The following is a 72,089-nucleotide window of genomic DNA, read 5'->3' as shown; positions in this document are numbered from 1 at the left end:
GGCCTTATTTATGAAGGTCTTGCGCCACAAGAGTGTCACTTATTTCCCATGTATAAAGTGATGCACCAGTTGCATAAGGCAATCATAAATAAGGGTCAAATGAAAATACCATTCATTTGCACCCAAAATCGTTTTTTCAATAACATTTAAAAAACACTGCGCAGAACCTATGTATAAGCACAGAATATCACTTTTGAAACGTCACTGTTTCCCCAAATACAAATCCTCTATCTTTCAAATGTTGATATCAAGCATTATCAAAAATCCAAAAACAAATCAACAGCAAACAAAGTCTGAGCCTTATTTATGAAGGCCTTGCGCCACCAGTGCGTCACTTATTACCCATGTTTAAAGTGATGCATCAGGTGCACAAGGCAATCATAAAAAAGGGCCAAATGCAAATAACAATCAATTGCACCCAAAAATCGTTTTTTGAATAACATGTAAGAAACACTGCGCAGAACCTATGTACAACCACTCAATATCAGCAAACGAAGTCAGGGCCTTATTTATGAAGGTCTTGCGCCACAAGAGTGTCACTTATTTCCCATGTATAAAGTGATGCACCAGTTGCATGAGGCAATCATAAATAAGGGTCAAATGAAAATACCATTCATTTGCACCCAAAATCGTTTTTTGAATAACATTTGAAAAACACTGCGCACAACCTATGTACAAGCACAGAATATCACTTTTGAAACGTCACTGTTTCCCCAAATACAAATCCTCTATCTTTCAAATGTTGATATCAAGCATTATCAAAAATCCAACAACAAATCAACAGCAAACAAAGTCAGGACCTTATTTATGAAGGCCTTGCGCCACCAGTGCGTCACTTATTACCCATGTTTAAAGTGTTGCATCAGCTGCACAAGGCAATCAAAAAAAAGGTCCAAATGCAAATACCAATCAATTGCACCCAAAAATCGTTTTTTGAATAACATATAAGAAACACTGCGCAGAACCTATTTACAACCACTCAATATCAGCAAACAAAGTCAGGGCCTTATTTATGATGGTCTTGCGCCACAAGAGTATCACTTATTTCCCATGTATAAAGTGATGCACCAGTTGCATAAGGCAATCATAAATAAGGGCCAAATGAAAATACCATTCATTTGCACCCAAAATCGTTTTTTGAATAACATTTAAAAAACACTGCGCAGAACCTATGTACAAGCACAGAATATCACTTTTGAAACGTCACTGTATCCCCAAATACAAATCCTCTATCTTTCAAATGTTGATATCAAGCATTATCAAAAATCCAAAAACAAATCAACAGCAAACAAAGGCAGAGCCTTATTTATGAAGGCCTTGCGCAACCAGTGTGTCACTTATTACCCATGTTTAAAGTGATGCATCAGCTGCACAAGGCAATCATAAAAAAGGGGCAAATGCAAATACCAATCAATTGCACCCAATAATCGTTTTTTGAATAACATGTAAGAAACACTGCGCAGAGCCTATGTACAACCACTCTATCAGCAAACAAAGTCAGGGCCTTATTTATGAAGGTCTTGCGCCACAAGAGTGTCACTTATTTCCCATGTATAAAGTGATGCACCAGTTGCATAAGGCAATCATAAAAAAGGGCCAAATGCAAATACCATTCATTTGCACCCAAAATCGTTTTTTGAATAACATTTAAAAAACACTGCGCACAACCTATGTACAAGCACAGAATATCACTTTTGAAACGTAACTGTTTCCCCAAATACAAATCCTCTATCTTTCAAATGTTGATATCAAGCATTATCAAAAATCCAAAATCAAATCAACAGCAAACAAAGTCAGAGCCTTATTTATGAAGGCCTTGCGCCACCAGTGTGTCACTTATTACCCATGTTTAAAGTGATGCATCAGCTGCACAAGGCAATCATAAAAAAGGGCCAAATGCAAATACCAATCAATTGCACCCAAAAATCGTTTTTTGAATAACATGTAAGAAACACTGCGCAGAACCTATATACAACCACTCAATATCAGCAAACAAAGTCAGGGCCTTATTTATGAAGGTCTTGCGCCACAAGAGTGTCACTTATTTCCCATGTATAAAGTGATGCACCAGTTGCATAAGGCAATCATAAATAAGGATCAAATGAAAATACCATTCATTTGCACCCAAAATCGTTTTTTGAATAACATTTCAAAAACACTGCGCACAACCTATGTACAAGCACAGAATATCACTTTTGAAACGTCACTGTTTCCCCAAATACAAATCCTCTATCTTTCAAATGTTGATATCAAGCATTATCAAAAATCCAAAAACAAATCAACAGGAAACAAAGTCAGAGCCTTATTTATGAAGGCCTTGCGCCACCAGTGCGTCACTTATTACCCATGTTTAAAGTGATGCATCAGCTGCACAAGGCAATCATAAAAAAGGGCCAAATGCAAATACCATTCATTTTCACCCAAAATCGTTTTTTTAATAACATATAAGAAACACAACATAGGACTTATATACTAGCATACAATTTGACTTCTGAAACATAACTATCTGCTTCTAAATATTCTCCATAGAGTAAACAAGTCTCTATCTAAATTAAATAAATCATTACTTACCTTTACAAATGCTTTGGGAGATTGAAAACAGTGTCAGACACACACACCAATTTCTCTTTAGCAGAGCAAAAAGTGTGCACTCAATACACTGAAACCAAGACTGGCATAGAAAATCTCTAACTTTGTACACATATGCCTTAATTCAACCAATCAAAAGAGTTCCCTCACTATTTTCAAACCAACACCCTTCCCCCTCTCAGATCTTTCTATCTGTTACCATAGCAACTCCCTCCTAACTGAACTCTCAGGTTCAAAAGTTTATTGTACAATGTTGCAAATTAACTCAGCAAGGATGTTTGACCTCTCAATACACCAGCCTATCCAGGGTATTTTAGCTTTTAGTGACTTTTTTTTAACCATTCAAATTGCTTCTTTAACACAACACAACCATGCACCCTAACTTTCAGTTTTCAACTATCTGAATCCACCAATCATTGCTTGTGATTCAAGAGCAGTGAAACTCCACAATTATTTTTTTGTAAACTCCTACTGTTCCAACTGCCATTTCATTCCTACACTTCATCTGACTGCACCAGAACCTTCTCACATCATGTATTCTGTATGGATTATAGGACATAGCTACATCCACTGGGCTCAAAGGTATGCAACAAGCAGAAATTATCACAACCTTGATTTATCAAATGTGGAAATCAAGTGGATTGGCCAGAGAGGATTAAAATGTCATCAATTGATACCATTGGTGAAAACCTTTTTGCATCTGCCAAGCCCAGACCTCTTAATAGTGCACTGTGGTGGAAATTATTTGGGCACTATGACTGGGGTTGGTCTGGAAATGCTCTTAAAGGACACCTTTCATCAATTGATGACACTTTTTCCACAAACTGCCTTGGTATATTCAAATATATGCCAAAGACAGAAATGGAACTGGTCCAACCAATTTTGTCCACAATTTGAGAAAGCACGGAAACATGTGAATAAATCTGTTTCTGCTTACATGAGAGACTATGGAATGGGTTCAATATACAATAATAACTTGCGTTACAACATGCAAGACATCTACAGAGGAGATGGTGTGCACTTCTCAGATGAAGGAAATAGAATATTCCTCCTGAATTTAAGACTGTGCATTGGAACCTACTTGTAGGTACCTAAATCAGCCACAGAACCCAAAAGCTCTTTTCAGAGCTACCCTACCTCTGATCATTCAAAACGTTTATCTTTTTCTAACTTTTTTCACTATTTTTCACCAAAGTACGCTTTCCGGTACGTTTACCGGTGCGCGTACCAGGCGCTTCCCCCGTGGAAAATTAAAGAATTCATTTTTTTTTTTTTACGTTTATGAGCCTCCTAAGCCCCCCTCAGAAAACCTAGAGGGTCAAGAAGTCTCTACCGTGCCCCCTTCTAGCCATACCGAACATTGTTTGCCCTCCATCTTGTGTCTCGATTGTACCAAAACACAAAATGGAGGACTTCCGTTACGCTGCCGGTGCGCGTTTCGGAGCGCGCACCGGTAAGCGCTCCATAAAAAAAGGTGGGAAAGTAATTTTCAGAAAAACCACCGGAGACACTTTCATCAAATATAGAATACGTCCTACTACATAGCAGTCCCTACCATTTGCCCAAATTTGGTGGAATTCCATTGAGACATTTAGGCTACAGGCCTGTCTAAATATCCTGAGGTAAATTACATGACAAAAACACATATGAAGTGTGAGAATTTACAACCAATTAAAAAGTTTCTTTCATTGTCTACGATTATTTCCTGACGTTTGATTGGTTAAGTACAAGAATATATATAAAAGAAGAGAGGGAAACACAGCCATTTTGACTACTGCTTCCAGAAGTACATTTGAAAACAAATAACACTGACAACTTCAACTGATTTCTCCAAGGTAAGTTGTTATTTTGGAAGTATGTTGTACACTTTAAGTTAATTTAAGAAAAAATATTCTTTTAGTTATATACTATCCCTCTGTAATAGTTATAGATTAAGATAGATTTCTCTGTAATAGTTATGGATTGAATTAGGCTTCTCTGGTATACAGTACCCTAACTCTACTAATATAGTTAATTTGTATGCAATTTTCAGAAAGAAAATGGAAGGTGAAAATCAAGCAAATGTTACTTCTATCGAAGTAAAGGTGGAAAAACCAGAAGAGCAAAAAGATGAAGTTGATTTCATGGATGACTCTTTGGATAAACAGTTCATAGAATGTTTGGAACAAATGGAATTATGTACTTATAATTATGAGGAAATACCGGACAATATTATGTTACAAGTTTTATTAAATTATGAAAAAGAATCAGAGGAATAAATTTATATTTAATAATTTTAAATAAAAAAATTATAAAAATCAATAAAATTAAAAAAAAAACAAAAAAAAACAATTAATAAACGTAAAAAAATTTTAAGTGATTTTTTCCCATAGTACGCTCCCCGGTCCGCTCCCCGGTGCGCGTACCGGGCGCTTCCCCCGGGAAAATCGGAAAAAAAAAATGTTGAGACCCCGCGGGGCCCTTTAATGGCCCCCACATCAAACCTAGGGGGACAGGGGGTGTCTACTCTGCCCCCTTATAGTCTTTTACCCCTTTGTTTTGGCCACCTCTCATGTCTCGATCCTACCGAGACACAAGATGGCGGCCGCTCCGGACTGTTTAGAATGTTTACAGACAACCGACAGCCAATCAGCTTTCCGTGCACAAGTCGCGTGACGCGTCCGGAGCGCTTCCCGGGGCGCGGCTATAGATATATATATTTTTTTGAACCTAAATTACTCAAAATCTACTGGAGCACATATCTTGAGACATAGCAAAGGCACATCGGGCTACCAGTCCCTACAATTTTGCCAAGTTTGGTGTAAATCCATTCAGCCGTTCGGGCTAAAAGTGAAATCGACCGCCCTATGGAAATTAACATGGGGAAAACGCGTTTTGGGACCCCCCTTTTATCTCGGCCCCCACTTGACGTATCCCCCCAAAACTTTCAGGGAAGGACCGGAGCTCGACGAGGCCATTTTCAGGAAATTTTCAGGCAGATTCGTCAACCGGTGCAAAAGTTATTCCAAATAGAATTTTGAGAATTAACATTGAAAAAAATCCTAACTATAACTACCTACTGGCGACCGCCAGTAGGTAATATATATATATATATATATATATATATATATATATATATATATATATGAACGAAAGTTTGTCACCGGCTAAGGCAGCAGCCCCAGCCCCACACTCACGCTGACGAAAGAACGGACCCAAATTGTAGTGCTTAATCCTTCGTGTTTATTTCAGCAAGCCTGCCGCCGCCATAACGCGTTTCGCCTTTACAGCTTGATCACATGGCCAGTTGCCTACAGCCAATGCCATACATTTAAAGTGCAAGTGCGCGCGCAAATTGTTACACAAGAATCAGCAACATAGAAGAAATACTTCATTTTCAAGTGCTAGCAGATCTATGTCTAATTCATATACATACCCTGCTGAAAGTACAAGTGGCTTAATATATAAAATATAAATATATATTTACACTTTAAAAACCACAAAAAATGTTATAAATAACTGTATAAATACAAGTTAATCGTGTCGTGAACATAAACCCACATAAATCAAACATGGATTCATTGCAATCAGATGTTCAAATACACAAAACGCTCAACCTCCAAATGTACAAGGCACTTGATGAGAGAAATTAAGCCCAAGTGGGCACTGAATCTCGTGAATTTGCGTCATGATATAGTACCTCACTTACTGGCATAGGCTAAGAAAAGTGCTAAGTAACAAAAAATACATAAAGTGCTCGTGCTAGTGCTCAAATAAATGTATGAAAAAGAAATCATAACTTATTCAAAAAAACACATGTTGTGTTGAACCCTTGGTTAAACTCCAAGGACCAATCCTCCCGTATATGGAAGAGTTCTTAACACAGAAAATGTGGAGGCTTTAGATGTTTTAACATGCAGCAACAACAGTGTTGTAAAATTAAAAAGACCATGTACCCATGCGGCAAATTCCAAAAAAACACATAATGAATGGCTGACATATCCTGGAATAATTGTAAGCGCGGAAGAGAAAGCAAGTGCATAATGCCTGTCATGACTTTATAAACAGGTGTAAAGATCTTCCGTTGCATTTAGACCCTGTGGCTGCTTACTATCAAGTTCTAGGATGTACCGGGTTTCCAGTAGGCGCAATTTCGCCTCACGGTCACCCCCTCTCTTCATGGGCCAGACTGCATCCAAAACAAAATAAGACAGATGCATAGGATTAGAGCTATGGTGCTGTTCAAAATGCCTAGCAACAGGGTAGGCCTGGTCTTTGTTAGAAATAGCTCTGATGTGCTGAAGTACACGTTTGTGGACCGGCAAGCGGGTACTACCCACGTACCTCAAGCCACACGTGCACTCCAGCACATATACCGCGTAATCTGTCTTACAAGTAAGGCGTTTGGTGATTCTCCTAGGGGTGCTGGAGAATGGGACAACATAAGAAGATCTGTTGATCCCATATTTGCACGCCTTACACAGGATGCATTTTTTGAAACCCCCTCCTAAAGCCTTCCATGTCGAAGACATCTGGGGTTCCAAGGCATTCTGGACCAAAGCATTATATATATATAGATCACTGAAAGAATATCAATGACACAAATATAGACTTACCAAAATATTGAGTAAAAAATATAGAATGCAAAAATATCGAATCCCTATCTCCAAACAGGTAAGTACAAAAATATCGAATCAAAAATATCTTTGTAAAAAATTAAGGGGCCAATTAGGATAGCGGTGAATCCGCATCCTCCGGGCCGGCGAAAGCCACCACCGGCCCGGAGGATGCTAAAGGCCCCCCGCCAGATTAGGATGGCTGGGGGTCATGGGCGGACGGGAAGATCGTCTGCCGCTTTTCCGCAGCAGTCGCCTTCCAACCGCGGCGGAAAAGCTCTAATATGATGGCGGTGTCTATCAGACACCGCCAGCCATATTAGGATTTGCATTGGGACATGCCTTTCCGCTGCGGCAATGAAAACCACGAAAAGGTATGCGGTCTTTGCTTTGGGGGCGTGTTACGGGCCCCCAGGGTGAAGGAGGGTGGGTGGTGCACATGGGGGGTACCTATGGTACCACCCTGCCTTTACATGCACAAAGCGGCAGGCACCGCGTGGTGCCTGCCGCTTTGTGCATGTAAATGTAAATGTAAAACATGCTTTTTTAACCTTGCGGCGGGTGCTACTTCAAGCAGCACCCGCCGCAAGGTTAAAGATCCAGGATGTGACCGCCAGGGTGGCGGTCACATCCTAATTGCACCGGAGGGACCGCCGCTGCCCCTGTGGATGGTCCCTCCACCTCTGGGGTGGCAGACGGACGCAGCTCCGTCCGCCATCATAATGAGGCCCATAGTTAGTCAAAATATCGAATTTTTAAATGTCTTAAAAGTAATTGAAAATTAATGAAATAATAAATAAAATTAACCTAAACATACTTAAAATACTTAAACAACCTCAAAATTAATAAATAATTATTGTAACTTGAAAAAAAAAATTTAATTTTTTAATACATATATATATCTAAACATAATAATAATAAAACATCTACAATAGTTTTACCGTAGGATAGCAGGAGGGTTAAATTTACTATTACCACTCCAGTGACTGCAACAGTGTAGAAAACATTGGATAGCGTAGCAGTAAAAATTACTATTCCCACTCCAGTGAGTGCAACAGTAGGGAAAGCGATGAATAGCTGGAGGGTAAAAATTACTATTCCCAATCCAGAGAGGGCAACAGTAGGGAAAGCGTTCCCACTCCAGAGAGTGCAACAGTAGGGAAAGCGTTGGATAGCGTAGAGGTAAAAATTACTATTCCCACTCCAGTGAGGGAAACAGTAGAGAAAGCGTTGGATAGCGTAGGGGTAAAAATTACTATTCCCACTCCAGAGAGTGCAGCAGTAGGGAAAGCGTTGGATAGCATAGGCATACAATGAACTATTCCCACTCCAGTGAGAGCAAAAGTAGGGAAAGCATTGGATAGCGGGAGGGTAAAAATTACTATTCCCACTCCAGAGAGTTCAACAGTAGGGAAAGCGTTGGATAGCTTAGGCATGAAATTTACTATTCCCACTCCAGTGAGTGCAACTGTAGGGAAAGCATTGTATAGCGGGAGGGTAAAAATTACTATTAGCACTCCAGAGAATGCAACAGTAGGGAAAGCGTTGGATAGCGTAGAGGTAAAAATTACTATTCCCACTCCAGAGAGTGCAACAGTAGGGAAAGCGTTGGACAGCGTAGGCATAAAATTTACTATTCCCACTCCAGTGAGTGCAACAGTAGCAAAAGCATTGGATAGCGGGAGGGTAAAAAGGACTATTCCCACTCCAGAGAGTGCAACAGTATGGAAAGCATTGGATAGCATAGAGGTAAAAATTACTATTCCCACTCCGGTGAGTGCAACAGTAGGGAAAGCGTTGGATAGCGTAGGGGTAAAAATTACTATTTCCACTCTAATGAGTGCAACAGGAGGGAAAGCGTTGGATAGCGGGAGGGTAAAAATTACTATTCCCACTCCAGAGAGTACAACAGTAGGGAAAGCGTTGGATAGCGGGAGGGTAAAAATTACTATTCCCACTCCAGAGAGTGCAACAGTAGGGAAAGCGTTGGATAGCGTAGGGGTAAAAATTACTATTCCCACTCCAGAGAGTGCAACAGTAGGGAAAGCATTGGATAGCGTAGGCATGAAATGTACTATTCCCACTCCAGTGAGTGCAACTGTAGGGAAAGCATTGTATAGCGGGAGGGTAAAAATTACTATTCCTACTCCAGAGAGTGCAACAGTAGGGAAATCGTTGGATAGCGTAGAGGTAAAAATTACTATTTCCACTCCAGTGAGTGCAACAGTAGGAAAAGCGTTGGATGGTGTAGGGGTAAAAATTACTATTCCCACTCTAGAGAGTGCAACAGTAGGGAAAGCGTTGGACAGCATAGGCATAAAATTTACTATTCCCACTCCAGTGAGTGCAACAGTAGCAAAAGCATTGGATAGCGGGAGGGTAAAAATGACTATTCCCACTCCAGAGAGTGCAACAGTATGGAAAGTGTTGGATAGCATAGAGGTAAAAATTAATATTCTCATTCCAGTTAGTGCAACAGTAGGGAAAGCGTTGGGTAGCGTAGGGGTAAAAATTACTATTCCCACTCCAATGAGTGCAACAGTAGGGAAAGCGTTGGATAGCAGGAGGGTAAAAATTACTATTCCCACTCCAGAGAGTACAACAGTAGAGAAAGCGGTGGATAGCGTAGTAGTAAAAATTACTATTCCCACTCCACAGAGTGCAACAGCAGGGAAAGTGTTGGATAGCGTAGGAGTAAAAATTACTATTCCCACTCCAGTGAGTGCAACAGTAGCAAAAGCATTGGATAGCGGGAGGGTAAAAATGACTATTCCCACTCCAGAGAGTGCAACAGTATGGAAAGCGTTGGATAGCATAGAGGTAAAAATTACTATTCCCACTCCGGTGAGTGCAACAGTAGCAAAAGCATTGGATAGCGGGAGGGTAAAAATGACTATTCCCACTCCAGAGAGTGCAACAGTATGGAAAGTGTTGGATAGCATAGAGGTAAAAATTAATATTCTCATTCCAGTTAGTGCAACAGTAGGGAAAGCGTTGGGTAGCGTAGGGGTAAAAACTACTATTCCCACTCCAATTAGTGCAACAGTAGGGAAAGCGTTGGATAGCGGGAGGGTAAACATTACTATTCCCACTCCAGAGAGTACAACAGTAGAGAAAGCGGTGGATAGCATTGTAGTAAAAATTACTATTCCCACTCCACAGAGTGCAACAGTAGGGAAAGCGTTGGATAGCGTGAGGGTAAAGTTAATATTTCCCACTCCAGAGAGTGCCACAGTAGGGAAAACGTTGGATAGCATAGGAGTAAAAATCACTATTCCCACTCCAGAGAGTGCAACAGTAGGGAAAGTGTTGGATAGTGTAGGGGTAAAAATTGCGATTCCCACTCCAGAGAGTGCAACAGTAAGGAAAGTAAATACTTCATATATGAATAAAAATTAATTAAATATTAATACCAATTACAAATTAATTAAAAGTAATTAACACTTTTATATAATAATTATTCAATTAAAAATACGAATAAAAATTAATTATTAAACATTATTACCTATTAATACAAATTATTTACCTATTTAAAATTATTTAATTAACAATTAAAAAATAATTATAAATTACAACAACAAAAAACCAATAAATAAATTCAAATATTTAATGTATTACAATTAAATTACTTCCCATCCTATTCCCCTATAAACACACAACCTGCAACAGAAAAAAGTGTTGGATAGTGTAGGGGTAAAAATTACGATTCCCACTCCAGAGAGTGCAACAGTAAGGAAAGTAAATACTTCATATATGAATAAAAATTAATTAAATATTAATACCAATTACAAATTAATTAAAAGTAATTAACACTTTTATATAATAATTATTCAATTAAAAATACGAATAAAAATTAATTATTAAACATTATTACCTATTAATACAAATTATTTACCTATTTAAAATTATTTAATTAACAATTAAAAAATAATTATAAATTACAACAACAAAAAAACAATAAATAAATTCAAATATTTAATGTATTACAATTAAATTACTTCCCATCCTATTCCCCTATAAACACACAACCTGCAACAGAAAATAAATTAATAAAATTAACATAATTATCAATTAATCAATTAATTAAAATGTATTACCAATGATATTTTAATTAATTACCAATTAACAATTTATTAACATTTAATTCAAAATAAATACCAATAAATAAATTAACATATTTAATTAATTATAATTAAATTACTTCCCAACCTATTCCCCTATAAACCCACAACCCGCTACAGAAATATATTACGCAAAAATTAAATACCATAAATTAATTAAAATTAATTATGAAATAAATATACACTTTTCACATATATACTAACATAAAAAAATCACTTAAAAAAATTGGATATTATTAAAAAATTGATATTAACTTACTTACCTCAAACTCGATATTCTTATTGTCTATATTCTGTCCAGTCTATATTTTTGTTGTCTATATTCTGTCCATTAGATATTTTGTCCATTCTATATTTTGAATTCGATATTACTGTTATTCTATTCGATATTTTTGTAGTCTATATTCTGTCCATTCGATATTGTGTCCATTCTATATTTTTAATTTGATATTAAAGCAAATCGATATTAAAAACTCAATATTTTGATTGTGTACCATATATATATATATATATATATATATATATATATATATATATATATATATATATATATATATATATATATACACTCCTCCGCACCTTTACCGAACACGGAGCACTCGTGGGTGGGTGCCGCTAACACGGTGATGCTCCGTGTAAAATATCGCGCTCAAAAATTATTCTCTCCCAGCCGGGAAGAAAATAAGCAGCACTCGCGGGGTTGTTTCACAGTTTTCTGTTTTATATCAACGCTTCACAAACGCGTTTCGGGGTTCTCCTTTCCTCAGTGTGTTATATATATATTACCTACTGGCGGTCGCCAGTAGGTAGTTATAGTTAGGACCTATTTTCAATAGGAAATTTGCAACATTCTATTCCCAATACCTTTGGCGCAGATTGACGAATCTTAGTGAAATTTTCAAAACTTATGGCCCGCTCCGGTTCGCTCCTATCTTGAAAGTTTCGGGGTGATTCATCAAGCGGGGGCTGAGAAAATAAGGGGGTCCCAAAACGTGTTTTCCCCATGAAATATTCCATAGGTAACTTTAGACACGTCTACAGCACAAACTGCTGAACAGAATTACACCAAATTTGGCAAAGAGGTAGTTCTTGATTCAGAAAGAACCCTTTTTGTTAAATGGTGTGAAGAGTGCACCATCGTAGGCTGACACTGGAAGGCATCTGTCAGCTCAACGAGGCTCGGAGATCTGAACTTTTGGGACTCCCTCAGCACAGGACTCCAAATATTAAATATAACATTCCGGACTGCAACTCAGCCTACTAAAGGTATTGAAAAACAAATGCATAATTGTTTAAGAACACTCGACCTCACTGTAGGAAAAGTAATGTAATTTGCATCATTAGGACCACAAGTCCCACAAATCACTGTGAGCCGTGCACTTAGCACACACCCTTTTGGAGGCTTGTTTGAATAAAAGGTCAAGAAATGCTAATGAAGCACATCCAGTGTTGTTACTGCAGCCCATGAGGAAGGGGATGTTTCCCCGAAACGCGTCGGGCAGAGTGAAAAGAGGAGTGGAAAGGCATGTTGACATTGGAAGCTAGGAGGGTGGAGGACCTATTTTCCATAGGAAATTTGCAACATTCTATTCACAATACCTTTGGCGCCAATTGACGAATCTTCGTGAAATTTTCAAAACTTATGGCCCGCTCCAGTTCGCTCCTATTTTGAAAGTTTCGGGGTCATTCGTCAAGCAGGGGACGAGAAAATAAGGGGGTCCCAAAACATGTTTTCCCCATGAAATATTTCATAGGAACTTTAGACACGGCTACAGCATGAACTGCTGAATGGAATTACACCAAATTTGGCAAAGAGGTAGTTCTTGATTCAGAAAGAACCCTTAGAAAGGACACTTATATGCCCATTTATTCTTCCATCAGCCTTGAGATATACATATATAAAACATATTTAATTTTTGGAAAAATACACATTCACTGGATGATGTCATGAGTGATGTCATTTGAGATGTCATCAGTGATGTCATGAGTGATGTCACTAACCATGTCATGAGTGACGTAATATGTGACATCATCAGCAGTGCATTGCGGGCGCTCAAGCTATAGTTAGCTGAACTAACTATAACGGGGGAATTTCAATGGTTTTGTACGAATGAAATGTCCAGCTAACTATAACGCCCCTGAAACCAATGTTTTTTTCAGTGAATATATATATATGGGAGTTATCTTTGAATTTAAGAAATTAGATAAGTGTACCAAATCTGTAGGTGGTAATCTCAATAATAATCAATTTAAGGCAGTTAAAGAACTTTAAGAGAATAAGTCCATAATCATAAAAAAGTCAGATAAAGGCGGGAATCTGGTGGTTTGGCCAAGGCAAATGTATTTGGATGAGGGAAGACGCCAATTGGGAGATGTTAAAAGCTATCAGATTGGTAACAGGCTAAAGTATGAGAAAAGTAAAGAGTTTTTCTAATCTAAACTACTAACATGGAAACATGAAAATGTGTTATCTGATGACTAGTATAAATGCCTATGATGTGAGCACCCAAAACTTCCAGCCATGTATCTATTACCTAAGATACATAAGAATAACAAAATTCCTCCAGGGCGCCCCATTGTTTCCTCAATCCGGAGTATGTATGAAAATACGTCGAAATATATTGATTCTTTTCTATGTCCCTTTGTGCACATTCTCCCGTATTATATCCGAGACATTCGGGATTTCCTGATTTCCTGAATGTATTTGAACAGGTGCTCTGGACCGATGACATGCTACTTATGACGCTGGACGTTAATAGCTTATATACTTGTATCCCGCACAACCTGGGAATTGGGACAACTAGCCATTTTTTGAAACAACGTGATTTATCATATCTAAAACATACAGAAATGTTGTTGACAATGATGGACACATGTCTGTCAAATAACTATTTTCTGTTCAATCATGTCATCTATTGCCAAGCCCAGGGAACAGCGATGGGAACTTGCATCGCCCCCAGCTATGCAGGCTTGTACCTAGGCTGGTGGGAGGAGCAGGTGGCCAATAACATCAAGGCCTTTACCCAAAATGTTGTCCTCTGGGTGAGGTATATAGATGACGTGTTCTGTGTTTGGAAGGGAACAGAAGAGAATGCCAATGATTTTGTGATGGCACCAAATACGAATCAACATAATCTGAAGTTCACTAATACTGTACATGGAGCAAAGATTGAATTTCTAGATGTAAAAGTTAATGTCCAGAACAATAGGCTGTCCAACAGATTATTCAGAAAATCTACTGCTGGAAACAGCATATTGCACGCACAAAGCTGTCAGGCAAAGAATCTGATCAACAGTATACCTTGCGGAGAGCTCTTGAGAGCAACAAGGAATTGTAGCTCTGAAGAGCTGTTCCAAAGTGAACTAAAGATTATGAGGGAAATATTTTTAGACAGAGGCTACTCTTTAAAAACAGTAAACTAGGCATGTTTAAAAGTTTCAACGATTGAAAGAGCATCAACATTAGTAAGTAAGCCCAAAGTGGAATAAGATGATGAGCCTTTAAGGTTCATCACCTCCTATAACAATCAATCTTGGGAAATGCCCGAGGGTTAAAAACATGTAAATTACTGCAAGTCCCAGAGTGCATTAGGAATGCTGATGGAGGGAAATAGCACACCAGAGGCCAATTATGAATATTAATAGCACGCAGGGGACATGGCAGTTATCCTCATCGCTGCTATTGATATTTTCTCCCTGTGCTGGGCCCCAATGATAATGGGTGTGGTCATGACGGAACCATTCCGTCATCAGCACAGCTCAACCGTGTCTGATGACGGAATGGTTCCGTCACCAGCATCGAAGGGGTTATACAGAAATCAAAGCTACTCATGCTAGCCTCAGAGGAAGGGGAAAGAATTCCCTGAAACGCGTAAGGCTAAAGGACACAAGAAACAGGATGGGAAGCTGCTTGCTTTAACAAATAAAGGTTGTTACCGACCTTGCCTAGGAGTGTGGACTCGTCACTGAAGCAAACATGGGAAAACATTTTTCACTGAGGCTCCAGGCCGCAGAGTCCTCACACCACCCCATTGAACATGAGGGGTCTGCATGGGGGAAATTTCCTTCCGAGATTTGCGTTGCAGGGGATTTTGAGCAGCAAGCAGAGTTTCATTTGGAGGCTCAATGGAGGGCTGCTTGAATTGGTCCTTAAAATGTCTTGAGCATCTTAAACCCACTGGAGGGTTAAAAACATGTAAATTACTGCATGTCCCAGAATGCATTGGGAATGCTGATGGAGCGAAAAGGCACACCAGAAGCCAATTAAGAATATAAATAGCACGCAGGGGACATGGCGGTTATACAGAAATCGAAGCTGCTCACGCTAGCCTCAGAGGAAGGGGAATGAATTCCCCAAAATGCCTAAGGCTAAAGGACACAAGAAACGGGATGGGAAGCTGCTTGCTTTAATAATTAATTAAAGGTTGTTACCTACCTTGCCTGCGAGTGCAGATTTGTCACTGAAGCGAACTTTGGGAAAATATATATATATATATATATATATATATATATATATATATATATATATATATATATATATATATATATAATATATAAAGAGATATCTCTCTTTTTCTATTTTTTTATAGCTAGGGCTTCCCTGGGGGCCGATTGCGGCCCCCCACGGAAAGCACATGGCTACAAAAAAATAATGCCCCCACAGGGGTCAGCCAATGAGCAGGAGGACCGACCCTCTGCCAATATCGCAGCCATTTTTTTTTTGAGAAATTTGGTTTCATCATTTATTTTTTAATTTGGGGTGGCCAAGTATTTTTTTATTAAATAACTGCCCCAAAGGGGGAGGCTGAACAATTCCCACGAGGGCCAACCCCCCCAAAGATATCCCTGGTGTCTAGTGCGTTTTCTGGACGTGGTTCGCAGAGCTGCCATGATTCACGGCCAGGAAACGCTTTCAGGAAGTCCTCGTTTGAAAGGGGAGACTCTGGGGAGGCCGTTTTCGCCCTGATTTCCCAATCGGAATCGAGTGCGGCCTTACCTGCGGCTGTCCTCTGCTCCGGTGGGGAAATCAGTGCCGTCAGATCGCCTCGTGGCGCGCTGACGTCACAGATGGGTGGGAGGGGAAATCAGGGGGGAAGCCTTCCACGTCTCCCCAAGGAGACATTTTTTTAAAAAAGCATAAGCACCAGAGGATTACATGGGGCTCGCCCTGGTGATGGCCAATGAGCGTGCGCCACACCAGGGAGGTAGTGCTTTCATCGGCCATTGGCCGACGCAAGCACCAAAAGGGTTCATATATGGAACATTATTTACCCAAATTCTCTTTTTTGACTAGGATGTCGTCCTTTATCCCACAGCACTGTTTTTTGTGTGTGTATTAGGAGTTAAGCTGTAAAAGCAATCTCAGAGGTCGGCTGGAACAACATTAAAGAGCAAGGTATATCTGAAAAATTCTGGGGCATATTTACAAGGGCTTTGCGCCACAGGAAAGTCGCTTTTAACGACTTTTCTGTGTCGCAATGCCCTGCTCCATATTTACAAGGAGGCATTAAGCCACTTTTTGTGGCTTAACGCCTCTTTGTAAATATAGTATGCTTTCACGCAGGTATCTGAGTGAAAGGGTGTGCAATGGGTGTTGCTCTGGGCGTTTCACCGCAATACCCATTGCTTTTTGACGCTGCCTCTGATATACAAGGTTCTGTAAATCTAAGGCAGCGCCAAAAACTAATGCCATGCAAGAGCAGGCATTAGAATGGCGCAACGAGGAGAAATAGTTTCACTTCTCCTCGTTTTGCTTTTTCGATGTGTGCTGCATTTTGCAGCACAGATAGAAAGGGCAAAATGCCATGAATGATTGCTTATGTTCAGGAATGGTATCCCATCCTGCACATAAACAATCATTAAATAATGACGATTTGCTACTTGCATGTGTGCTGCATTCTGCAGCACACATAGAAATAACATATAGCCTTTTTAGGGATGCCTGATCATGTTCTATGTCCCAACCATTAGAACTACTTTGAAACCTAAAGTGGACACACCATTCCAATTCTTCCCGTTCTCTTTTCATCATAAAGGTGGGGGCCAGGAACTTCATTTAAACTTTCACAACATGTTAAATTCCTCAGCAATATTTTAAAAAATTCTGGCAGAATGTAATATGTCTCAGAACAAAATACATATAGGCTTGTTTGCGTTTTTTAAAGTGTAGAACTAACTGCTTGTTTTTCCAGGATTTTACAGCAGAATGATATGGCAAGCAAATAAGAATCAAACGAAAACTTGGAAAATGTATTCCAGTCAGTAACTTTCGTGTAAAGTGAGTCATATCAGCGTCATCATCACTATCATTCCGATGAAAGCCTACCTTAACTGGTATGGAGAGCCCAAGCATTCAGTTCACCAACAGTTAAAGGAATCTTAAAATGACTAAAGGATGTAAGCAGTATATAAGCCCAGAACCCCCTTTGATATCTCAGAATATCCTGTGGTAGGAGGTGTCATAAAATATTTATGAATATTTTGAGTGGGTGTGACTTGGATTATACATACGTGATGCAATTAATAACTATATATTTCGTTGGGAGAAGCTTTACCTTTCGTCCTGAAAGACGCTGTGGAGAGTCCTGTTTGGCTGCTGCCTTCCTGTTTCCTCAGAATCTGAGCACCTCGCGGGACCCGCTGCGCGGGTCCCGCATCGCTTATCTTGCTGGGGCATTCATCACTGGACCGAGGCTACATCACCAGGCGACTAAGGGCATCGAGTAGAGCAGCAGGGCTGAGAGCGCCAGGACAGGGACTCCATTTCCCAGGAGTCCCTGCGTGATCATTACCTGCACCTGGACACTCTCCCTGTTTGCCCCTCCCCCCGACCGCCGAGTGAAAAGTGCTTGCCTGCTCTTCATTGTTGGGAGAAGCTTTACCTTTCGTCCTGAAAGACGCTGTGGAGAGTCCTGTTTGGCTGCTGCCTTCCTGTTTCCTCAGAATCTGAGCATCTCGCGGTACCCGCTGCGCGGGTCCCGCATCGCTTATCTTGCTGGGGCATTCATCACTGGACCGAGGCTACATCACCAGGCGACTAAGGGAATCGAGTAGAGCAGCAGGGCTGCGAGCGCCAGGACAGGGACTCCATTTTCCAGGAGTCCCTGCGTGATCATTACCTGCACCTGGACGCTCTCTCTGTTTGCCCCGCCCCCCAACCACCTCCTTCCGTTATTAAGAACTGCTGTACCCCGCTGCGCGGGAGTGCACGGGAGTAGCCCGGGAGAAGCCCGTGACAAGGGCGGGACAGTCTGCGACAGTCCGAGACTGGCAGAGACTGGACTGGGCCAAGAACGCTGCCCAAAATACCAGCTGTGAGTTGTCTTCTATTAGTTATTATTGTGGAACTCTTTGAGTATTGCTCTCTAACATTACCGCAACATACTGTCCTACTTTCTCTCTTGTTTATTATCTAGTGTGTCTCTTGGGGAAAGGGTTACCTACTGCGTTCGCGTAGCATGTCGAAGTCAAAAACCCCCCTAGCAGTAAACACCCTCGACAACTATTTAGTTCAGGTGGTTGCCAAAATTAACAATGATAGAAGATCTTCTTTGGGCTTGAGCCTATCCCCTTCATTGCCTAGGGTAGAAAACATGCCTGTAGAAGTACCCGAGCCAGATAACAGCAATGCGGTTTTCTTGCAGGATCAGCACGATAATAATACATTAACACAGTTAATAGTGGCCTTAGCAGAGTCGGACGCAGAGAGTACACATGAAGAAGAGCTAGTGTTATTAGAGGACGAGCCCCCGGTGCCGGTCCCAGCACCTAGAGGCACTAGAGGGGGGGACAAGGGCCACCCCAAGCGTGGTGGGTTACGCTCAAGCAAAAAAAGACTAGATACCCCACCCCCAAAAAGGAATGTAGAAGATGAAAGGGGGAGAAAAATACTCCTGGATGAAGACCAGCTCAAGAAATTACTAAATATCCTAGATACTAAGATTAAGACCATTACAAAACCTCTCCTGGCAAAAATTGATCATCTTACAGAGGAGGTACATAGATTAGGGGGGCTCTTACAGAAGACATTAGAAGAGGTGGTAAATATCCCTAATCAAGTAGTATCTAGAGTAGAGACCAAAAAGACTCCAACAGTTCCCTGCCCGGGGTCAACTGAGAATGTATCTTCCCTCCCAACTATGACTAGTCATTTGGGGGGAGGGGGTCAGGATCTAGACAATGGGGCACCCTCAGGATCAGGCCCAAGGGAAAAGATTGGAGATCCTAGGGCAGAGAAGGGCCCAGTAGAGCTAATTGTGGAGGCCTCCCCCTTAGTGTTGGTTTTGGCCAATGTCCCCCATTTGAAACCTGGGCAAATAGAAAATGCACCCTCCCTAAAAAGTAAAGCCCTGCACTGGTTATCTCAAAACATGGCATTCTCACCCGGGGGTATGCATCAGTTGGCAGAAGAGATAGTGAAGGCAAGGAGAGTGGAATGGATTGGGGGTGGCCATAAAAAATTCAGGGGGGACTGCGTGGTGCTGCACTTTACAGATCCGGAAGTCCTGCCAAACATTCTTTCGAATATATATCCTCCCCAATGCCGAACCGCTGAGATCATCCCTTTAACATTAGATTTCTTCTATGCCAGACGAGGTAACTTCTTGAATCCTACCATCCTAAGAACCAAATGGAACACCGTGGCAAAAAAGGGAAATACGATTGGTCCAAAAAATAGTTGGGGTGTGTCCCTTGAAAATAGATACTCAGCACTATCAGATCTCAATGAGTGCGACTGACTTCATGGGACAGAAGCTGTTGTTGATCACATTTCAGCCAGCCTCACAAACACCAAGTCAAGTAGTGTCAAGGGCATCCCCGAATCTACTTCTAATAATCCCAGTAGCAACAGAACACGCAGTTTATTATCTAATTTTGGGCTAGCACCCAGTAGGCAAAATGTAGTGCCGTCCCAGGATATAGCTATACCAGATAACAGAAGTCTAAACCTCCTATCATGGAACCTTGCTGGAATTTCTAACAAAATGATTTCCCCAGAATGGTGTGAGTTCATAGAGCACCATGACATAATCATGTTTCAGGAAACCTGGGCAGTGAACCCAGTCTATCAGCATGGTTTCCTAAATTTTTATGTCCCAGCAAAAAAGAACACCAAAGGGCGGCCATCAGGGGGATTGATTATCTGGGTACGCCAATCTTTGCATTGTAATATCCAGGAAAGATCCCTCAATAATAGTGTCATATTATCAATTAAGATTACCTGGGCCAATGGCCAAGAGATGGCCATTTATAACATATACGCTAGGGGAGTTGCAGGGGGAAAAACCTCAGAGGTAATAACAGCACTTGATAATGATCTTGAGCTCCTTCCATCTCATCTGTCTGTCCTGGTGGGTGGAGACATGAATACGACCTTCGAACCTTTGGGCTCGGAGGACGGTGACATGTCCTTAAAAGAGGATAATAAATAGGGAATCCCCCAGTTGGACCTGTCATTGGTCAAGAGATGGTCTGAGGTAGCAATTCAAATCAAGAGCTTGTGCTTAGCAAGGGGCTTAAGAGCAGCTAATGGGCGCACCCCGTCTGACCGACGGGGTGTTCACACATTTGGTAATGGAAGGGCAAAAATTCGAATAGATTATATCCTAGTGGATGTGAGGGATTGGCACAGGCTGGTAGATATGAGCATCACATCTAGATTAGAGAGTGATCATAATCCACTATGCTTGATCATACAATTTAACCAGGGGGTGCCAGCTCCAGGCCCGGAAAGGGGCGCAGTCATTCTGGATATTATCTCCACAAATAACCAACGCCATGTAAGGTGGGGCAGACTGATAGAGAAGCCAGAGATGTTAGAAGATCTAAGGAAGTTAGTTGTCTCTGAGATTAACATTATGAAAGAACATCGTACCGAACCCAACTTCTCAAGATTCATGGAGGAGGCACACTCTGAGTTTTTTTCCAAAATTCAGGGCTTTTTTCTAAAACCAGTAGGCCAAAAAAAGGTGGTAAAATCACCCACAAAACAGGGTTGGTATGATCAAACATGCAGAAGAGCACGTCAGAAACTTAGTCTTGAGCTAAGGAGTCAAAGCAGAGAAGGAGTGAGAAAGGCCAGGGATGTCTACAGAAAAGTACAAACCAAAGCGAAAAAGCTCTGGGACGAAAATCATTGGCTTGACCTCAAATCAGCATGTGCAGCTAAGAAGCAAAAAGAGTTTTGGGCAATCGTAAAATGGGACAGGGGGGGTAGCAGAGCATCCACAAAACAACGTTGCAAAGAACTTATGGATAGACTTCTTTAAGCCACAATATGCATGTAATCTGGACACAGGCCATTATCCACCTCCCCCAATGGTCTTTTTCAAAGGCGAAGTGTTTACCTTGGGTGATGTAAACATAGCGTTGGATGGGGTGTCTGGGGGGAGAGCACCAGGAATGGACGGAATACCGGCCGATGTATTCTTAAGCGACCAGGCCTCATGGTGCCAATACTTTGTCTGGTTAGCAAATTCCATCGCCCATGGAGCTTCCATACCTAATTCATGGAAGGGTGCGGAGATCATCCCAGTCTTCAAAAAAGGTGATAAGACACTCCCAAGCAATTACAGACCCATCAGTCTTATAGATTCTGCACAAAAACTGATGGGTCGACTGATACAAAACAAACTACAAGCATGGATAGATGAGAAGGATGTTCTCTCCCCCTACCAAGCCGGCTTCCGCCCCCTAACAAGTTCCATTGACCAGGTCTTTTACTTTCTAACTTTGTACTGGAGAAACGTGACCTTGATCAATGGCCCATTGTATGCCGTATTTGTTGACTTGAAGTCAGCATTTGACTTAGTCCTGCGGCAAAAATTGTGGAGCGTACTCGCGGAAATTGGTATCAGCCCCGAATTACTGACATTGTTAGTCCGCATGCATGAAAATAACTACGCTAGGATCAGGTGGGGGGCCCAGGGTGAGGTAACTGATTCTTTCCCTGTACAGCGTGGGGTTAGACAGGGATGCGTCCTGGCACCCACCTTATTCTCATTATATATCAATGGCATAGTGGACTACCTGAAGAAATCCCCTACGGATGCCCCAATACTTGACGGGGTTTGTGTACCAGTATTAATGTTTGCTGATGACACGTTGCTGGTATCACGAACTCCTAGTGGCCTTCAGAAGGCAATTAATGCTTTCGGGGATTTCTGCCAGATCCGGGGCTTGGAATTAAATACTTCAAAGACTAAGTTTATGTGCATGAATCCAGCCAAGCCATATAGGGGCACAATACCTTTCAATGGGGCCGCCTTAGAACAGGTGGATGCTTTTACATATCTTGGTATCTCCTTACAGGGCAATATGAAATGGAAGTCCCATATTGACTCAGCAGTTTTAAAGTTCCATTAACTAGCAGGGGCCCTAGCACTTAAACATAAATCTTCACTAACCAAACCTATCCATCCTGTGTTAGAGATGTATAGTATGAAGGAGCTAAATGCCTGTCTGTATGGTTCAGAGTTGTGGGGTTTTGCTAACTTGAGCATTTTGTCCACTGCCGAGAACAAGTTTTTGCGATGTCTGGTTGGCGTTCCACAGAGCACACCAACAATCCCCCTGTTGTATGACCTGGGGAGGAAAAAGATTGAGGACCTGGCTCGACTGCGCCCATTACTATTCTGGAGGCGAATAATATCAACGCCGGAGCTAGGTCATTATGCCTCCGCCCTCATGGACATTATTAAGAAAGACCGGTTCCATACAATAACATGGCTCAATGAGATCCGGAACCTATTAACAAAACTCCACCTAGACCATCTATGGACTAACACTGACCCAACTGCCTTCCCATCAAAGGAGATTGTGAAAAAAATGTACTGGGATATGACTTTGCAATCTGTGTTGACCTCTAACCCACATTCCATGTTAACATCCCGGTATTTGGAAATCAAATTTGCTCCATTTTGTGAACAATACTGGGATTTTATTACAAAACCTATGGATAGAAAATTGTACTTCCAATTTAGAGCTGGTAGTTTGCCCCTTAACGCTTTCACACAAAAGTGGTCGCCTAGTAATGTTAATGTATGCAACTATTGCAAAGACTTGGTTGAGGACGCCTCGCATTTTCTGTTTGCCTGCCCTCTTTATGCTTCTCCAAGAAGGAGGTGGTTAAAACCAGCGTGTCAGAATTTAGGGACACGTAGGTGCCAGGAAGCACTTAGAATTTTGGGATCAAACAGCTCCCCTCCTTTAGCAATTGCAGTAGCAAAATATCTGGGATGGGCATGGATCATTCGCACTCGCACTTTAGCCAGTGGAGTTAGAGGAAATGCAACGTGATTTTATGTAGATTAATTATTTAATTGATCATGTTTAGTGAATTGGAGTTTTTAGCGCTAAATGCGTTCCTTTTAGTCATGATTCGTCAGCGTTTTGAATTTAATGTGTGTTTTAAAATGTGATTGTATTTTAGAATAGTATTTACTGATGTATAGGTTAGGGTGTCAATGCTTTTATGACAATGCTGTCGAATAAAGCTTTTGAAAAAAAAAATTGAACTATATATTTTTAACCAAAAAGCAGAGCAGAATATTTGAGTATATTAGATTTATTTTGGTGAAATTTTACAATTTCCTAAAAGATAATTTGACCTTTAATTTTTTAAGAAGGGCGGAAATAATCTTCATTTGCATTTGAATAAAGAAAACATGAGATAACAAGGAGAATGATTACATTAAATAATTGAATACATACAATACAAAGAACCATGTATCATTTGTAAAATAATACATTTGACCAATCCAGATTAGGACCTGGTATACCCATCATTTGAAAACTAGGGGAAGAAGCAAGAAACAACTCGTCAAAGAGGTATATGTTCAAGGAGAGATATGATGAGATCTTCGAGAGAGTTTTGTTTTAGATTTTCATGGAGCTCTCAGCAGAACAGGAAGGAGGAGCCTGCAAGTGGCCAGGAATCATGATGGTCTGGCTCCTTTCAACTCACATATGTTGATCTCGAGTGGGCTATGTGCACAGAGAACTAGAAGCAGATATCTCCAGGCCCTTCAAACAGTTAAAATCTGTTTTTGGTGCCAGGTATTGCTCTGACTTTATTGTGAGTAGAACCAAGGAATAAGGCAATGAGGAAATTGCTAAGTGGTCTCTGAAGTGTTTCTCTTGAGATTGCTGCAAGGAAGACTGGATGGACTAACCCTTTGGAGTGAGCTACTTGTTCGTATTGGATGCAATGTTTCGCAAAGAGGGCACTATTGATACAAAGAATGGCTTGTCCACAACCATGCAAGTTTGACTAGTCATCTGTTTCAAGATTATAGACTGGTCAATGGAGTGCTTATCAGGGCTGGTGATGACACTAGTCCAAAAAACTTGATTAGAAGCTATTATCATTTTAATGGGGACCTCTTGGACAATTTTTGAAACAGACAAATCTTTGAACTTTCCTCTGAGTTTACCCACATAATTTCTAGCACCCTAAACATAGTCTGGCTTCAACATCATAACTAATCACACCTGAAGACCGATTGAATTAATTACAACATTTGTTTTCATCAAAACAAAAAAAAGCATTAAGGAAAATTGCACTATGCTGTGACTCACTCGGAACCAGCTCTACGTGTGAAAACAAAGGTTCAGATTTACCTGCATTGTTGATAGCCAAGAAGCACATTGAGAAGTTACCATATCCAGGTGAACCGTGACTTAGCATCCTTATGATAAAATGTATGGAATATCAATCTTTTATCTAACATACAAATTATGGCGAGCCCTCTTCTAAAGAACCCCAAACTTGAAGAAACATTCTTCCCACCACGAGAAGCATTTCCATCCTAACTTTAGTAGTTCTGCTCATGAAACACATTTTGAGTCACTAGCTACAAGTCTGCATTTATTCCAACAACATTTTAAAATTATTTTTTCCACATCCATGTCACAGACATTGGCGCAGAAAGGACCTCTATCCAGCTCATATCATGGGGGCATCCAATGGTCAAGAGTTGTCAGCAATAGTTGAAACAGGTGAACATAAGATCCTTTCAAATTCCATACCCGCACACATGGACACAAAGTAAACAACTCCGAACTCTATGCTGACTGTGCACAACAGGTAAAACTGAACAATTCTAGCTCTCCCAATTTCTCCTTACAATGCTGAGCCTATTGTACCTCCATTGTTCCCCAATTGTTCCACAAACTAGGAGACTGTCATGAGCTAAACTATCAATACTAAGCAGGTGATAAGCAACTCATCATTCATCTTTAAAAAGTCAAAACAATTGCATCTTCCTCAGTACAGAAACCAAATCAAATGTTCCAATCTCTGCACCCACATCAAGACCTGGATGAAAATAACCTCATCGCTGCTATTGATATTTTCTCCCTGTGCTGGGCCCTAATAATAATGGGTGTGGTCGTGACGGAACCATTCCGTCATCAGCACAGCTCAACCGTTTCTGATGACGGAATGGTTCCGTCACCAGCATCGAAGGGGATAAAGAAATACTTCCAGTTTATAGTTATGCATTTCATTTGATTTACCCTCATAACCCAAGTTGCTGTTACTGCAGCAATGACCCACCAAGTCCATTGACCAACTGCGGGCAATGGATCATGTTGAATTTAAGTAATTGCACTGACTGACAGAGTAGGGAAGAGTGGATGTCTAAATTCCAAAATTGATGCGCAAATCATATTGGCAGAAAAGTTCAATTTATTTTCAGTTGCAAATAAGAAACCAATAATCCATCAAGTAATGCTAACTGCCACACAAAATACAATGCTTGATAGTCTTTCAAACTGTTGCTTCTGATGGTGACAGTGAGATAGTTTTATCAAATCAAATGTATGGGTGGTTTGTTTTGGGTGGCTGGATATGTAGAGAGGACTAAATGAAGGCTGTGGTCTTTGTAGTGATTCGTTCCCTGACATGCTTTATCACGTTAAGAATGTTTATGTTGTCGAAGAGGGAATCTCTTATATTGTCTTAGGGCCATATCATGGTTTTGGCAGTGTGGGAGCAGGACCTCCCCGCTCCTGCACCTCCAAACCCATGTAGGCACCACCTGCCAGATCAGGAATTTTCTCCTGGTCTGGCAGGCGGTTCTTTGTTGTTACCAGGGCAGTGCCTATGAAATAGCCCCCACAATGGGAACATCAAAGGTGGTACCTGCCCGGCATGGACTGCTGTAGTCCATGTTGTGCAGGTACTGGGGTACATGCACACAAGGAGGCACATGTTATCCCCCCTGCATGCATCCATATGGCGTGAAGCACCAGGGTTTCTTTTTTCAATTTTTTTTTAATTGAGAGTTCAAATCATTGTACATCAGGAGAAGAAAAGAGAAGTAACAATACAAGGTGCAATATACAGCTGGGCTTATTATCTTATTTTATAATTGTTCAAGAATACTTACATATAAATAAATAAATACATTCTGCTATAAATAATATAATTAATATATTTTGGAAAGGAACATTTCTATATATAAATAGTCATCAATTGCACACTTCCCCATCACATAGTAAATACATATTATAAAGTGACTTGTGCATATATTTGGAATAAAATTAAATCAACGAAAATATGGCCACACTTGCATCAATTACAGAGCATTATTTTCCTATAGATCCCTAGCATCTTTCAAACTTCCTAAGGGATCCCGTTCTAAGTGGGTATCTCTTTTCCAAATCTTTGACTTTACTTAATTTTGCTCTCCACACTTGAAATGAGTTTATATTTTTACTGCGCCAATATTGTAGAATCAGAGATCTTGCCACTAGAGGAAATATATAGAGTTATTTTTCTTGTGTTTTGCTCAGCATTTGATTCAGAGAGCAACCCAGGACTGCAATATGCTTATCAATAACTATAGATTGGTCGAAGGTATTTTTAAGATATTTTTCAATTTCTCCCCAGAAATTTCCGATTTTCTTGCAGTTCCAGACAATGTGTGACCATGTGCCTCCTCCTTGTTCCGTACATCGGAAACATCTATCTTCTATCTGGGGATATATATTATATAAGAATGTTGGGGTTCTATAAAGTAACCATTTTGCATAAAATTGCATTCTTTTAAAATTAGCTCCTCTAATTAATGTGGTATCAAACGTATTAATTCTTCTCCAGGTTGTTCTTGGAATCTGCATTCCCTCTTTTTTACTCCATTTATCCTGTAATTTCTCATAGCTAGGAACCAGTTTGTTATCATTAAACAATGTAATCCATGCACTTACTGACCTCTTTACTGGATGTTCTAGAGCTTCAACTATTCCAGAGCTTGCTGTTCAGGCCACTATATGAATCTTTCCTAGGAAATGTTTTATTTTAATATAAGAGCATTTAAGCACATCCTTGGAATAGGAAAAGTCTTATTTCTATCTCAGACCACTCTTTCCATAAATCTATGTTGAGGAAGTCTTTTATTTGCCTATATCTATTTTCCTCCCACTTACTCACTTCAGCGGGCTGCAGTAGTTCCGCCTCCCCCGTATATAGGTTTGACAGATCCATCATAACATGGATTCTAGGGATCTTGTAGAAGGCCAATATTTGAGCTCTCTGTTTAAGAATCCATTGGAGTATTTGATACCGCACTTTCTTTGGATCCTTCACTAATCTAGTGGAGTCTTTAATTGTATACTCTGTTAAGATTTTTATTCATAAAAAAATTTATCTATTTCCGAATTGTCGAATTGGGGAAAGAATTTATATTTATTGTGTGCAAACTTTGCTAAATAATATTCTCTCATATTTGGGAGGAATTAATCCTACCTCTTCCTTTAAATATTATAAAGTGCTAGTCTTGTTGCCTCATTAGAACATAGAAAAGAAGAAAATAGAGTATCTATTTCCTTAAAAAAAGACATTTGTAAAACGCATGTGGCTGCTGCGAATAAGAAATCGAACAATGGCAAAATAGACATTCGAATAAGTGCTGCTCGGCCAAGAATCGATAATGATAATTGACTCCATCATGCTAAAAGATGTTTAATTTTCTGTTTCAAGGGAATATAATTTAACTGAAAGAGCTCCTCTACTTTTTCTGTCACATATACACCCAGGTACCTTTTCGGACGAGTATTATACGTTAATCTGAAATTGGGCAATAGAGTATCCACAGAACAATTACATAAAATAATTTCCATCTTTGCCTTATTTATTTTATATCCTCCTATTTCTTGGAATTCCCCCCCAAAAAAACAAGTATCTCTTCCTGGGTGCTGTCTTTAGTGTTTAGAAAAAGGACAATGTCATCTGCATATAGTTTTATATTAGTCATATCATGTAAAGGCGTTGTTTGTTCTGTCTTTTGTCTATTAGCTATTGCTAAAGGTTCAATAAAAAGGGTGCACAAAATGGGAGAAGGGGACAACCCTGTCTTGTGCCCCAATTTATATGACAAGAAACCTACGTTTATAGAATTCATTAATATTTGTGCCTGAAAGCCTTTAGAAAAATTTCTTATTATTTCTATAAAACCTTCTGGGAATCTGAACTTTTCCAAAATAATAAAAAGAGAGTCCCAGGAAACTAGATCGAAGTCTTTCTCAGCATCTAGAAGCCATAAAGGTGCTGTAATTTTATTCTTATTAAAATAGTCCAGCGCTTCTATTAAGAATTTCGTATTTGTCGAAAGCTGCCCCCCTGCCACGAATCCACATTGGTCTGCGTGGATAAGAGAACCTACAAACTTATTAAGCCTATTTGTTACAAGCTTTGTAAAAATCTTATAGACATCGTTAAGAAGACTGATAGGTTTATTAGAGTTAACATTTTCTCTCTCTTTGTCTTTTTTTTTAAACACTGACTACTACTGCTGTATGGAAAGTGTCTGGTGGTTCTCCTCCTTTCAATATATGGTTGGCTAATTTAAAAAAATATACATTCAGGGTAGAGGCTAGCCTTTTATATAATTCTGCTGGTTGCCCATCTTCCCGAGTCGCTTTACACTTAGCCAGTGAGCCTATTACTAATTCAACTTCCTCAAGTGTGATCTCTGTTAATAGGAATTCTCTAAACTCACTATTGAGTGAAGGGATCAGCAACTTATCTAGGAAGTCTATAATGCGTTCTGATAATGGTTGTATATCGGACTGATATATTCCCCTATAGTGTTCCGAAAAGGCAATTCCAATCTCTTTAATGTCTAATATTTGTGTTTTAGATACCTTGTCTCTAATGCTTTCAATTCTATTTTTACCTGCTTTTCCTTTGCCTGCCATGCCAGTAGCTTCCCAGTGTACTCACTCTCCTCATATGTCTTTTGAAGGTATGTCCTATTTAGTCTATCTCCCAATTGGTAATAGAACTCCTGCATCAGTGATTTTGCCTGTACTAGCTCCTGTTTAGTTTTGTAATTCATTTGTTCATTATTTGACTGTGTATAGGGCTTCTCAATTTTGAGCCTTTCTTCCTTTTTGACTTTTTGTTTCGGGATTTATTTAAATGTTATCATACCACGTAAAGTAGCCTTAAATGCACCCCAGACTATATTTATTGGCGCTGATTCTTCATTGTGAGAGAAGAACGCTTTGATCTCATTGTCAATTTCGGCACGCCAGTTCTCATCTTCCAAGTTCAATTTATTTAAATACCATCTCATTGGCATTTCAGCCTTGACACCTAATCCCCCTATTTCTATCTTAATTAGGGCATGGTCTGAAAATGCATTCCAGATATGATCTTATTTATTAGCCTCAATGCTATGAGTTATCAGAAAAAATCTATCCGTGAGGGTGTATTATATTTTGCAGAGAAACATGAAAACTCCTGCTTTCCTGTATGTTGACGACACCATTGAGCTACCAAATCAAATTTTTTTTACAGCTAGCCAAGGCAATAGCTACCTGGGGCTTGTTTTGCTTACACTCTCTCCCTGAGGAGTCTACTGCTGGGTCTTGTAGGAAATTAAAATCTCCCCCCATATAATAGATCCCGGGTAGCATGAGAGTACCTGTTTTAACTGTAGGAGGGGATGTGGGTTATCTAAAACTGGGGCGTAGATTCTAACCAATGTAATACTTGACTGGTTAAATATTCCGTGAAAAAGAGCCCACCTACCTCCAGGATCTGACTGGGTACTTTTTTTTTTTTAAATGTATATGTTTCCCTATATAGATTCCTACACCCTTCTGGGCGCACCCTGCATTTGCTGAACATTGGACGCTAGCCCATTTCTGAAATATTTTACTTGCATCAGATGCGGTCTGGAGATGTGTTTCCTGTAGGAAAATAACATCTGGATTATGATTTTTAAGCCAGCTTTCAATGGCCTGAGTCTTGCGTTTGTTATTCAGGCCATTAGTGTTAAGGGAGAGGACCATAATATTTTCCATACTCATAATTTAAGAATGCTGAATAAATGCCCCTTTCTACTCTCTGTAACTCAAGGTCAAAAGATTTTACACTTTGGTTTATATACATTTTTCAGAAAGACAAATGTCTAAAAGTACAGCTACTAAGGAGTAACGCATGCAGTACATATTGTATTTAAAGTGACACGTGCTGATATAGAACAATATCATCCATAGAGAGACAAAAGGCCCAAGAAACAATAGATAATGATCAATAAGAATAATCATTACTACATACCTATTCAAGATGGCAAATAACAATGGCATTAAAACTATATAACACAATAATCTAAAATGCAGCATCTATAGAATACATAGCAATAACTTTTACGGTACCTGGAAGATCTAAAGTAAATAGTGATAGTGTTTATAAGACTACTAAATATGTAATCTCTATGCAGTAGTTTCCTTAGCAATAGTCGCCTAAGCAGTTGAATGTCTAAAGTGCCTGTGAGATTGGTACCTGTGAGACCTAAAGTGACTCTTGCTTTTGAAAACAGTACCTGTGTAACATCAAAGGGACTTGTGATACTAAGTGACTTGTGCTGCCGAAAATCACATCTATCTTATTACTTTAAAAAGTGCCTTTTGCTATAGCAAACGGTCTTTGATTACCTTTCTTGAAGGGTAAGGAACTATGATATTTTGATAAACGTTTGAGCACATACATAAGAACTCTCTTTTTTCTGAATGCTTCCCCCCTCCACCCACCTCCCACCCCTTCACCCTTGAAGGACGGAATTACCCACTTTTCCTCCCCTCTTTGCTGGATGCCATCTTATTGCATCCCATGCGCCCTCAAGTTCACTCCTTGCTCGCCCTTAATCTAACATATTCTGGATTGATACAGCTTGTTTATCTATTGCCACCTCAGCCTACTGTGTATCCCAAATGGAACTTCTACTCATGAAGCAGGTAATTCTTCCAAAAAAGATTCAGCTTCGTGGGTGTCTGAAAAAATAAAATTAATTCCTTTGGCCAATATTTTTAACTTAGATTGTTGAACAATTGTTGCTTGGGCCCCCTTCCTTTTGAAAGTATCAATCATCTTGGCAAAGTCCTTCCATCTACGTGCTGAAGCTGTGGACATGTCTGAAACTATTTTAAAATGTTAAATCTCAATGGTGGAGAATGATCTTTTTGCTATTGCTGTGCTTAATATTTTCTCCTTAATTCTGTAGTCCGCAAAGTTCAACAGAATTGTACATGGGTATTTTGCATTTGATTGTTTCTGTGCTGGGACTCTCTGCATTTTAGTAATTGTAAGGTCTCCTTGCAGCTCTGGGATTTCTTTCCTCAGGAGTGACCCCGTTCACTCTAACAGTTCAGCGCTTTCGGAGCCTTCAGGGATTCCAACTAGACATAGGTTGGATCGTCTATAGGAGTTTTATAAGTCCTGGAGTTTCAACTACATCTGATTTTTATTTTTGTTTAAGACTTGTATGTCTTGCTGCATAACTGAAAGATTATCCTCTAGATCAGAAACACGACTTTCAGCTTCTGTTAATATTTTTGGGATATTGAATATATTTTCTTCCAGTTTGGTCAATCTTTCATGTAGCTGTGCATTCACAAGTGACTGTGATACTTTAAAATCTCTGATCTCTTTTGGAATAGTAATTAGCATTTTTTTCTCGAGTCATTTCCGCTCATCTCATCTCCCAAAGACACTTGATCCTGATCAAACTTAGTTTCAACCTCTTCAGCAATTCCTTGACGGCTACTTATTGCTCCTTCTACGGGCTGCACTGCTATTTGCTCACATAGAGTAGAAGGAACAACATTGTGGCCTGATTGCAGGGGGTGTGTCACTACATGCATCGAAATTTGCGGCTGAACTGGTTGAGCTGGTTTAGCTGATAGAGCTGAGCTCATTGTCTCCTCATAGCTGACCTGCATAGCGTCTTTTGACTTAGTCTTCATCTGCTGTGAAGGGTACTTATGAAAAGAGGATATTGCTTAGGGCTTAGTAGGATCTCATTGTTAAGTCTTTCCATCTCTCCATCTGCAGCTTGGTCTGGGCAGCTCTGTGTCACCATATTCTCCTCCATTACCCGCTCAGGTATACACTCATCATCATCCGATGTGTCAATAAGCACATTCTGCTCAGATTGCTTTTCCTTCTCAGCCAAAGCCTTAGCCTGAACTCCATCCTCTGCTGAGCATTCCTCTGCCCCCTGCGCATCCCCCTTGGAGCCAGAGAGGGTGTTGTTGTTTGCCCTGACATCTCTGAAGTTTCTTTCTTTTCAGCTGCCTTAGTTTGTTTCATACGCTTCTCTGATTATATCGATGGAGCAGAGTGTAGAGACACCAGACAAATCAAACAGGGATGTTTATGTTTATGCACCTCCGTAGACTAGAATCATCAAAATCTTAATTGACCATGCAGTGCTTAAGGGGGACCCCCCCGATTGCAACTGGACGCGAAACCACACCCAACCCCCTGAAATGAGGCTAATAATAATACTTCACATTGTTCAATTTTGAACTGTTAATGGGCTGTTGATGGACTGTGGATTTCACTCAGTACAGTCTGTCTAGAAGATAACAGAGGGCGATCCAGCGATCCAGCTGTGTGTGAGACTGTAAATCCGCAAAATCCAGTACAAAGTAGATCAGTAGACCAGCACTAAAAAGAGACTGAGAAAAGGCTGAAAAAAACCACAGCTGAAGTCATGGCAGGAAGTAGAGCTACAATTGAAGTACAGTTGAGGCATAGATGCTGAAAAGAGTCTTTGCTACCCTGCTGATACTGCCACTGCCGCTACCTTAATCTGAATCCGGATTTTCCTTTTTTAAGTCGAGGACCTAAAGGCTGCGCTTGCGCAGTCTGGGGTCTGAGAATTAATGTCCCTTAATAGCGCTTTGGAACCGGCCTCCCTGCCCTGTCTCTCCTCCATTGGCTGGCATCCTAAACGGAGGCCAGCCATTGGAGGAGAATGGAGTCACTCCAATAAAGCCCCGTCTTTTTCGGATTCGGGGGCGTAAGTTTTGCTGTTCTTTAGACAGTGACGTTGTCTGTCACTCAGAACCACAAAACCACGCCCCCGATTCCGAAAAAATCGGAAGCTTGCGGCCGCCATTTTTTTTTAGTTATCGGCAGAGACAACACCAACGTGCGAACGGCCTGTAGAAGACAAAGTTACAGCTGAATTGTAAGTGCGTAGTCTGTGAACAGTACTGTGTGAAGTGAATTCACTCCGGTAGGCTTTGCAAGTCTGTGCCGGCGGAGGTTTGTGTATGCGCCGATGCACGTTTGCTCAGGTTCTGATGAAGGCTGACGCAGTCTGCTCGTGCATATTTGCGCAGATTGGTGCCAACTTGTTTTTTTTTCACAAGGACAGACCGAGTGAGCTCCCCCAGCGAACTGGGATCTCCGGCACCCAGAGGCTGGGAGAACTGCAGCGGGCATGGAGAAACTCGTGGCCCATGAAGCTACTGGGCTGTACTCTTCTGCCAACACCTAACGGCATCGCCCCTTCCAGTGCGCCTTACTGCCAGGAGGAGAAGAGACCGTGCAAAGGTACACTTGTGGAAATGGCTCGGGAAGCTTCTATTTTTGGAACTGTTTGCCCGAAGCAGCCCCGCCGTCGCCCATGGGTGCCCTGCTGCTTGCATTTGCACCTCTGATCTTCTTAGTTGTGTGAAAAGAGAGACACTCATACACCGGCCCTCCCCTCCACACATTCTGCCCCCCCCCACACACACACACGCATTGCACATTCTTTGCCCCTCTCTCCAGGGTACAGCACCAGTCCGCGGGGCTGACTTCATGTCCTGTCCCTCTCCCGCACCCAAGTGGCTCGAGCTCGTGCACGTTTCCTGCTAGTGGGAAGGTGGGGAAGGGGGAGGCAGACCCGGGGAAGTTAAGTGGGAATTAGTCAGAGGAGGGCTGCGGACTAGCGGTACCGGGCGGGCGGGCGGCCGGCCTTGTGTAGTCTGGGAAAGTGAGCAGAGAGAGCGGGCTGCGCTCCAGGGCAGGGTCGGTGCCCGCGGCAGACCAAGGGCTCTGCCTGGCAGGTACTGAGATAACGGCGAGATTTGTGCTGAGCGCCAACGGAGAAGAGGGAGCTCTGGAGCCGTGGGGGCAGGAGAGACACCACTCAACTGCAGCATACACCCAGAGAGATGTCAGGCTCTAGCGGAGTTCATCTCCTGCAGCAAGCTTCCAGGGAGGGGGTGGGTCTGTGAGTACAGTGGCCAGGCGAGATCCCACTGTCCGGCAAGCTGTGGTTACACAGGGGCAGGAGAGAGACCAATCTGCAGCCTGCATCTAGAGAGAGGAGTAGGGTCTGTGACTACAGGGGCAGGCGAGATCCCACTGTCCCGCATGCATCTCGAGAGGGCTGTGGTTACAAGGGGCAGGAGAAAGACCACTACATTCCATGCATCTAGAGAGATGTCCCTACGAGCACAGGGGTAGGAAGCAGGCCACCGTACAGCCTGCATCTAGAGAGATGAGAGAGGTCGGTGGTTACAAGGGGCACGAGAGAGGCCTCTGCATTCTTTGCAGGCAAGCTGTGGTTACACAGGGGCGGGAGAGAGGCCAATCTGCAGCTTGCATCTAGATAGAGGAGTGGGGTCTGTGACTACAAGGGCAGGCGAGATCCCACTGTCCCGCATGTATCTTGAGAGGGCTGTGGTTACAAGGGGCAGGAGAAAGACCACTGCATTCCATGCATCTAGAGAAGAGATGTCCCTACGAGCACAGGGGTAGGAAGCAGGCCACAGTACAGCCTGCATCTAGAGAGATGAAAGAGGTCGGTGGTTACAAGGGGCATGAGAGAGGCCTCTGCATTCTTTGCAGGCAAGCTGTGGTTACACAGGGGCAGGAGAGAGGCCAATCTGCAGCCTGCATCTAGAGAGAGGAGTGGGGTCTGTGACTACAAGGGCAGGCGAGATCCTACTGTCCCGCATGCATCTTGAGAGGGCTGTGGTTACAAGGGCCCGGAGAAAGACCACTGCATTCCATGCATCTAGAGAGGAGATGTCCCTACGAGCACAGAGGTAGGGAGCAGGCCACAGTACAGCCTGCATCTAGAGAGATGAGAGAGGTCGGTGGTTACAAGTGGCACGAGAGAGGCCTCTGCATTCTTTGCAGGCAAGCTGTGGTTACACAGGGGCAGGAGAGAGGCCAATCTGCAGCCTGCATCTAGAGAGAGGAGTGGGGTCTGTGACTACAAGGACAGGCAAGATCCTACTGTCCGGCATGCATCTCGAGAGGGCTGTGGTTACAAGAGGCAGGAGAAAGACCACTGAATTCCATGCATCTAGAGAGGAGATGTCCCTACGAGCACAGGGGTAGGAAGCAGGCCACTGTACAGCCTACATCTAGAGAGATGAGAGAGGTCGGTGGTTACAAGGGGCACGAGAGAGGCCTCTGCATTCTTTGCAGGCAAGCTGTGGTTACACAGGGGCAGGAGAGAGGCCAATCTGCAGCCTGCATCTAGAGAGAGGAGTGGGGTCTGTGACTACAAGGGCAGGCGAGATCCTACTGTCCTGCATGCATCTCGAGAGGGCTGTGGTTACAAGGGGCAGGAGAAAGACCACTGCATTCCATGCATCTAGAGAGGAGATGTCCCTACGAGCACGGGGGTAGGAAGCAGGCCACTGTACAGCCTGCATCTAGAGAGATGAGAGAGGTCGGTGGTTACGAGGGGCACGAGAGAGGCCTCTGCATTCTTTGCAGGCAAGCTGTGGTTACACAGGGAGCAGGAGAGAGGCCAATCTGCATCCTGCATCTAGAGAGAGGAGTGGGGTCTGTGACTACAAGGGCAGGCGAGATCCTACTGTCCCGCATGCATCTCGAGAGGGCTGTGGTTACAAGGGGCAGGAGAAAGACCACTGCATTCCATGCATCTAGAGAGGAGATGTCCCTACGAGCACAGGGGTAGGAAGCAGGCCACTGTACAGCCTGCATCTAGAGAGATGAGAGAGGTCGGTGGTTACAAGGGGCACGAGAGAGGCCTCTGCATTCTTTGCAGGCAAGCTGTGGTTACACAGGGGGCAGGAGAGAGGCCAATCTGCATCCTGCATCTAGAGAGAGGAGTGGGGTCTGTGACTACAAGGGCTGGCGAGATCCTACTGTCCCACATGCATCTCGAGAGGGCTGTGGTTACAAGGGGCAGGAGAAAGACCACTGCATTCCATGCATCTAGAGAGGAGATGTCCCTACGAGCACAGGGGTAGGAAGCAGGCCATTGTACAGCCTGCATCTAGAGAGATGAGAGAGGTCGGTGGTTACAAGGGGCACGAGAGAGGCCTCTGCATTCTTTGCATCTAGAGAGGAGATGGCGTTGTGTGCCTCTGCCAGCCTGTTTGTGCCGTTTTTCTTACCACTGCCAGCCTGTTTGTGCCGTTTTTCATGCCTCTGCCACCCTGTTTGTCAGTTTTTCTTGCCTCTGCCACCCTGCTTGTGCCATTTTTTTGCCTCTTCTCACCTGTTTGTGCTGCTTTTTCGTGCCCCTGCCCCCCTGATTTTGCCGTTTTTCTTGCCTCTGCCCCCTGATTGCACTCGTTTTTCTTGCCTTCTGCCCCCTGATTGCACTCGTTTTTCTTGCCTTCTGCCCCCTGATTGCACTCGTTTTTCTTGCCTCTGCTCCCCTGATTGTGCCATTATTCTTGCCTCTGCCAATCTGTTTGTGCCATTTTTCTTGCCTCTGCCAACCTGTTTGTGCTGTTTTTCTTGCCTCTGCCACCCTGTTTGTGCCGCTGCCAATCTGTTTATTCCATTTTTCTTGCCTCTGCCAACCTGTTTGTGCCGTTTTTCTTGCCTCTGCCACCTGTTTGTGCTCGTTTTTCTTGCCTTCTGCCCCCTGATTGCACTCGTTTTTCTTGCCTTCTGCCCCTTATTGCACTCGTTTTTCTTGCCTTTGCTCCCCTGATTGTGCCATTTTTCTTGCCTCTGCCCCCCTGATTGTGCTCGTTTTCTTGCCTTCTGCCCCCTGATTGCACTCGTTTTTCTTGCCTTCTGCCCCCTGATTGCACTCGTTTTTCTTCCCTTCTGCCCCCTGATAGCACTCGATTTTCTTGCGAGGGCACTCGTTTTTCTTGCCTTCTGCCTTCCGTCCCCTTTTGGAGTCACACAGCACGACGGAGGGCACAAGCACACTCTTGCCTGGCAAAAATAAAACTGCACATTTTCTGACGTACTGAAAACCAGCAGCTTTGTAGTTTTTGTGAAAAATCTATATTGTGTAGATAGCAATAGCGTTTATTGGTCCCACAAATGAAGCAAAACGTTTCTTTTGGGGGTCTAAAGAACGTTATCAAACCTCTTCCAAGTAGAATTCGTCCCTAAAGCACTACAGCTGAATGAGTTAAGTGAAACCCTCAACAAATTCCTTAACTCACTTATGCAGTGATCAGCTAACACATACACACTGCATTTATGTTGTCTGTGTGTGCGTGGCTCTGTGTGTGCGTGGCTCTGTGTGTGCGTGCCTCTGTGTGTGCATGGCTCTGTGTGTACATGGCTCTGTGTGTGCGTGGCTCTGTGTGTGTGTGGCTCTGTCTGTGCGTGGCTCTGTCTGTGCGTGGCTCTGTCTGTGCGTGGGCGTGGCTCTGTGTGTGTGTGTGCGTGGCTCTGTGTGTGTGTGCGTGGCTCTGTGTGTGTGTGTGTGTGGCTCTCTGTGTGTGTGTGCGTGGCTCTGTGTGTGTGTGCGTGGCTCTGTGTGTGTGTGTGCGTGGCTCTGTGTGTGTGTGTGCGTGGCTCTGTGTGTGTGTGCGTGGCTCTGTGTGTGTGCGTGGCTCTGTGTGTGTGTGTGCGTGGCTCTGTGTGTGTGTGTGCGTGGCTCTGTGTGTGCGTGGCTCTGTTTGTGTGTGGTGCGTGGCTCTGTGTGTGTGTGTGCGTGGCTCTGTGTGTGTGTGTGCGTGGCTGTGTGTGTGTGTGTGTGCGTGGCTCTGTGTGTGCGTGGCTCTGTTTGTGTGCTGTGCGTGGCTCTGTGTGTGTGCAGTGTGTGGCTCTGTGTGTATGCGGTGCGTGGCTCTGTGTGTGTGTGGTGCATGGCTCTGTGTGTGTCTGGTGCGTGGCTCTGTGTGTGTGTGCGTGGCTCTGTGTGTATGTGTTCATGGCTCTGTATGTGTGTGTGCGTGGCTCTGTTTGTGCATGTGCGTGGCTCTGTGTGTGTGTGCGCGTGGCTCTGTGTGTGTGTGTGCGTGGCTCTGTGTGTGTTTGTGCGTGGCTCTGTGTGTGTGTGTGCGTGGCTCTGTGTGTGTATGTGTGTGCGGCTCTGTGTGTGTGTGTGTGCGCGTGGCTCTGTCTGTGTGTGCGTGTGGCTCTGTGTGTGGCTATGTGTGTGGCTCTGTGTGGGTAGCTTTTTTTGTAGGTGGCTCTATGTGTGGGTGGCTCTGTCTGTGTGAGGGTGGCTCTGTGTAGGTGGCTCTGTATGTGTGTGTGGGAGGCTTTGTGTGTGTGGCTCTGTGTGGGTGTAAATGCAATAGGTCATGCATATGCGAGCGATTAAGCTATTGGCAATGTAAATGACAATGCATTTATTTAATGATTAAGCTATTGGCAATGTAAATGACAATACCATTTATTTATGATTAAAAAAAAAAATGTCATGAGCAATGCCAATAGCTCTACCTTTAATATTGCCAAGACCATTGCATTGTAAATGCTTGTTTCCTCTTTCCTCCTCTTTCCTTTCCTCTTTATGGGGGCCGTCCTCGCTCAACTCAGCGTAGCAGAAAATCAGGGGGAGGGGACCCGTAGTGCTCACTTGTATTTCCCGCACTCTGAGGGACTAAGCCACAGAGCAAAGCCATCTGCGTCTTACCAGTGACAGTTCCACCACGTCGGAGCGATGTCCATTTGCACTTATAGCCGGAATGTAACTGCTGCATCTACAGCATGTCACAGCTTCACAGCTTCACAGGACTTCGTGTCTGACTCCCAAAAAGTCAGGAGACCAAGCTCCAAGCGCCCAGCAACAAATGGCAAATGGCTGACGGACGATTTCATATCAGCGTGGCGATCCCCTCTCCGGATTCAGCATGCAAAGGGGAGAGCTGGCAGCCATCTCAACCATGCTCCGCTCGACGAGCAGCTGGAGCAGGAAACAGGAAGTGGCAAGTGGGCGGGGCACAGGTGAGCCGAGCGACACTTAGCGGCCACGTGTGTGGGCCACGTCTGCCGCCATCCCAGGTCCCAGCCAAGACCAGCACCAGGGGGGTTCTTGTAGGGGCCCCTTTGTTTTCTCACCACCACACTTTTCATGGCGGTCGCACTGCCATGAAAAATGTAGCAGTGTGAAAACTCATAATATGCTTGGGGGTCCACAGCGCCCCGCCACACATATTTCGGCCTCAATACCGGCGCTCCACCACCAGGGATTTCTGATCCCTGCCGGTTGCCATGGTCCCAGGGCAGCCCGACCATTCTGGTCCAAACACAATACCATATGACGGTATATCACAGGAAGTTTATTTGAATGCATTTATTCTTATTTGTGTCTTTATTTCTAACAAATATCAGTTGTATTGTGCTGGAGCGATGTGGCTACCACATCAACTCGTGAACCCCCCCCCCTTGTCCTCCAGGAGCATTTCCGTTGCATGTGGAATGTACACTTGCAAATGTGAGCCCCCACACCCAACCCCTAGAAGACTGGGATAACATGAGTAACATGCATTAAAAGAACTCTGCAACCTACGGCACTTAACCCGAATACTCTGTATGTCTTTTACAAGGCTTTAAGATTGAAATAGTCAAGGGTTAAAAGCAACGACAATAGGATCTTAATCACCACATGCATTTAGTGGAGTACACTAAATGGAGAGTTCAGGCACTATTTTTAATGCACACATCTTTCCACTGTTGAGAATCTACTGTACATTAGTGTTGCTCAGCAGCAGTGGATCTCACACGTTCAAGGGAGGATGAAGTGAGATGAAGGGCAACAGTGATGCCTGCTGCTAGCCAGCACTCCTTGGGTGTACAGACTTGAGTTTCCCAGTCTCAAAAGGAACAGGTCGGCTCATCTCAAGCTTTTTGGACCTGACTCACAAAAGCAAGAGTAAAGGTTCGCACAATGATGTGCACCTCACCTTAACAATCTTTTACACTGTGTTTGCTATTCACAAACTATCAAAGTAGTTCGACTGGAAAGCTGTGCCAGGTACAGATTTCCATGTGTGCTACTGAGAATTACATGAGGCATTTTTACAACTTGCCAGTCCCCCACGCTTAACTGTACAGCTTGTACAATTATACACTATTTCAAGTTTCAAGTTTATTTAGACAATTGCGGTTACTTAAAACAATTGCAATACGAATTATACAATATAAATACACTATTACATGATAAAGTTAAAATTAATAATTCTAAAAAGAAAATCTTTACAATCCAATTAAAAAAATTCTATGTTAAAAGGAAGGTAAAAATCAATGCTTTAAAAAACTGGACTGTTGCTGTTTTTATAACAGGATAGTTATTTTTCGCATGGAATAATGTCACTCAAAGGGAAAACTGTTGTAGATTATTCTGAGACATATTACAACTCATAGGTTTTATTTGTTTGGATATAGTTAGAGAGTCGGCAGGTCTGCCCCAGTTGTCTCTTGATGTGTGATATATTGTTCCTTAAAAATTATACAACTGTTTAAATAGCAGTTTATGTCGGCTGTACTTAACAAATTACGGTATCTGTAGTCTTTGCTCCACTTTTAACAAAAAGTTGACAAAACGGCAGTTTAGCTGAAGGTCCCCTGGATCGAACAGGCTACAATTGCCTCCCTTCTTGTTCGAGTTCCCCTTTGGTTAGAAGCCCTAGTTAGTAATTGTTTTCTTTCTGTCTGTACAGTATTGCAAGAACAGAGTAGGTGCAACAGATCTCTCTTATTAGTCCCACAGAGTCGACAAGTAGCAGGGAAATTTCCACGTAACAAAGGCACCATCAGCAGATGCATCAAGCTAAAAACCGGTCGCAAAGGGGCAGATTCTCAGAATCTGCCCCTTTGCGACCGGTATTTTTGCATTTGGGATGCATCATCCCAAATGCAAAAATCGCAAATTGAGAACTCGCTAAATTGCGAATGTTTGCATTTAAAGGAATCTCAAATTGAGATTCCTTAAATGCAATGCATGAAAGTTTCAAAAATAGCGAATTCGCTAATAGGGCACGCAAATTACCACGAAGTACAACTTCATGGTAATTTGCTAAAACTTTGAAAAATGCACTAAAGTGCATTTTTCAAGGTTTCATGTTGCGAACACACATGCCCTAAGAGCATGTGTGTGCGCAACATATGTGCACATATCAATTTCAGGGGTGCAACAGGGTGTCCTTTGGACACCCCTGCACCCTTGAAATCGCAATCTCAATTTGCGATTCGCTAATTGCGATTCGCAAATTGAGATTGTCTTCCCATTCATTCCTATGGGCCTCTAGGCCCATAGGAATGAATGGGGAGGTATTCCTTAATTGCGACTCGCAATTTGCGAGTCGCAATTAAGGAATTCTAAGAAATCGCTATTTTTTATGCGATTTCTTCATGCATAGCATTTTGCTATTCCTTATTAGCGAATCCTTATTTTTCGCTAATAAGGAATCGCAAAATGGATGCTTGATGCATCTGGCTGCATATGCTCTTTGAACGGTAGTAGCCCCAGCCGCTATTTTAAAACTGCTGCTTAATAAACGCTGGGTAACCCGTGGCAAAATATCTTGAAGGGCAAAAGCCTTATAATTATTTAATGTCATCCACCCATGTGCCCTTTTTGCTAATATGGCTTTATCCTTTATGACGGATTGCATTTAAAGTGACTTCTTGACCAGACACTTAAAGATCTGTTGATTGGTTGGAGTTTCCCAAAGTTGTACGATACCTGTAAGGACAAGGGACTCTTACAGGTACACTCTTGCCGGTGATATGTTGCTGTGCTGTAGCTGTTCCTATAACATATAACTCAGTGAGTTGGGTTCGGGCTTCCTAATCTTGTTTCAGCATATTATACATGCACCCTGTCTGGCTAATGACTGCTTTAACAACCCAAATTCTAAACTTATCTGTACAGGAGAGGTGTAACTTGGCAAGGAGAATATAATTCTGTAAGCTCAAGATATTGCGTTGTCTAGGCTGCTGGCCTCCTTCCCTCTAAATGCTTCACTTCCATGTGAGATTGTTAGAAGAAGCTTTGCTCTTACAACTTCCAAGAATGACTTCGGAGAGGGACCAGCTAGCTTTTTCTTCAAGTTTTTAAATACAATAGCGTGGACCAGGCTTTTCTTTTGTATCACAGCCTTCTGTTTAAAAAAAACTTCCTTTATTATCAATAGTTACCCCAAGGTACTTATATACTTCTACCTTTTCCAGCTGCATTTCACCCCAAATCCAAGCCTGCGTTCGTGCATCCTTGATGTTATAACACATGGTTTTCGTTTTACCAAAATTGTTCGACAGGCCATTGGAATAAATCATCATTGTATCAAGCAATCGTTGAAGCCCCACCGGGGTGCGGCTAACCAACACCACGTCATCGGTGTAAAAAAATTAATTTTGTTTTTCCACCTAGTTTAGGAGCATGAGGATTACATAAGTGCAATGGTTCCGTCAATTCTTCCAAAAAAGAGTTTGAATACAATTGGTGCCAGGATGCATCCTTGTTTTAAGCTTAGAGTAGTTTGAATTATTTGAGAGAGATGCATACCTGCTCCTATTTTGATTTGAACCTATGTATCGCTATGCAGCACTATAAAATGTATTGTGGTATATTCCAGTTCGCTAACTTCCACCATAATTTCCCTCAATCCACACCGCCAAAGGCTGATGTAAAAAAAAATTAACAGAAGTATAGTGGTGTTTTAGAAGCATGGGCCGCGTCCATAAGTAAAGCAATTACTAGAACATTTGCAATCGTGCCAGAAGACTTTAAAAATCCAGTCTGATTTTATGGAATGATAATGTTACTAGAGGACCATGATGTTTACTCATCAGACACAAATCTGGCAAAGTATTTAGCTTCCACATCCATACGTGTAATAAAGCGATAATTTGCTGGAAGAGATCTATCCCCTCATTTAAAGATGGGAGGCATGATCAAGCCTTTCTAGGACGCGGGAATAATTTGTGTGCTTCTGACCTCCATGAATACTGGTGCCAAAATTTTAAACAAGAGATCTAGGTCATGTTTAAATACTGCTGGCGGTATGCTGTTTGGGCCCGGGGCTCCTTCCTTTCGTCCTTTCATTATTTGTTTTTTATTGCTGTCTGTATTTACCTCGGGCATACCTTCATGTTGCATGTTTATTAGAGTATCCCAGAGTCCCATCTCAAAGTTTTCTGTAAATTCATCATTGAAATGGTTTTTTAGTTAGTGAGCCCATGAGACCTCAGTAATATGTGAGTTTACAACTCTATTGTCTGGGTTAAGCATTTGATTCACTGAAGTCCAGAATCTAGTGCTGTTGTTATATTTTATATCAGTATGTAATTTAGCCCATAATTCACTGTCCTTGTTTCTTTGGATTCTCCATCTTAACGTCTTTAATAGTTTTTTCTTTGACCTTAATACTGCAAAGGCTGTTAAATCTCCTGGCTTTTTCCTTAGAATTATAAGGGCTTTGTTTATTCTGGTTTTATACTCCCTAAATCTAGCATCTTGTATTACATTGGTGAGCTCCTTATATACTTTATTATCACATTTGAGGTTCCTTGCTTTGTAGGGTTTTTCCTGTAGATTTCCAATGAGATTTTCCCACGTTTACTGTAGTAATTTCATTACCTAGGATTCCTTGAAATAAGTCCTTTACAGTTACGTGTTTTTTAGAAAGTCCAACTAGGGTGCTCTTAATATGTCTAAAATTTGTAAGGTACATTTTGTCATTTGTCTACCTTATATAGTTTGGAGCATTAATATGTGATGTATATGTAACTTCTTCGGGAAGATGGTCACTACCGGATCTATCTGAAATTTGAACTGAACAGACATGTTGAAATATGGAGAGGGTTACATAGGTATTGTCCAAAGAAGTACTAGTTTTAGTGGAATGAAATGTGGCATTTGGCGGACTATCTGTTTGGAGCCTGCCATTTAAGGCCCTAAGGCTTATGTGTTTTAGTTTGTCTAATAGTCGACACCCAATTTTCTTGTGGTGCCCTAGTGTATTGCTGCCCTGATCGGGTATTTTCCAAAGTGCAGTTTGGGATATTGGTTAATCGCTCGCCGAAGTACACATTAAGTATAGATTAAAGTACCCAGATATAACAAAGTGGGGCGAGGTTTCCTCCTCCAGCACACTCATGAATTCTTGCACTTCCTTTTTACTGTAGTTGACTTTGTTTTTAAGATGAATCTAGATATTAATAAAAATTACATCAGTAGTGACATCTTTAATTTTAATGGTGCATTTTTGTTGCATTCATTCCTGTGACCTTAATATCCAGGGCTGTAGCCGAGGCTACGGTGGTTATTGAAATATAGTTTTCCAGTCCTCGCGAGGGATGCCCATATTTTGCCCTTTTTACAACTGGAGTAAAAAACATATATAGCCTTGAATATAAACAGGCTCAATCAGCCAAGTTTCCAGAAAAGAAATAATATCAAAGGACAGCAGGTACAATTATACACGGTCAGAAGGAAAAAGGATGTGCAAATGATTTTCTTTTTCTTTTTCTTGCTCCCATGGAAACAAGCATTTACAATGCAATGGTCTCGTCTTTGTTAAAGTTAGAGCTATTAGCATTGCTCATGACATTATTTTTGTTTTTAAAACGTATAAATAAATGGCATTGTCATTTACAATGCCAATAGCTTAATCTCTCGCAAAGGCGAGACCTATTGCATTTGCACCCACACACACACAGAGCCACACACAGAGCTACACGCACCCACACACACACAGAGCCACAAGCACCCACCCACACACACAGAGCAACATACAGAGCCACACACACAGAGCCACAGACACACAGAGCCACACACACACACAGAGCCACACACACACAGAGCCACACACACACAGAGCCACACACACACAGAGCCACACACACACAAAGCCACACACACAGAGCCACACACACACAGAGCCACACATATACAGAGCCACCCACACAGAGCCACACACACTGAGCCACACACAGAGCCACACACACACAAAGCCACACACACACCCAGAGCCACACACACACAGAGCCACACACACACAGAGCCTCACACACACAGAGCCACACACACACAGAGCCACACACACACTCAGTGCGGGTGGCGCGATAGGTGGGTTGTTAAGAAGGTGCAGAGGTGTGGCTGTGGATGTTAGCAGCACACCCTCTGTATTCTTGCTCACAATTCGTTCATCATCATGAGGGGATAATTCGTGACTTTCTTTAACAATCACATCATGACGGAAGTGCCAATAAAACATTGAAATATTAGTTTGTGCTATATAAAAACACTTCTCACGAAACACACCAATGCAGGGCTTCTTACCCATGACAGTGGAAAAATTATGGATAGGTCACCAAAGAGCACATCCCAAACAATTTTGCTGGCTCTGTACAACCCATCACGACCTACAAGATACATGGTTCTTTACTAAACTACAACTATTGATATTGATCAAATAAAATTACTAACTAGCGCCGACGGCTCTCTCAAAGAGGTCTAGTTCTCCCATTCTCAGGAATGGCTAAGGAGAGATGTGTTGACACCTGCTTCAGGCCCTCATTGCTCCCTTTCACCACAGAGAAACATTTTTCGCCAGGGTAACCTAAAGGCCAACTCAGGAATCAGGTAAAGAGTTATTCGCGTGTACCAGATCCATCAAAAGCAACAGTAATGCTACCATTCATTTCACCTCACACGAGCCACATTAAGTAGCAGGAATGAAACTAACTGCCTCCTATCATTACTTACAGCCACAACATCCATACCACCAAGATTGTCGCTGTCTCCAAGTCACAGCATCACATGCACTAGAGCAAGGCACTGGAGCACTTCCTTAATGATGGCACTTTTGTCCTGAGTTTCTGGGATGTCTTTCAATTGGTTCTGTATGTGTTTATGGATTTAGATGGTTCAGGGATTTGTCATAGGTCTCGTGGTGATGGTAGGGTGGCTCAGTGAGCTGAATGCTTACAGATTACATATTCAGTGCTTCAGAAGTCAGGAGTTTGAATCCTGGGCCAGCACACTCAGTTTTCCAACCTTCCAAACTTGGTAAACAAAAGACCATAAACTAGGCTGTAGTAAAATAACATCTGTTCTTTACAGATGTGGCAGAAGTGTTGCATGCAGCTCTAAATAACAGCGAACAGTGTGTGTTGGTTAACGTAAACTGGGCTATCCTGCGTAGGAAAAACTATTGGTTTAAGTTTTACCCAAGCCCAGTATCTTTAAAAATGACAAACAATAAAAATTCTCCAGTGTTATTTCGTTTGATGATGTCTTATTTGGGTTTTGAAACCTATTCTGACATTCACGGATAGCCCTAGATGGTAAAACGAGCTCCTAAAGTGTTCAGATACCTTCGGGTCTTACTAGCGCTACATAAAACTCTCAAACAAAGAAATAAATAAATACCCTGCTAGAATTCTTTGTAGCGTGCTGTGCATAAGGATGTGCCGAAGGACTTGGCCCACTGATTCTCAGAGACCTTTCTATGAGAGGGGGCGTTTCAAACTCCAACCAAAACAAACAGCTCAGGTGGAGAAAGCTGATCGCCGGGGTCGGTCGGGATTGCACAGTCCCGAAGGCACCCAGCCCACGTAGGCTCGCTCGGATCCCCTCTGTGACTTTTGGATGGAGTCCGGATGGCCCCAGAGGCCTCCCAGTGATGTCACTTGATGCTTTTGGAGAGCCGCGCAGAGCTAAAAAGCGCCTAGAATGCTGCGAGGCACTGACTCACAATCCTGGAATGAACCCGAGGGCCGCTAACTAGCGCCGACCGCCATGTCAAAGAGGTCTAGTTCTCTCATTCCCAGGAATGGCTAAGGAGAGATGTGTTGATACCTGCTTCAGGCCCTCATTGCTCCCTTTCACCAAAGAGAAACATTCTTCGCCAGGGTAACCTAAAGTCCACCTCAGGAATCAGGTAAAGAGTTATTCGCGTGTACCAGCACCATCAAATGAAACAGTAATGCTACCATTTGTTTCACCTCACACGAGCCACATTAAGTAGCAGGAACGAAGCCAACTGCCCACTATCATTACTTGCAGCCACAACTTCCATACCACCAAGATTGTCGCTGTCTCCAAGTCGTAGCACCACATGCACTAGAGCAAGGCATTGGAGCACTTCCTTAATGATGGCGCTTTTGCCCTGAGGTTCTGGGATGTCTTTCGATTGGTTCTGTGTGTGTTTTTGGATTTAGATGGTTCGGAGATTTGCCATAGGTCTCGTGGTGATGGTAGGGTGGCTCAGTGAGCTGAATGCTTACAGCTTACACATTCAGTGCTTCAGAAGTCAGGAGTTTGAATCCTGGGCCAGCACACTCAGTTTTCCGTCCTTCCAAACTTGGTAAACAAAAGACCATAAACTAGGCTGTAGTAAAATAACATCAGTTCTTTACAGATGTGGCAGAAGTGTTGCATGCAGCTCTAAATAACAGCGAACAGTGTGTGTTGGTTAACGTAAACTGAGCTATCCTGCGTAGGAAAAACTATTGTTTTAAGTTTTAAATCAAGCCCAGTATCTTTAAAAATGACAAACAATAGGAATTCTCCAGTGTTATTCCATTTGATGATGTCTTGTTTGGGTTTTGAAACCTATTCTGACATTCACGGATAGCCCTAGATGGTGAAACGAGCTCCTAAAATGTTCAGATACCTTTGGGTCTTGCTAGCGCTACATAAAACTCTCAAACAAAGAAATAAATAACTACCCTGTTAGAGTTCTTTGTAGCGTGCTATGCATAAGGATGTGCCGAAGGACTTGGCCCACTGATTCTCAGAGACCTTTCTACGAGAGGGGGCATTTCAAACTCCAACCAAAACAAACAGCTCAGGTGGAGAAAGCTGATCGCCGGGGTCGGTCGGGATTGCACAGTCTCGAAGGTGTCCAGCCCACGTGGGCTCGCTCGGATCCCCTCTGTGAGTTTTGTATGGAGTCCGGATGGTCCCAGAGGCCTCCCAGTGATGTCACATGATGCTTTTGGAGAGCCGCACAGAGCTGAAAAGCCCCTAAAATGCTGCGAGGCGCTGACTCACGAGCCTGGAATGAACCCGAGGGCTTCTAACTAGTGCCGACGGCCCTCTTAAAGAGGTCTAGTACTCCCATTCCTAGGAATGGCTAAGGAGAGATGTGTTGACACCTGCTTCAGGCCCTCATTGCTCCCTTTCACCAAAGAGAAACATTCTTCACCAGGGTAACCTAAAGGCCACCTAAAGGCTGTCTACAGGTTAGGTCGCCCCCACGCCGCTGCTGCCTGCTCTCCCAGGTGCCCGCTACCAGCCTGCTGATCACTTTGCTTCGCTTTCCCGCTGCTGCTCCCTGCGGCCCGCCCCCCAGAACCCCCGGCATCCCCATTCGCAACCCCACTCCCACCACCCAGCTGCTCCTCCCTCCCTTCAGCACACTTAATGAGGCAACGGTGCAGCGCAGGGAGCGACCTCTGACCCTGTCTACAGGTTAGGTCGCCCCCACGCCGCTGCTGCCTGCTCTCCCAGGTGCCCGCTACCAGCCTGCTGATCGCTTCGCTTTCCCACCGCTGCTCCCTGCGGTCCCGCCCCCCGGAACCCCCGGCATCCCCATTCGCCACCCCGCTCCTGCCACCCAGCTGCTCCTCCCTCCCGTCAACACACTTATGCAGACCCCGCAGCGGACGCACAGCGGACGCACGCCAAAGGCAAGCCCGTCTGCCCCCGTCCACGCCTGGACCGCCCCCAGCGCCAAAACCCCTGGCCCTCGTCGATGCCAGCACCGCCACCCTCCACGCACTCTACGCTGGCCGGAAACCTGCCTGCAACCGAGCCACCCCGAAATGCACCCACGGACCCTTTACCTGCCAAGTCTGCCAATTCACCTGCCTCCGAACCTGCACCGCACCCTCCAAGCCAAGCCCCAGCAACAACCACCTCAAGTGCATCCTGCTCAACACCCGCTCCGTCCACAGGCACGCCATCGAACTCTGGAACCTCCTCGACTCAACATCACCAGATGTCGCCTTCCTCACAGAAACATGGATGAACGCCTCCTCAGCCCCCGACATCGCCATAGCCATCCCGGAGGGCTACAAGATCACCCGGAAGGACCGCGCCAACCAAACCGGAGGAGGCATCGCCATCGTCCACAGAAACACCATCCGCATCATGACCAACTCCGACGACACCCTCACCACCGCCGAGCACCTTCACTTCCAGACACACACCTACCCCAAGACCACCCTCAGAGGCACCCTCATCTACAGACCCCCGGGACCACGCACACAATTCAGCGAAGCCATCGCTGACTTTGTCAGTCCGCACAACCTCACCTCCACAGACTACATGCTCCTAGGGGACCTCAACTTCCACCTGGAGAACAACAAGGACTGCAACACCGCCGCCCTGCTGGATAACCTCGCCAACCTCAGACTCAAGCAACTGGTGAACACCCCCACCCACTACGCTGGCCACACGCTCGACCCCATCTTCTCCTCCAGCAAGCACATCTCCTTTAGGCACTCAACCGGACTACACTGGACAGACCACAGCTGCGTCCCCTTCAACTTCAAGAGAACCACGACCCACCACCACCCGCAACAGGTCCCCCCAGAAGCTGGAGTAAGATCACCGCCAACCAGCTCACCACCGCCCTCAGCCAGAACCCGCCCACCAACGCGACAGACCCCAACGAAGCAGCCCGCAACCTCACACAGTGGCTCATCAACTGCGCTGACGAACTTGCACCACTGAAGAATCCTCCCAGCAGACCCGGCATCAGGAAAGCCTCGTGGTTTACCAACAAACTCAAAAACTCCAAGAAAACCTGCTGCACCCTCGAGAAAGCTTGGCGCCACGACCAGACAGCAGAACACATGACCGCCCTCAAGAACGCCACCCGCAAACACCACCAGCCGATCCGCACCACCAAGAAGACAACATTCAAAGAACGACTGGACAACAACACCCACAACAGCAAGACACTCTTCAGCATCGTTAAAGAGCTCTCCAACCCCAGCGCCTGCAACAACAACATCACACCCTCGCAAGACCTCTGCGACTCACTTGCCTTGTTTTCCACCGCAAGATCGCCGACATACACAACAGCTTCGGCGCGCTGACCATGGACCCAACCACCGAACCAGCGCCCCCCACCACCACTCTTTGCACCTGGACCCCGGTCAGCACCAAAGACACCACCCGCCTGATGAACACCATCCACTCCGGCTCCCCTACCGACCCCTGCCCACACCACATCTTCAACAAAGCCGACTCCATCATCGCACCCCAACTCCGGAACATCATCAACAGCTCCTTCGCATCCACCACCTTCCCGGAGAGTTGGAAACATGCCGAGTTGAGCACCCTCCTGAGGAAACCCACCGCAGACCCCACGGACCTGAAGAACTTCCGCCCCATCTCGCTCCTCCCCTTTCCAGCCAAAGTCATCGAGAAGACCGTCAAGAGACAACTCTCTGCCTTCCTCGAGACCAACGGATCCCTTGACCCCTCTCAGTCTGGGTTCCGAGCTAACCACAGCACCGAGACCACCCTAATCACAGCCACCGACGACATCAGGTCCCTGCTCGACAACGGGGAAACAGCTGCCCTCATCCTCCTGGACCTCTCAGCAGCCTTCGACACCGTATGCCACCGCACCCTGATACAGCGCCTCAGCAAACACCGGAATCTGAGGAGCGGCCCTGGAGTGGATCATCTCGTTCCTCGACGGAAGAACCCAGAGAGTCCTCCTCCCCCGTTCCGATCCACGGCCACCGAAGTCATCTGCGGCGTTCCACAAGGTTCCTCACTCAGCCCCACCCTCTTCAACGTCTACATGAGCCCTTTCGCAGCCATCGCACGCCAAAACAACCTCAACATCATCTCCTACGCCGACGACACCCAGCCGATCATCTCCTTCACCAACGACCCCGCCACCGCCAAAGCCAACCTCCAGGAAGGAATGAAAGACGTCGCGGAATGGATGAAGATCAGCCGTCTGAAACTGAACTCAGACAAGACGGAAGTCCTCATCCTCGGACCTTCTCCCTCCGCCTGGGACGACTCCTGGTGGCCCCCTACCCTGGGCACCACACCCAAGCCAACGGACCACGCACGCAACCTGGGCTTCATCCAGGACTCCTCCCTCACGATGACCAAGCAAGTCAACGCCGTCTCGTCATCCTGCTTCAACACCCTACGAATGCTCCGAAAGATCTTCTGTTGGATCCCCACCGAAACCAGGAAGACAGTCACCCAGGCCCTCGTCACCAGCCGTCTGGACTACGGGAACACCCTCTACGCTGGAACCACAGCCAAACTCCAGAAAAGACTCCAGCCCATTCAGAACGCCTCAGCATGACTCAAACTGGACATCCCTTGCCACAGCCACATCTTTGCCCACCTGAAAAACCTGCACTGGCTCCCCGTCAACAAGAGGATCACGTTCAGACTCCTCACCCACGCACACAAGGCTCTCCACGACATGGGCCCGAAGTACCTCAACAGCCGCCTCACATTCTACACACCCACCCGCCAGCTCCGATCCGCCAGCCTCGCCCTCGCCTCCGTCCCACGAATCCGCAAATCCACCGTCGGAGGAAGATCCTTCTCCTACCTGGCAGCCAAGACATGGAACTCCCTCCCCACTCACCTACGGCTGACCCTGGACCATCTCTCCTTCAGGAAACAACTCAAGGTCTGGCTATTCGAGCAGTAGCGACCCCCCCTCAGCGCCTTGAGACCCTAACGGGTGAGTAGCGCACTTTACAAATTCGGCTGATTGATTGATTGATTGATTGACCTCAGGAATCAGGTAAAGAGTTATTCGCGTGTACCAGCTCCATCAAAAGCAACAGTAATGCTACCATTCGTTTCACCTCACACAAGCCACATTAAGTAGCAGGAATGAAAACAACTGCCCCCTATCATTACTTGCAGCCACAACATCCATACCACCAAGATTGTCGGTGTCTCCAAGTCGCAGCACCACATGCACTAGAGCAAGGCATTGGAGCGCTTCCTTATTGATGGCGCTTTTGTCCTGAGGTTCTGGGATGTCTTTCGATTGGTTCTGTATGTGTTTTGGGATTTAGATGGTTCGGAGATTTGTCATAGGTCTCGTGGTGATGGTAGGGTGGCTCAGTGAGCTGAATGCTTACAGCTTACACATTCAGTGCTTTAAAAGTCATGAGTTTGAATCCTGGGCCAACACACTCAGTTTTCCGTCCTTCCAAACTTGGTAAACAAAAGACCGTAAACTAGGCCGTGGTAAAATAACATCTGTTCTTTACAGATGTGGCAGAAGTGTTGCATGCAGCTCTAAATACCAGCGAACAGTGTGTGTTGGTTAACGTAAACTGGGCTATCCTGCGTAGGAAAAACTATTGTTTTAAGTTTTAACCAAGCCGAGTATCTTTAAAAATGACAAACAATAGGAATTCTCGAGAGTTATTTCATTTGATGATGTCTTGTTTGTGTTTTGAAACCTCTTCTGACATTCACGGATAGCCCTAGATGGTAAAATGGGCTCCTAAAGTGTTCAGATACCTTCGGGTCTTGCTAGCGCTCCATAAAACTCTCAAACAAAGAAATAAATAAATACCCTGCTAGAGTTCTTTGTAGCGTGCTGTGCATGAGGATGTACCGAAGGACTTGGCCCACTGATTCTCAGAGACCTTTCTACGAGAGGGGGCGTTTCAAACTCCAACCAAAACAAACAGCTCAGGTGGAGAAAGCTGATCGCCGGGGTCGGTCGGGTTTGCACAGTCCCGAAGGCGCCCAGCCCAGGTGGGCTCGCTCGGATCCCCTCTGTGAGTTTTGGATGGAGTCCGGATGGCCTCAGAGGACTCCCAGTGATGTCACTTGATGCTTTTGGAGAGCTTCGCAGAGCTGAAAAGCCCCTAGAATGCTGCGAGGTGCTGACTCACGAGCCTGGAATCAACCCGAGGGCCGGGGAGCGCTGCTTCCCTTGCACCTCGGGGCCTCTAATCTCTCTGCGGTGTCAGCCTCTTCCGGCGGCTCTCACTGAAGGGCCTAGAAGATCGCATCCCACAGGAAGCGCCCAAGCCCTCAGTGCACAGGCCCCGGGGCCACCGGCAAAGGAGCTGTTCTGAAACCGCAGGAAGGTGCAGTGCAGTGTTTCTAATTGACTCGGTTCAGGCAATCTAAGAGCAGGCATGAGCTCTTCCAGTTCAAGAGCCATCATGAGTCCGCCCCCCGGCTAAAAGAAATGTGACTACTTTCAGATAGGTCAAGTGGAGAAAGAAGACAGAAGTATTCCCCTCCCCAAGGTTTATAGTAGGATAATGCAGCTTCAGACTGCTGCCAGCACAAAGTTCGATGACAGGGCAGAACAAGTGGGAAAGGACCACCATGTTTCTCCGAGGTCATGCAGAAATGCCTCGGAGAAACGCACGTAATTTTCGGGATCGAGGGGCGTGTTTTTAGTTCTCTCCTCTCCCAATTGGCTGGAATGTAAAATTCCAGCCAATGGGAAGAGGAGAGAAAGAACCTAAAAAAACATGCCCCTCATTCCCAAAAACACGGGGCTTAAATGGACAGACGCCCCTCTCCTCCAATGGCTGGCCTCCGTTTAGGAAGCCAGCCATTGGAGAAGAGGGGCGGGTTCAAGTCCCACACTGAAAAACATGAGATCTTGCCAGCGAGACTGCGCAAGCTCAGCCTACGCACGCCGAGACCTAAAAAGCACCATTCCTACACACACTTTGCATTTGAGGTCGGTCCATTAACCTTCACGCTTTGACAGAAGAGTTTCTCCAGCTCTATGCAGGAATAAATCACTGATCATATCCAGAGAGGAGTTTATAAAAGAACGAAAGTTCACATTTCTTGGGGGTTTTCAAAAATGCAGCAGGCAAATCAAGTCTTCTTCCGTCCTCTTCCTACCTACCATTCGTGGAGTATATTACTGCATAATTCTGCACAATTCTAAGCATTTGTGGTGGAGAATTACACATTAGTAAAATATTTATGCTTGACATGCATCATACATAAATGCAGCCATTTATGGCCAAACACCCAGGAACATACTAAAACATAGAAAGACGTGCTTAGCCAAAGTTTACTTGATTTTGATCTGTAAAATGTATTTTGATGTTCACACTTCAATTTGGGATAATCCGAAGAGGTTAACCCAAGAATTACCATTGACCATTAAGGCTGTAGAATACACATATATTACAGGGCTTCAAATGGAAAAAAGTTTTATCTAAAATGGTGAGGTGGTTCAGTCCTAGCGACCGTCTGATGGAAGAATTGTCTATATAATAACACGCTTATTATATAGCTTTTAATACTACAATTGCAGGGCCGTATTTCACAGGTGTTTCGTTACCCAATTTAATGGTAAAAATGTGCCCACCTCATAAGAATGAACCAGGGCGTTTCTGTTGCTAGGCCTCTTAGTCTGACCTGCAAGTCATGGAGTCAGAGCTTAATATGCTGAGTCACACCAACAGCTGAAATTTTGTCCAACATAACTGTGTTGCCTATACTGACTCATTAGGCCATGATCATAATTGTGCTTCCAGGATCAAATGGAGTAAACATATTTATATTTAAATTAAAGACAAACCGGTTTTTCGTTTGGGGTGAGCAGAGAGAGCAACAAATAGCGCTTGCTAACCCGCTGGTGAATCTGACGCTACCGGTGAAATTGGATGTAGTTGAGCCAGTGATGATTGTAGCCAGATTCCTAGCTCTGGCACAACTTGAGGTCCATTTGTGCCCTCGTGTCAAAAGCGAGCATCGCATCCACGTGGCTTCTCCCTGTCACCCACGTCCGAACCTCAATTTAACCTTAAATTAAAGACAAAAAATTAACTTTTGATGTAAAACAGGACAGACAATTAGAGATGCATCTAATGACCAAATTGCACAATGTGAATGTAGAAAATCTGTCATCCATCGCAGTTTTCTGGGGACATGGCCAGTTGTAATGTGCTGTCATGATAAACCCATGCCTGTGTCCCTTCCCCGCTCCCGTCCTACCTATTGTGTCTGTGCGCGTGGCTCCCAGCGCGCGATTAGAACGCTGATGCGGGAGCGAGAGGGAGCCGTTAGTTAACGGCATTCTGAAGTACAGAACCAATAAAGAAGGTCACTCCTTTACCCTCCTCCGCCTGTCGCCTCATTACTACACAGCCCAGCCAAGATGGCAGATGCGACTTTCTAATATTCCATCCGTCGACCCACAAATTGATTACAATCCAGGTCATGACCCGGCAATGTAGCCACCTGTGGGCACGGATTCCCCTAGACTCTGCTTCCTAGCTTTTTAGGCCTTGGAATTGCCTTTGGGCTCCATAACGGGCTGCGATCCCGAGCGACGCAGCCCCCAGCCCTAAATTGGAGGGCAACATCGGCTGCCTCAGAGTAGAGGTCATCGTGGTTCCCGTGGAGAGATCTTGCCCCCCCCCCCTAGCCTTCAGACAAGTTTACCCCAGTAGGGGCTCTAGAGGTGAAACTCTGCAGGACATCACACTTTATCAGGACACCTGAGAGTTCTGAGGAGAGCCCATGTTATCAAGGTGAGAAGCACTGATGGTGACAGCCCTGGATGTCATTTAGGGGACCACACAGGGGCCCCCTAATCACTCACACTCAGGCTTACCCGCTCTGGTGCCACGATCAAGGCATTTGGGGTAAATTTTACTTAAAGCCCGATATGGAGTGGCCCTGAGCACTAATACCTACTGCTACCATCATACCACACCAGCTGTCTACTGTCTGGGAGCCTTGTCTTACCTACGGTGGTCCCTGGGCTGGATCCTGGACCTCCCAACAAGACTCTGCACATTGACTTTTCCCGCCGGCCAGAGTGAGCAACATAGCACTCTGTTGTGCTGTGATGGGTCCCCTCTGCAGGCTTTTATTCTCCCTGTGCAGACCGACCCTTGCGGATCATTCTCTGAGCTGCAGACGGTGCTTGGCAATTTCTTCATCCCCGCTCTTCATGCCCCCAATTCGGCAACAAGATTGAGGATTGAGGTGCATGAGGGGCACATGCAGCACAGTGTGAGCTAGCAGCGCCTTTGAGTCCTGCAACCTGCCCTCTCGTTGGCTCATTGGAACCCCCCCTCAGTATTGACCTCATTTAGTTTGGATGCAATGGTGTGCCCTTGTTTGAGACCCGCTGTGCCTCACTCTTCGTAATGTACACATGGCGGCCTGGGGCCTTCCGGGGGTCTCTGCTGGGTTAGACGTGACTCAGCCATTGTTCCTCAGGACACTTAGGGCACCACGCTACACCCCAGAACTTAGCCACATCCCCATGTTACGCTAGTGTTTTTTAATATTTCTCGTTTGGGTGTACCTCTAGCTGTAGTATGCTCTCAATGTTGTTTTTTCCCTACTTGCCACAGTTTTTGCTTCCTTCCTTCCCCTTTTCTGTACATCCGGACACAGTAGGTGGGCCTAACATATTCACCATGTCATGGGTTGGGTGGATTGCTGGATTGGAGATTGTCCTTGGTGGCTCCCTTCCTGCACCATGCTCGCTGCTCCCTCTCAGTGCAATGGCCCCCATAGCTGACACTCTCTTTTTTACCTTAAATTTCCATGGCATATAAAATGCCAGGAAGCGATACATGGTCTATTCATATGTCAAACGCCAACAGATGGAAATAATCCTTTTACAAGAAACTCACAAATGAGGGTGGAATTGGAATGCTTGAGCAAGCGTTGGAGGGGCATTATTCACGCCACTATTTACTCTTCCAATCCACCATGGTTTGGCTTAAGCCCGGAGTTCCATTTCAAAAAGTGAAAATGACTATAGATTTAGAGGGTCAATAGATGCTCTTTGAGGGCATCCCGGATGGCCGGCCACTCATATAGGTAGTATCTACTCCCCAACACAAATCAGGGAGCTTTCTGGGACACCATATTACACCCTTAGACAGCGCTACCCTATGCGTTGCAAGGTGACAACAACTGTTTGCTAGACCTTGATTTGGACAGAACCCGCCCTCCTTTTGCCATGCTCCTTATACACAGGCAGACCATTTCAGGAACTGGGTACATCATTGGTCGCTCTCAGATGCATGGTGATCTCAGTTCCCTAGGGCCCAATTTCACTCCTTGCACTCGGTGCCTCATAATATCTGCATGCGCCTCGACCACTATCTTTGCTCCGCCTGTTTGAAACCCCTTCTCCAACACGTGGGTTATCTGGGAAGCATTGTCTCTAATCATGGCCGCACACTCTGGGCTGTGCCCCCTGTCCAGTGAGCTCGGTCAAGAGCCTGGGAGTTACCATTAGCAAGGACCTGTCCATGAAACATCAAATTAAATCTGTGACGTCGGTCGGTTTTTACCATCTACGCCGCATCAGAAAGATCAGCAGATTTCTCACCCATGATGCTTTGGTCCATGCTACGCTGGGACTAGTGGCTTCCCGCATTGATTATGCTAATTCACTATACGTAGGCATCCCTCTTTATCAGAGCCATCAACTGCAACTTGTTCAAAATCAAGCAGCCATACTGGTCTTTCGGCAGCCAAAGACCAGTTCCGTTAAACCCCTTTTAAGGAGCTTGCACTGGCTTCCTGTAGTCCAGCGTAGTCTTTTTAAGGTGGGCTGCATTACTTACCTGGCCCTTGCCAACCAAGGCCCATCCTTCATTGCTTCCCTTCTCCCCTGATACATTCCCTCCCGAGTTCTCCGCACGGCCGGCCTTAACTTGCTATCCTCATGTCCTTTCAGGCGGAAAAGGCTTGGGAGATTGAGATTTGCTTTCCAGGCCCTGCATCTCTGGAACTCCCTCCCACCTGATCTCCGTCTCATGCCCACCTACCATTCATTTAGGAGAGCCCTGAAGCCGTGGTTGTTTTCGCAAGCTTTTGAATAAATTGTCCCTTCCGCAGTCTGCTTTCTGTCAGTCCTAAAGCGCCAAGAAGCTGCTGGTGAACGTGTGCTGTACAAATGTTTTTTTCATATCATAGCATTTCATATCATCATGATGCCCATGTGATGGACCTCTGATGGGTACCTCCACCGACACCCATGAGTTGGTTCCTGCAGGATTGCCTGGAGGACCCAGTCTTTCGTGATGAGCAAGGGAACCAAACTCATTAGTACTTTGACAAAAAACCATAACACAGCCTCTACTAGGGCACTGGAGTGGGACTTTAAGGTGGGGATGAGAGGTGTCTGTTTCCAGAAGATCGTAGGAGTCTTCCATACTTTGGACAAGGAAATAGTGGATGCTGACCAGCACCTTGCCATACTGGGTAAAGCGGCGGACCGCAATCCTGTGCTCACCCCACAACTCACAGATTCAAAAACTTCCTAAACGGCCCTCCTGGAATTCCTGCTGTGTTTTACCTTTAGAGCCCATGCAACCAAAGACCACGGAGATGGTGATAGGTTCGCCAGACTCCTGACTTGGCTGAACAGACAGGAGTCCTCAGTTAGTCCTATTACAGAAGTGGGCACCATTTTGGGTGCCACAGTCCATGCGCAAAGCAAGATTCTGCAGTTTTTTTACAGGTACTGTCGCTCCATTTACACGGCATCACCAGATGCCTCAGAGTAGCATTCCACTGTATTTTTGGCAGACACTGCTCTCCTATGCATTCCCGCTTCCACCAGACTTTCCCTAGATGCTACAATAATGCCTAACAAAGTAGCGCTGGCAATCTGGGGACCCTGCCCAGAACAAAACTCTGGGTTTGGATGGCCTACCATCAGAATACTATCATACTTTCTTCTTGATCCTGGTGCCCCATCTTGTGGAACTGTATGAGGTGGCTCTGTGTACCGGTGAGCTCCCACACTAGCTTCGGAAGTCCCTTCTGGTCTCTATCCCCAAGCCAGATAAATACCCTACACAGGACGTCTACTTCTCAGAACATCCGTCGCCTTTTCCATGTACAGGAACAAGTCCAGGGACGGTTCTCACATGCAGCTTGTCTCATATTAGATCTGGAGAAGACGTTTGACATCCTGACATTACATTATCTTTTCACAGTTTTGGCCCGCATGGGAATCGGGCCAAGGCAACGTCTTTACACCAGGTTACTCTAAACCAAACATACCTCCCATATACTTTTGTGCAGACTTGTCTCTGCCTCTTTCCTGGTGGGATGTGGGACAAGGCAGGGGTGTCCCCTTTCCCCACTGCTTTTCGCACTTGCAATTGAGCCTCTTATCATACAAAAGCACAAGGAAGGCCAGGAGTGGGGCATCCCCCTTGCAGTCAAGATGCATGCTGTATCCTAGTACCTGGAAGACCTACTTTTATAACTGTGGGACATAACATCTGACCTCTCCCCACTCTGGGCTAACTTAGTGGCATATGCTGCTGCTGCTGCAGGGCTTTGGGTAGGTTAGGCAAAAGCAGCAATTTACCTACTCTGCCCCAATCAGCCACCTCGAGAAGTACACCTGAGCGACACCCGCCTTTGCTGGGATGAGGAAGCAGTCAGCTATCTGGAGATCCCTCTTTACCATGCTCCACTGGATTTATACAAAGGAAATCTTTGTGCAGCCTTGGCATGCATCAGATATCAAGTGCACTTCTGGCATCCCCTACCCCTAGCACCGATAGGCAAGTTAGCACAAATGATAATTTTACCTTGCCTTTTATACTATTACATGAAACTTCCAGTCATCCCACCGCAATCCTTTTTTAAAGAGCTAGACATCCTTTTATGCACAATCATCTGGGTAACTAAATGCCATTGTGTTGCCCTTAGGAAATTGCAGCTGCCAGTGGACCAGGGAAGACTGGGCGCCCCCTTCTTTGAGACATACATTTTAGCAGCACAGAAACAATGGCAATCCTGCTTGACTGCTGGACAGCACATGCGCAGGGCATGTACTGAACGACGGCTAGTGCCGGTATCCACAATACAGCGTTTTCTCCTTCTGAAGGTTTTGCCCTCTTTCCCCTGGCACTTGCAGGTAACAGAGGCTCAGACCTGCATGGTCCAAATACACCACCCTAAAAATGGAGCCCTGATGTACGCCCCTGTGTTATCTCTAATCGGTCTCCCCGACTTCCCTAGTTTTTATTCCCCGGTGAGATGAGAGATTATTCCCCAGTGACAAGAGAGCTTGAATGGAAAACTCACTGTTTGTCCTGAGGGGCCCTTTCTCTAATAGCCAACTTCTCAACATTTGAACAATTGACTGCAGAGCGCGGCATCCTACCAGGGCAGTTCCTTCTTCATAGACAACTTAACAATACCTGTCGTACCTTTTGGGACACCTCGAAGGGAGAACCCCCCATGCATCCAGTATTGCAAACTAGTCTTACCATGGGTGACGGTTGTCACCTTATCACCTGGCTGTATAAAGCCATCCATGAACTGGCAGTTGTTCCTCTTGCAATGCTGCAGCAAAAGTGGGAGTACAATTTCAGGAGAGTGCTGCATGATAGGGAATTTCCTTGACTGGTCTCATAATTCCTGTTTAAAAATATTCAGTTCTCTCTTCTCCAAATAGCGTATCTTACCCCAGCCCCATTGATTTGCTTCTTCCCTGATGCACATGTGGAATGCCACATTGGTATGCCCCTGACATGGGCTTCATGCATATGCTGTGGTCCTGTTCAGCCCTGCAGAGTTACTGGCAATTGGTGCACACCACCCAGTGTGAAGTCATGGAATTACCTGATAACCACATGTGGGAGGTGTGCTCCTTGGTCATTTTAAGCATAGAAAACAACAAAAGATGAGCACGTAGCTGCATGGCATGGAGCGTTATGCAAATGGGGTGCAGCTGAAGAAGATGTCCTCCGCTATTAAGAAGTTTGTCATTTGAGCAAGTGGACTATCTCTACCCAAGGGCTACCCTCCTCATGCACTTCCTACAGGAGGTGGGGAACAATGATCTTCCCTCATCATTTGAGTACACCTCTCCACAAACACCGCATATCACACATGCTCATTTCTTTTTCGACAGCTATGGATTGCTGCTGCCATCTCCTTCACTCACTCTACCTCCATCCCTGTTTGGAGTCCTATCCCTGGTTCACTACATTGCAGCAGTACGCTGCTGACATTCACAAGTTCATAATAACTATGGGGCATATTCTCAAGGACATCGCAGAGTTAACGGCATGTTATCGCAGCCAAAGTGGCAATAAATGTATCGCCTCATTCCCAAGCTGGTGTTAACAGCCCATATCACCAGTTTAACTTCAATGGCAGCCGCAAAAATCACCGCCACAGATGACCCCCGCAATTATCGCTAATGAGAGGCAGAGTAAGCGTTCCTGTGCCAAAAGTCGCTACAGCACCACTCCGCAACATTCTCAACGACCAGACAGATCGGCAATAAGAGCACAAAACATGCGATAAGGCGCGATAGCAGTAGGAAACTACCAGCAGCTCTGACCTGGTGTAAAGTCGGACGACAGCCTGCACCACAAAAGGGAGCCCAGCCCAGAGCCAGACCTGAAGGGCAACAGATGCCATGGAGCCAACGATCATGCAGCGCGGAGCCCCAACAGGGCCGCAACACCCACTGCCACCACCTCCAGGCCGCCCTCCCCCCTCCCGGACCACCACAGAGGCAGCGCAGACAAAGACCAGCGGACCTTTGAGAAACACACTAGACGCACAGACTCAACACCAGAGAATGTCATTGCCCACTACAGGCACAAAAGGACAACCATCCTCCACATCCTGATGATCATTGCCCACAGACACAACCAACATCCCACCTCAGTCAAAGCTGCTGGCTGTGCTGTATCTGTTGGCCAGTTTGCCGGCCCCTGCACACCCAAGCCTCAAAGCCCACCTGCCGACATCAGCGTGTGTCTAAGAGGGCCTACCATGTGCCGGTGCAAGCACCAAGCCCAACGCCCGTGACCTTGGCAGCCTCCTCAGACCATCACAGGCTCCGCGACACAAGCCCGTAGTACTCCTTTCTCGTTGACATACTCTACCTGCATACACAGCGGACTGGTAGGTCACACATTTGGAACTGAGTCTTGATTACACTATGTCAGAGAACATTATTTATGGCAGATTTTATGTCACTATACTCCCTTCGAAGTGGTGCCACCGAGTCTGTGCATAGCCTTACAACCACACGTCTGTGGGCCCACGCGGACTACTGCCCTCAGGCCACACTAAGCTTGAGTAGATCACACATTTGGAACTGAGTCTTGATTTAGCAATGGCCGAGTTAATATCAGTTTACTGGCATCATTGCAGACTGCATCACCTCTCAGCCCTTGTGCCACTAAGTCTGTTCCCGACAATCATGGACACTCTCTGGTTGCACTTCGGTGGCGTCTGAGTCTATGGACTGGGGGTTGTCTAATTTCTCATGTAGCTGATACCGAATTGGTGATGAAAATGAGGCTGTAGCATTCCACTCCTCAATTTGCAGCTTCCCGACAACTTCTGCCATCTGCATCATGCCCTGGACGACACCTTCCACTGTCCCCCGCAACCCTCTGCCACATTCCCCTCAGACATCGATGAGGATCCGCTCAGTCTGCGTGGCGCTAACTCAGTGGACCGCAAGTCACTGTCCCATGGCGGTGTGCCTGTGCCGGCTGCTGCGCATCCGGGGTCACTGACTCTGTGCTGCTGGTAAAGTCAGGGGCCCTATCTTCTGAGGTATTGGATGGCCTCTGAGACGTAGCCTTGGGGTCATCAACGCCATGTGTCTGTGGCCCTGTGCTATCCACTGCTTCCGGCCTCAACTGCGGTCCACCAGGGCACACACATCAATTAAATTCCTGACATGCCGGAATGTCGCATCACCGCAGGAGGCACACGCCACCACCGCCAAGACCACCTCCAACCGCCAACTCCCAGAATCGCAACAGTCGTACTGGCAGACTAACTGAGTTGCTCACACCTATCGATGCCATTTTCTGCCTGATACCCTGATCAGCACTCCAGGTGCCACTGACTCAGTGCCCCGCAACCCATGGACCTTTACTGATTGAGTTTTGTGCTGTGGAGAAGTTAGCGTCAATGTCACCTCAGGTAGTGTGGGAGTCCTGGGACGATGATGAGAAAGATGATGCAGGTGTAATACACCCCACTGCAGCTGCATCAGATATTCCCAGAAGAGGCACATTCCTAGACAATTCATTCACATGGGCATGCTCAGCTCTAGTGCCCCAAACTCAGTGCTCAGCAACTCATGGACACTTCTGTTTGCTTATTAGATGTCCTCTGTGCTTGCTCCAGCTACCACCATGATGCCTCGCTGTAGTTTCTGTACTGATGGTGTGTTCCATTTCCATTTTGATATTGATCACTGTTCAAGTTGTTGCCAGCACCAAACACTCCGTGCGGGCTGGTGTACACTCAACCCACACAAATCCAGCACAGGCATCACTGTACATGTGACCCTGCCAATAAAGGGGCCGGGCGCACTTGCCCGTGGCCTGTTCCACATACTATCTGCGTGTGTCTGTGTGGTCATGATGTATGCATGAGGGCCCTGGGCCCTACGACATTACATTGTGCTGTGTACAGCAGATGCAGAAATGTCACCACAAGCAGCGGGTTAGAGCTTGGACATGTAGCTTGGTCGTCACCCACGCAATACGTAAGGGGAGTGGGCTGGGCCATCGTACACAGGTCCAGCGCGGGTGTGTGACTGATGATAGGGGTGCTCGGGGCGTGGTTCAGTAAAGATAATGTGCAACTGTATGTGTTTCTGTCGCAGTGTGGGTCTCCTTTGTGGGGTGTAGGTGGTCAATGAAGGGAATGAGACACACACGTATGTGATGTAGGTCGTCTTCCATGGGTTCGGACCCCACCCACACCTGTTCGGCCACCTCTTTTGGCATTCTGACACCTGGCATTGGGATGCCATGTGGGGGTCGGTGAAGGGTAGGGAGCCAGCTGTGCTCGCGGGTGCTTCCTGCTGAGTGGTCTGTTGCAGGGGCAGTGTTCTCCTCTATGTCGCTTTGCTGCCCTGGGCCTGGTGGGGGATTGCGTGGGATGTTTATGGGCTGTTGTAGGGCGTCAGTGTCAAAGGTAGGTGGTCGTCTCCGGCATCACTGATGGGTAGTCTGCTCTGTTCTGCTGGAGGTGTTGTGTGTCCCTCTGCAATGTGAAGGGGAGATGCATGTTGACATTGTGTTGACATTTATTTTAGCGCATTGTTCTTGTTTACATGCTATACATACTGTATGACAATGTACATTATGACTGTTTAGGAGGTGCTGCATTTAGATGTGGGACAGTGTCCATTTGGACTACATGGCGCATGTGAGGTTGTACTTGTACATTTCCATCTGACAGCTTCCTGCTCTGTCAGATGTAATTGGCCTGTTTCTGTGCATGTGTGGAGCCAGTTGTGTCTGCTGTTCTACATTGTCGTCAATATGGATGTGCTGTTCTTGCTATGTGTGTGTGCTGCAGTGTGCCACAGGGGTCAAGGACATGATCCAGGGTCATTGTGGGTGTGCAGTGTGCAAAACATTGTTGTGCATGTGTGCCATTGTGCCCATCTCCCCCCGTACCCCCAGTCCCTGGTCGTTACTCACCCAGTTGATGTTGTGTCAGGCCCTCCAAAGCTGTGTCCAGACTCTAGACTCCTTGCACCGTCTCCACACTTATGACTGTGGCCTCGGTTTCCTCCAGCTCCTCCTGTGGCGCAGGACTCCCACCTCCTGTTGCCGTTTCTGCCTTCCTGTTGGCAGCGGCTTTGTGCCTGGTTTAGATTTTCACATCATGTCAGCGCCTCTTGGCCTCCTCCATTGGCCTACTCGACACTCCAACTGCATTCACGGTAGTCTGATTGGGGGTCAGTTGATGTTAGTGTTCAGTCACTTCTGTGACGCTGATCTCGTTTTTCTGTGGACTGCACCCCGTCTTCCTCTCCCTCTTCTCCTTGGCTTTCTCTAACCCCGTTGTTCCTTGCTGGTGGTCTGTGGGGCTTGTGGGGTTCGCGTTGGCCTCTGCACTCGTCCAGGGTGCATCCATATTGATACACACTTTGGATTGTTTTGGGTGTGTTGTTTTTGTGACTTTTATAGTGCATTTTCCCACCAGACGCGTGGGATTTGCAGGCCTGCCGCTGGTTTTTGCTGATTTTGGTATCGCGATTGGCCTCATCGCAGCTTTTTTTGCGTTCCTGTTTCACATTTTTGCGGCGTGGCATTACTTTTAACGCGGGCATTTGACGTGTTATCTGGAGACTATTGCATGGTACCGCCATGTTGTGAATACTTAGTTAACCAGGCATCAATTTCCCGCGATAGACTGAGATGCTGAAAGTTGCATTAAGTTACTTTTACGATGGTTATCACACGTTCTTGAGAATATGCCCCTATATCTTTACAACTCTTGCTGTTCTGCTCACAATATTAATTTATTTCTTGATTTGTGTTCTTTTACATGTGAGCCGTTCATGTTCAATGACCAATGCCTTTATCGTTTTGATAGAAACTATCAATTACAATTGCTGTCTATATTGTAAAACCTAATAAATATATATATATATATATTTTTAAATCAATCCCAGGTTTCCGATTGCATCAAAGTGTGTAATCCAAGGATTTTTTCTCCCTTTTCTTCATTATCACATGAGTGCTCCTTGAAATGTAGGAGTTCAGGATGTGCGCTGTATAAAAGTCTCTCTTGTTTGAGTCAAGAGTATTATATTGTTCCGTGATTAACAGACGCTAGGCCACATGTAGGATGCTCATCAAAACTGACTTGCATCTTCTAAGAAGACCGCCGCCTGGGATAGGGGCATAAATATTCGTAATTTTTTATATAAGATGTGTCACTGTCATTAAATGCTTTTTCACAAAGAGATATTATTTGATCTACAAAAGAGAAAAATTTCTGCATGTCAAACAAATATATATATTTTTTAATTCTGAAGAGTCTATCATATTTTTAAATTAGGGTTACTGCACGATTTACATAACAAGCATTTTCATGGCTCAGTTCATGTTGAGGCTCTTAAAGCCAAGCTGGCTCCTTGCCTCAGATCTCACCGCCAATTTGTTAGCTTCCTCAACTTTATTTGTAACATTGACTTGTAGATCGCAGTGAGAATGTCAGCCACAATAATAATAAGGAGCTATCTAACATCCTGGTTTCCCTTCTGTATTTCATGTCCTCCAGCCTTCTCCATGGCCTGCAACAGTCTGTCATTAGCTGATAAGTCGAGCTGAGAGGACCAAGGACGTGGAATTTTCTTCCCAAGTACTACATCACACTGTGACGCAGGCAAGAATCAAATAGACAGGGGGTGTGGGGAGATGTTCTGTCTCCCCATCTGCTTTTGCCCTCTTCCCCATTTCCAGCTTGGACGCAATGCCATTTATGCAATTCCTCCATTGCTTTCTCTGACGTCATGTGTTGCATGGTGGGCAAGGGGTTGAGACCACCCTGGCTTTAGAAACCATGAGGCACTCATTCTTGAGATTTCTTAAAGACTCTGCAGTACTCCTAGTACTGAGGCACGAAAGCCTGGAAAGTTAAGAAGAGATGAGGGGAAGGAAAGGGGCTGGTGTCTGTGAAATAATGCTGGGCCTGCGCAAAACAGCTGTAGGATACATCTATGCAGCCGCGGTTCCTCCATTGGGGCGGAGGGGAGCGCCCAACTGCTTTCTTGTAGTGCGAGAAGCAGAAACATGAAATGGTATTTTGAATACCATTTTATGTTTCTGTTTCTCGCACTGTGAGAAAGCAGAATGGTATGCCTGGTTGGGGAGGGCGGGGGGCGGGTCGGGGAGTAGTCGCTCGCCCAATGTTATTGGCCCTGACTGTTTGGTCGGCTGTCTGGAGCCGACCAAACCAGTCATGCGCACTCTGGATTTTGCAGACGCATGCAGCCCTTCGTAGAGAAAACGGCCTTCCTACAGGCACCCGGCTGGGCGCTGTCCACACCAATCACAACGCTGCCATTGCAGCGTTGTGATTGGCTTAGGGGAGGGGAGGGAGGATGCCTGCTTCCTGTTCCTGCCAGAGGCAGGAGAGCAGAAAAGCAGCAGGAAAACACTGTAGAGACCCGGCCAGGAGTGGAGGCGGCGCGGGAACCAGTAAGGTAAATTTTATTTTTCAAATCCCTCGCATGAAAATCCCAAGCAACCTCCCCACCGGCAAGTCATGCAAGCCCCGACTGTTCACCAAATGAGGAAGCATTTATACAATGTCTTTGTCTAGGCATTAGAGGCTAGAGCTTCCCCTAGGATTTCTTTATTTCTTGTTTTATGAAACTGTTGTAATGAAGATGCCACAATAGTTAGATTAAACTTCTTTTACTAAGAAGTTGAAACAGCCTTCCAGTTGCCACAGCAGCCCATCCTCCCTCCAACTGTCAACCCGCTCCGTGTGGAACATTGGCCTAAGCCAGTGCTAGGCAATAACGGCGGTAGTGGCTGAACCATGTGCGGGGCAATAAAAACAAATAACACAATAAGATACATATCTATTAAATGGGAGGACCAATTACAGCAGATACCTGTCACACAATGGCTACTACTATAGACTGCTGTGGTCTCACACTTGTAATAATGTGGTAGATGATAAAATAGCCTTTTCCTTTTCAGTTTTACCTTTTTCATTATTCTTACACCTAATGACGATTTATTTTATGTCAACTGCTGTGTTGCTACTTCCAAACGTGGTCCAGGATCAAAGGTCATACAATAACATCTACTGCTAAAGGTATGGGGATTAAAAGGCATGTAAAATATTTTTAGCTACCCTTGCATTTTGGTGAATTGATCAGATTCAGTGCAGATTATGGAATCCAAATATGAAAAAATAATATTGGAATTCGTCATAAAATGATTCATTATTACAAACATAATGAAAAGAGAATTGCAAGGATTTTGTGATTTACATAAAATGCGCTTCAATTCAAGAAGATAATGTTGTTCAACAAAGGTATTGTGCTAGGATTTTCTGTGACTAATTAAATGGGAGCGTTATGTTTTGGTACAATACTTGTTTTAAAACAACAAAAAAACAAGAATAGGATCAACATAATCCATGCCTAGTTTAACAATCAACGACAACATATGTTTTGGCGTGTAACAGCACATTAGAATAAGCCTTCATTAGGGCAAACACAGCTGGCAAATCGTTTACGTTCTTGCACAAACTGAAGCAAGGCCTTGCAGGAAGAAAACCACATTCTAACATAACATGTGAGCAACAGTAAAAATAATGAAATTGTTCAGTGGGTTGTTTATGCTTAATTACACAACTAGTTTTTTCTTCATTGTTTCATATGCTAATTATCAAAACGGAGGAGCATTTAGTATTGCTAAATTACTAAAATAGTCTACTTACATTTGAATACAAGGGTATAAAAGAAGAGTTTTACTCGCTTTGAGCAGCAAATATGTCCAGTACCCAGGATGTACTACGGTTGCGTTGATAAAGTGTCATTGCTTATTTAGTATTGTTGAATTATGTTCTTGCAATTAGAGAAAACAAATAAGTGAATGCTGATAGAGAAACTAAATAATTCCAGAAGGATTCTTAGAGGAACTAGCTTTGACACTCTCTACAGAATTGATTGTTTAAAATACAAGAGATCATTGTAATTGTTGCTTGATAATGGTTTGTAGTGTGTTAAAATATCAAAGTCATTACTATCGGCCTACACAGATATCAACTCTAGAATAACAAATACCAAGGGGCATATTTGTGAAAAAATCACGCAGTGCACTGCATGATGGGGAAAGGGCATAAATACGCCATATCTGATATTATTCTGCACATTCTTAAATACGCCATATCTGATATAAATACTGCACATTCCTGTCTTTTCCCTGCGCTGCCGCACAATGTGCTGACAAGCGCTAACGCAGGCAGGCGCCTACATTGTAAACAGGATTATTTTTGTCCAGGAAGCGACACCTTCCTGCACACAAAGAACCCCCTGAGCCATTTTCCTCTTTCTATGTGTGCAGCACACATCGAAGGAGAAAAAAACGAGGAGAAATAAAGATATTTTTTCTCGTTACGAATTCCCTGGGGGTGCAGAGCATTTTGATGCATTCCCAGGTCTACCAGTAATGGTAAATCTGGGAATGCGCCAAAATCCATGATTGGATGCACGGGAACATCCACTCTTCACCCATGGAATGCCTCTCTGGGGCAGAATACTGCAAAGGGGTGATGTGCGCTGTGTTACTCTAGATTTATCAAGCCACTCAGGGCCATATGAGGTGGCCTGGCGTGGCTTGATAAATTTGACTTAAGAGTTGCATTGCTCTTGTGCACCATTGTTGGCGCAAGGTTAACACAGCTTTTATGTAAATTTGACCCAAAGTATCATCAAATTAAGCAAGTATAGGGAAATATTAGAGTTACACTTTGTAGCTCCACATCTATTTAACTTTAGCAATGATTGTACTACTGAATATCGAGGTTAAGATGATCAAAATGGAAGAATCTCAGGACTAAATATGGAAGAGCACAATATCGAATATATATATATATATATATATATATATATATATATATATATATATATATATATATATATATATACTCACTGAAAAAAACATAGGTTTCAGGGACATTATAATTAGTTGGACATTTCACTTGTACAAAACCAGAGAAATTCGGCCGTTATAGTTAGTAGAGCCAACTATAACTCGCGCCCCCGCAATACATTGCTGATGATGTCATATATTACATCACTCACAACATGGTCAGTTACATCACTGATGACATCACTGATGACATCTCAAATGACATCACTGATGACATCATCAAGTGATTGTGTGTTTCTATAAAGGTTAAATATGTTTTATATATATGCCAAGGTGTATTGAAGAAAGAGTGGGTGTATAAGTGCCTGTGTGGAGGATTTAATAGGTGTGTGACTGACTGTATACGTGAGCGATTAATTGTGTCTTACTGAATGCATAGGTTAGTGACTAAACTGTTTGAATGTCTGTATCAGTCTGTCTGTTGTTGTGTAAGCTGCTGCATGGGTTGATGAGTAGCTACATTAGTGTCTATATGGGTTATTTAATGGTTGCGTGAGTATCTATATGAGTGCCTGAGTGTTTGTGTGGGTGGGTGGGGGGTGGGTGACTTTCTGCATAAATGTGTGAGTAGGTGATTCACTGGGTGTATGGGTTCAAGAGTGCATGTGGAAATAGCTGTGTGGGTGGGTGTGTGTGTGTGTGTGTATGGGTGTGTTGGTGAGGGAATTAATGTCTCAGTGGTATATGTGTGAGTAGCTACATATGTGAAAGGCAGTATATGTGAGTGTTGGAGTATATAAATGACTATATGTGAGAGTGAGTGATTGAAGAGTGGCTGTATGAATGAGTGTGTGCTTGTGTTAGTGATTGTATAAGAGAGTAAGTATATGTTAGTATGTGTATGAATAGGTGAGGTAGTGAATGTATAACTGTATAGGTGAGTAAATGGCAGTGTTATTGATTCTTTACATGACTGGCTAGGTGTGTGAATACCTCTATGGATGAGTGGCAGTGTTTGACTGTCTGTATAGGTGTATGAGTACATATGGTAGTGTTGCATTGATGAGTGACTGCATGTATGAGTGACTGTATGGGTGAATGAATGGATGTGTGTGTATACCTAGGAATCAGTCAGTGGGTATGTAGTAACTGCTATTGATTTGTCTATGGTTTCAAATATGGTAGTCTGTATTTTAGAGTGAATGTATCAAAGCTTATATTAGGATGTGAGGAGGTGCATAACATTATCACATGGATTATGCAATCAGTGATGTCATCAGTGATGTCATTTGAGATGATGTCACTGACCATGTCATGAGTGATGTAATATGTGATGTCATCAGCAGTGCCTTGCGGGGGCACGAGTTATAGTTAGCTCTACTAACTATAACAGCCAAATTTATCTTTTTTGGACAAGTGAAATGTCCAACTAACTATAACGTCCCTGAAACCTATGGTTTGTTCAATGAATTTCTAAGGTTTTTTAAATGCTAATTTCTAACTATAACGTCCCTGAAACCTATGGTTTTTTCAGTGAATTTCTAAGGTTTTTTAAATGCTAATTTCTAACTATAACGTCCCTGAAACCTATTTTTTTGTGAATTTCAAAGGTTTTTTAAATGCTAATTTCTAATTCTATTGTTCATTAAAGCTATGTTTTTTTCAGTAATTTGGTAAAAAGAATTGTGATATTTTGTAACTTTAACCCCTTGCATGCTCATGACGAGCTCAGCTCGTCATGAGCTACAGTGCTCCGGTGCTCATGACGAGCTGAGCTCGTCATGGACATTAGAACGCTCGCACGCTGGGATAATTCCCCTGCTGTGCTGAACGTTCTATTGAAACGGGTGTGGCCGTGATGAGCTCAGCTCGTCATGAGCACAGGAGCACTGTAGCTCATGACGAGCTGAGCTCGTCATGAGCACCGGGGCGCTGTGCGCGCCCCCCCCCCCC

Source organism: Lissotriton vulgaris, chromosome 11 (assembly GCF_964263255.1).
Source record: "Lissotriton vulgaris chromosome 11, aLisVul1.2, whole genome shotgun sequence".
Lineage (NCBI taxonomy): Eukaryota > Metazoa > Chordata > Amphibia > Caudata > Salamandridae > Lissotriton > Lissotriton vulgaris.
The sequence above is the reverse complement of the archived record's forward strand: the minus strand, read 5'-3'. Positions refer to the sequence as shown.